Source organism: Pectinophora gossypiella, chromosome 21, assembly GCF_024362695.1.
Source record: "Pectinophora gossypiella chromosome 21, ilPecGoss1.1, whole genome shotgun sequence".
Classification (NCBI taxonomy): domain Eukaryota; kingdom Metazoa; phylum Arthropoda; class Insecta; order Lepidoptera; family Gelechiidae; genus Pectinophora; species Pectinophora gossypiella.
Genome location: NC_065424.1, coordinates 6,994,061 through 7,066,149, shown reverse-complemented (window position 1 = coordinate 7,066,149; position 72,089 = coordinate 6,994,061). Strand labels below are relative to the sequence as shown.

Here is a 72,089-nt window from a genome sequence, read left to right as displayed (position 1 = left end):
TAGCATATTTGGTCGTTTATCTGAGGAATGGTCGATATGTTTTGTAGAAATTTACAAGAACGCCTGCGGTTTTAAAAAAATAGCTAAAAAAAACAGACTAAGAGTCGCTTCACTCCAAGAGTTAATTAGCGTTTATTTTAGAAGAAGGTGGAGTAGAACCTGGTAAAATTTATTTACCTTGCTCATTCACAGGGGGTTCGCGGTATATGAAAAAAATACCTGGATGCTGTAGCAATGGTAAACAGGTTAGGTCCACCATCATATTTTTAAACTTTAACTTGTAACCCTAACTTGCCTGAAATAAATAATTCTACATTATCAGGTCGATCAAAATACCTCCCATGTGCATGTACATGTGTTCGAGTTTTCTACTTATTACTCGGAGATTCATTAAAAGATTTATAATCGAGTAAATGATTCGGAAAAATTGTTTATGTAATGCATGTTATAGAGTTCTAAGAAAGAGGACTACCACACGCGCATATTGCTTTTAGAGTAGAAAGTGATGGACCAGTAGAAAGTCTGGATATTGATAAGTTTGTTCGTGCTACCATACCAGAGCCAGCACAAACTTTATTATAAGAATTTGTCATGCATCATATGATACACGGTCCATACGCCGGTCCTTGCCGAACTAATTTGCCATGTTGGAATAATGAAAAGAAAAACTGCTTAATATATTTCCCAGAAAAAGAAACACCAGTCACCTTCAGTGACGATAGTAGAGGTTTTATACATTTATAATCTATAATCCTACTCTTCTCTTAAAATGTGATGCTCACATAAGTTTAGAAGTGTCCACACAGCGTGGTATAATTAAGTATTTATTCAAATATATGACTAAACGACCTGATGAAGCCCGTATTTGCCGTTGTTGATGAAGAACATCGTGAGGATGAAATCGAACAATATGTTACTAAGCGATATATTAGTTCTAGCGAAGCAGTGTGGCGAGTTCTCGAATTTGATATTGTAGCTAGGAACCCTGCGGTAAAAATGTTAGCAGCACATTTGCCCGATAAAAATTCAGATTTTTTTAAGCCTGGCGAACGAAGCAGTTAATAATGCGAGTTCGGATCTTTTAGACTATTTCAGTAGGCCTTTAACTGTGGAGTTTGATCGGGTATCCTACTTAAGACTTTTTCGAAACTTATAACATTAATGCGAAAGATCCATGTTTAAAAACGTTAGGCGGTACAAATGCAAAACGGCAAATTTCTTACACGGAGAATGCGGGGTGAGTATTCCTAAATCACTAAACATTTTACTCAGAAACAAAATAATAACAATTAACTTAAAATAAGGAAAGAATTATGATTGTAATTTTGGTGAAAAAGTCCCTTTCACCACTGAAGTTCAATAATTTTTTTTTCACCACTGTAGGTCAAAGTTGAACGAAAAAAATATCTCAAGCAACATAAAATGAAAAAGAAAATTTATAATGTGACCACCCTAATATTTAACCACGTATTTTTAATAGGTTTTACCTTTAACTATGGACACGCGGTCTGACAGACCGCTCGCAGTTTTTAATTTTCGTGTTCACGCACTTCCCCGCCCCCCTCACTACTGACGCGCTCAGTAGCTTCGGTTTTAGTAACGAAACGACTGTTGAAGCGGGAGGTTGCGTCGTTGGCTGCGAATCGGGTGAGTAATTTGACTTTAAACTTTGATCGCGGTCTGTGAGACCTGGGGTCTATATTTGCGATACATTTTATTTTTTATCAATACTATGTTTGTTTTAGGTTAGGTTAGTTCAAAATGTCCGAAAATAGATCAAAACGACCACAAAATTCGCCACTGCAACAGAGGCCAAGCAAAATATTGCGAGTTGATGATCCTACTTTCGAAAATCAAGTAAACGAACTACTTTTGGAGTCGGACAAATCCGATTCTGAAGATAATATTGTTGACTGTTTAGTATCTGAAGAGGATTACATACAAAATCATGAAAGTGAGCAAGGAGAAGTTGAAGAAGATCCCTGTTTCGTAGGAAATCCCACATCTGAAAGAAATTCCAGTTCTGAATCTGAACATGACAGCTCAGATAATGTGACCATTGCACAACTTCAACAACGCCAACGACGATCTCAATATTATTATGGCAAAAATCGATTCAAATGGAGTACTAATCCACCTTCCAGCAGGGTTAGAACTGCTCAGCATAACATTGTTATAAGCAGACCCGTCACAAGCTTGGCTGACGATGAAAGAAGGGAACCTTTCAGTATTTGGGACAAGCTCTTTGATACAGAAATGAGAGAGACTATTTTGACTTGGACTAATGTGAAAATAGCTGAATTTAGAGCAAAGTTCAAAAGGCAGGGAAGACCCGAATTGAAAGAATTGGATATGGTCGAATTGAAAGAATTGGATATGGTCGATTTGAATGCTTTTTTGGGATTACTGTACTATTATGCTGTATTGAAGTCTAACCATGAAAGAACAAGTTGTATTTTCGCCACAGATGGTACGGGTTGCGAAATATTTAAATGTTGCATGTCGGAAACTAGATTTTTAGTCATTTTACGATGTCTACGTTTTGATGACCAAGCTAATCGTGCAGAAAGACAAAAGAATGATAAGCTGGCGGCTATTTCTCCTATTTTTGAGAAATTCGTCACAAATTCTCAAAAACTTTACGAAGTTGGCGAGTGCGTCACTGTTGACGAGATGTTGGTGTAGTTTCGTGGCAGAAGCCACATGATCTCGTACATGCCAAAGAAACCAGGAAAATATGGGCTTATTGTGCGCGCCTTGTGTGACGCCAAAACGTTTTACTTTTACAACGGGTATATTTATTTTGGTAAAGCTTCTGATGGCATTGGGTTATCAAAAGATGAAAAGAAGTTCCTCGTTCCTACTGAATGTGTTATTCGTTTGACGAAACCAATTCAAGGGACCTATCGCAACGTGACCGCAGACAATTGGTTTTCGTCCATCTAACTTGTAGATGAACTGTCAAAGAGAAAATTGACGTATGTTGGGACTGTGAAGAAAAATAAGAGAGAGATACCAAAAGAATTCCAACCAGGGAAGTCTCGAGAAATTCAGTCAACTTTATTTGGTTTCACTAAAGATAAAACTGTGTGTTCATATGTCCCAAAGAAAAATAAAGCCGTTGTCTTGATATCTTCTATGCATCACAGTGACACAGTAGACGAGGCCTCCAAAAAACCTGAGATAATACAATATTATAACTCCACCAAGGGAGAAGTGGATGAGACGGATAAGAAGTGTTCAATTTATTCGAGCAGTCGACGAACAAGGAGATGACCTCTGGTGATTTTTTATAGAATCCTCGATCTGTGTGGTGTAAACGCTTACGTTCTACACAACCAGCATCAGGCCAAAGAAATCGAGAGATTTTCTCAAGGCATTAGCACGGTCTCTGGTAGTTCCTTGTATACAAAGACGTGCTCTGAATTCAAATTTGCAAAAGGAGTTGAAATTGACACTGACACGAATTTTAGGTGCAGATATGCCTGTTGGAGAGACCTCTACACCGGAAATGAATAATTCTAAGCGAAAGACGTGCTGGCTGTGTCCGTCAAAATTAAAACGAAAGACTAACTACGCTTGTGTAAGTTGTAAACAAGCGATTTGGCTGCAGTGTTCCAAGCCCTTGTGCAAAGACTGCCAATAATGTTACCAATATTGGACTATTGTCAGTTTTTTTTTTTTTGAGAAGTACATTTTTTGTTTTTTATATTCGTTAAACCTTAGATTTAAAGATATTTTATATGATTGTTCAAAATACTTTAAAGTTTAATTTTTTTTCTTGCTTTAAGTTATCTCAGGTAAAATTTTGACTGAAAGTGCCTTAAAATGATAATTTGTTAAAATTCATAAAAAATAAAATAAGTTTTGGTTAAACACATGTAAAGTCTGTAAGATTGAGACCTCTAGTTGATAATAATAATAAAAAACTAATAAAATAAAAGTATCTAATCATTAATTTTACCATGAAATATAGCGGTCCGTAAGACCTCGCGTCCATGGTAGTGTCACAAAAAAAGAACGTCCATAATTAAAGGTTTATAAAACAACTATTCACAAGTGTTCACAAAAAAAAATTAAAAAAAAAAAACTTCAGTTTTGGGGAAATGGCGGCGGCGAAAAAACCGACCCAAGGCGGCGATTTTCTATGGCAAAATTTTAATTTTCTTGATGCTTGTGACCTAAGCAATCACCCCCTTAAACATGTTGCGGTCATTTTGGGCGCCCTGTATATATTTAAATATTTTCCTAATAAAGTGTATAACCTTACCTGTTAAATATATTAATATCTAACATTTACTGATTCCTTAGGTTTAACACACCAAGGCTCCGATATGTATGAAGGTAACAATTCGCAATGTATGGTTCCCAAAGCATGCGCTTCAATTTATTCTGTGTTCTATAATCGCGCATCTTTCACTACTGCCGAAATTGATAAAATTTTAAAATTGGGGGATACACTTTACATGCAGTTAAAACATCTACTTCAGAGGGGTTTCAGTTATTTTATGCCAGATGAATTACCCAATTAGCTTCGCGTCGGGGATAACGTCGTACATACGTATAGTTAGCATGGAGGACAACTGCATCATTTCTAATACGTAACCTATGACCCCGGCGAATAAAGAAATAGGTTAAACTTTAAAGCATACGAGGGTTGTTCCGGAAATTGTTAGCCATACCTTAAATATAATCTCTTTTTTCCTGAAACTATTTTGAATTGTCGGCTAATTTCAACACTAATCTCCTTGCTGAAAATCATTGGCCACTAAGAAGTCGTTCTTTTTTCAAACATTTTTATAAATTGGCTGTCATGGTTCTTTTGTTTACAACAATGGACGTCTCGCGGGAAGCTTTTCGTGCTATGATTTTCTACGACTATAAACGAGGGTTAACATTTAAGGAATCACAGGAAAATTTAAATTTGCTTCACGATGGATACCTCATTCTCTCACCGATGAGCAAAAGTCCCGACGTGTAGATTGGTGCAAATTTATGCTGGAAAAATTCGAAGAAGGAACTTCGCAAAACGTTTCCTATATTCTTACATCTGACGAATCTTTGATCTACTGCTACGATCCTCTCACAAAGCAGCAATCCACGCAATGGGTGTTTGAAGAGGACGAGTTGCCTACGAAAGTGGTTCGCGGTCGGAGCGTGAATAAAAAAATGATAGCGGCTTTTTTTCGACGCAGTGGACCAGTTGCTGTTATTCCGCTAGAAGATCGTAGAACAGTTACTAGTGAATGGTATAGCAACGTTTGTCTGCCACAGGCTTTCGAGGAGTTGAATTATGAACGCCCAAGTACCGGCGTCCGTGGTATTCTGTTTCACCAAGACAATGCACCCGCTCACACAGCTGCAAGAACTGTTGACTATTTGTCAACTTCGGGGGTACAAATGTTACCACATCCTCCTACAGTCCCGACCTAGCTCCGTGCGATTTTTTTTTATTTCCCACGGTGAAAAAAATGCTTCGTGGGCGAAGATTCGAAACAGCAGACGAAGCCGTGGAAGAATTTCGACAGCAAATTTTCGACCTTCCGCAAGATGCGTTTTTCAAATGTTTTGAAAGCTGGTTTAGCCGAATGCACAAGTGTATAGGGGTTGGAGGGGAATATTTTGAAAAAATATAAATATTTCTTTACCATATCTTGGCTAATTTTTATTTTACTAAAACTTTCGGAACAGCCCTCGTATATTGGACAACAGTTTTTTTTTAATACAAATGACTATACTGTCAATTCGCAATTCGCTAATAATGTGACCAATTCAAATCACAACGACAGTACCGATAGCACATTGCTTACGGGTCCGGGATATACGAGGTGAGGTCAAAAAGTTCGCGGAATGGAGGGGTTGGAGGGGGTTGGTTTGCTCGTACAGGTAGCCGCTAGTTGCACACCTCATTAACAGTATATGTACCAAGTTTGAAGCAAATCGGGTCATTAACGTTTGAACTATCGACCAGCAAACAAGTGAATCGGGAAGAACTCAGCGAATATGGAGAAAATTGAACACCGCGCCGTCATTAAGTTCCTCACCAAGCAAGGAAAATCCGCTCAGACGATTTTTCAAGAGCTGTTAGCAGTTTACGCGGACTCTGCCCCTGGTAAAACCATGGTTTACAAGTGGCATAGTCTTTTCAAGCAAGGAAGAGAGTCGATTGAAGATGACCCCCGCTCCGGACGGCCCATTGAGGCCACCACACCGGAAATCATCGAAAAAGTAGAGAAACTTGTATTAGAAGATATCCGCTTGAAGAAGAAGCAGCTTGCAGCAATGGTCGGTGTATCCGAAACAAGTATTTTAAATATCCTACATCAACATCTTGGGATGACTAAGGTCAGCGCACGATGGGTTCCAAGAATGCTCACGCCACTTCAAAAAAGCGAGCGTGTCGAGTGTTTTCGCCAGTTTTTAGAGCTCTGTGGAGAGAATAAGGAAGAAGTTATGGCCCGGATTGTTACTGGAGATGAAACCTGGGTTCACCACTATGAACCTGAGTCTAAGCAAGAGTCGATGCAGTGGCATAAAAAAGGCACACCTCCTCCAAAGAAGTTTAAGGTGTCACAATCGGCCGGAAAGATCATGGCCACTATTTTTTGGGATACAGAAGGTATTTTGCTGATTGATTATAAAGATCGTGGTGTGACTATAACGGGACATTACTACGCTTCTTTACTGGATAGATTGAAAGAGGCTATCAAGGAAAAAAGAAGAGGAAAGCTGTCAAGAGGTGTGCTCCTTTTGCACGACAACGCACCCGTCCACACGTGCCATGTTGCGACGGCTGCCATTCACCGATGCGGGTTCGAAAAATTAAACCACCCGCCTTACAGTCCAGACTTGGCCCCCAGCGATTATTATTTGTTCCCAAAAATGAAAAAGGAACTGCGTGGACGAAAATTTGGCGATGATGAAGAAGTCAAGTCTGCAATTTCGGCCTATTTTGACAGCAAAGAGAAATCTTTTTTTTATGATGGAATAAACAAATTATTTGATAGATCCGGAAAATGTGTTAAGGTTAAGGGAGAATATATTGAAAAGGAAAAATAGTTTCGTGTTTAATTTCGACCCCCTTCCCCCTCATTCCGCGAACTTTTTGACCTCCCCTCGTACTTTTAGTTTTTGGCGGTTTAATGGTGAATATTATTTCTTTAACAGCCATGCAAAAATATTAGCATAGGAAAGGGCAAGCCATTGGACGGTCCTTACGTAGCACGTTTATTTAAATGTAATTCAACCGATGCGCTAGCAAAACTTTTGCTCACGAATGAAATTTACGACGGATCCGAATACTCATTAACTCGATTAAGAGCATTAAATGACGACCTTATGTGGCAAAATGAAACGCCGGTTAGTTCTGAAACATCACAGTCCATTTTAGTAGATTTAATATCATCACCATTAATGAATGTGAATTAAACTTTAGATTCCATTTTGTTACACTATCAGTCAACACTGGCCCCCAGCTTCAAACCTGTGCAAAATTTAGATAGCAAATTGAAAGTTGATTCAAACCCGACAGATGTTTATGACACTACAAATGATTTGAAGTTGTCAATTTTAAAACCAGTTGTTGTACTAGAAAGAATTTGTAATCAAGGCGAAAACCAATGCGTTAAAAAGAAATGCAGCCGACCCAAAAAACAGAAACGCGGACCAAAACCGAGTAGAAAAAACGCGCATCGCGAAACTGTAAGGAAATATACGTACAACGAAAAACCCCGCTGCTGGTCGCAAGGCGGTTCATCGTTATAACGAGAACAACCCAGACGTTCATCGCACGGCCGTTCAACGTTATTACGAGCTCCACCCCGAAATAAACAAAAAAGCAGCACAAAGATATACAGAACATAGTCGTAACATAGAAACACCGCTGAGATATTCAAAAAAATTAATACATGAAAAACAGGGGCATGACCTCAGCACTGTTCGATTATATAATTTCAAAAATACGTCGCTTCTGTCTGAACAAACATATAGCTGTCCAAGATGTAATGCTGCATTGGTCGAAGAAGAGAAATCTCGTCGGAGATTATAACGTTCACAATTTTCTCCCATTAAACGAAGAATTTTATACCAAACTTTTTTAAATAGACCACGCGCTTACAATAACATTTTAGCATTTTCGGCATTAGGTGTTTCCCACGGTTACTATCACCCAGAAGGTATATCTTTTCTAAAAATTCAAGGACGTATTTACCACCGTATCTTTGATTTATCTTACAATGAAAGTCGAAGAAGCGAAAGAGAGTTTAACTGACGAATTATCCATACATAAAATGTATTAAAAGGTTAAGTTTAGAGGTATCATCAGAAGCTTTCTTGAAGTTCAAAAAAACTACTTGTACGACTCACGGTAACATCCTCGGAGATCTACGTATTGGTCAAGAAATTGCCGCAATTATTAGTACAGATCGCGAAGAATTTACTCGACGCTGTATTGTAGTCAAAAAGATAGCAGACAGTAGGCCTCAAACAATAGATATAATGGATTCCTTATACGAGACTTTTCAGTATCCTCTCTTACATCCTCACGGAAATACGGGCTGGCATCCAGATATGAGAGGTAATACCGACAATAAGCTTAATTAGGTTAAATATGTCCGTTGTGTACTTTTATCAGATTCGCGATTTAGCATATTTGGTTCTTTATCTGAAGAGTGGTTAATCGATATGTTTAGTAGTTTTAGAAGAACGGCTGTTTTTAAAAAATAGCCAAACAAAACAGACTAAGAGTCGCTTCACTCCAAGAGCTAATTAATGACGAGTTTATTTTAGGAGAAGGTGGAGTAGAACCTGGTAAAATTTATTTACCTAGCTCATTCACAGGGGGTCTGCGGTACATGAAAAAAATACAGTGTGTCCAGCGGGAAAGTTCGTTTTAAAATTTGAATTACTCGGCAACGGCTAATGCGGGGGAACGGGGAGGGGTCTCGATCGACGGGCCTGACATGCGGGTTTCGCAGTTACGATGGAGCGTTGGACGGGAGCGCATCGCGCTTTTGCAATTGAAGGTTATTTCACGAGTGGTGATTCCTACGCTGCAGCCCGCAGGTTTTGCTCTCGGTACAATATTCGCCGACCAAGAGATGCCCCAAGTGTTAACTTGATAAAACAGTGGATAACGAAGTTCCGTGAAACGGGCTCCGCCATCAACCAACCCATTCCGGGCCCCTCGCCTACTGTTTCAACCACTGAAAACGTGCGTCGCGTGAGTGAATCCGTTCTTGAAAATCCACGGCGTTCTGTACGGAAACATTCGGCTGTTTTGGGCATCTCTAAGTCAACAATTCAAGTAATTTTGAAAAAAAAAAAAAAATTGCATTTTCATCCCTACAAAATACAATTAGTGCAAGCCTTAAAGGAAAATGATTATTAAAACTTTTTGGTGGAAATACACTTCTCATCAAAAAAATCGAAACACTTCCGTTTTCATTGTTTCTGTCCGAATTTAACACAAAAAAGAATTCATACGATGAAAAAAAATACATAAATGTATAGCTGGCAGTTTGGCCATTACAGTAATAAGCGAAAATTCTAAATTCAAAATTAGAATTTCATTTGTTTATCTTATAAACGAAATGAATCACTGTTTTGAGACAAATGTGTGTTTAGGGTTGGAGTACATTTAGCGTTTAAAATCTAAAAATTGGCGCCTATCCTTAAACTTTTTGTTTTTTATTTCAATACTGTGACTTTGGGACGTCTGAAAAAAGGTTTTTTTTCTAAAACGTATGGATACTTCGCCCACAGAAGCCGCCCAAGTTGTGGCATTGCTGGATTCTGGCCTTAGTTAGCGTGTTGTGGCTGCAAGACTGCATCTAAGCCTGTCATCTGTTCATAGAGTCTATAAACGTTATCGGGAGACTGGTTTGTTCACGCGCCGTTCAGGATCTGGCAGGAATCGGGTCACTTCTGAGTGAGATGATCGATTTATTGTAACAACTTCTTTAAGAAATCGACGCCTTAACGCTTTTCAACTGCAGCAGCGGCTTCGTGTTATACGAAGGGTGGCTGTAAGTGACTCTACAATTAGAAGAAGGTTGAAGGATCGTGGACTGGTACCGCATAAGCCAGCAAATGGGCCGAAATTAACTGCAGACCATCGAAGAGCGCGCCTTAACTTTGCACGTGAGCACCTAAATTGGTCATACCTACAGTGGAGCAAAGTTCTCTTTTCTGATGAGTGTAAAATTATGCTGTATGGTAACGACGGAAGGAACAAGGTCTACAGAAGAGACGGAGAACGCTATGCACAATGCTGCATTGAAGAAAAGGTCAGCTATGGTGGCGGTTCGTGGACGGTTTGGGGAGGAATCAGCGCCGACGGTAAGACAGAGCTTGCTTTCGTGTCTGGGCCACGTCTGCCTGCACTAAACTGTCATCGGTACGTCGAAGAGTGTCTCGAGCCTCATGTGATGCCCTATGCACATTTTATTGGCAACGGCTTCATATTCATGCACGACAATGCTAGGGCTCACACCGCGGGCGTCGTACGAGATTATCTTAACGAAGTCGATATCTCTATTATGGAATGGCCAGCAAGAAGCCCGGACATGAATCCCATTGAACATCTGTGGGATGAATTAAAGAGACGAATTCGAGCAAGAGATCCTGCCCCAGAAACACTTAGCCAGCTGCAAGATGCAATCCAAGAGGAATGGGACAATATACCACAGCATGTGATCGTGACTCTCATCCGATCGATGAAGAACCGTATGGAAGCAGTAATTAGAGCTCGGGGAGGGAATACAAGTTATTAAATAAACGTTTTTTAGCTTTTTTTTTCATTTACGTGTGTTGTTTTATCCATTTCCTTTATACTCCATACGGAATAAAAATGACTCATTTAACAAAATACGAAACCTATGAAAAATTCATTTAAATTTAGAACATTAACATTAAGATTTGATAAGCTCATATTACTCACTATTAAACGACATTTAACATTTATTCCTAAATGTACACATTTTTCTGATAATCCTGACAAAACGTAAACTTGCAAGGTGTTTCGATTTTTTTGATGAGAAGTGTATGTGCACAAACCTTTTCAATCCTAAATAATAATAAAACAAAAAATCGAAACCGCCTTGCAAATGAAAGTTTGGAAGCAGTTTAACGTGTTGCTACAAGTAAATTTGAGCCAAATATAAAAAAGATTGTAAGCACTATGCAGTGCCACGCTTCAAATTAATAAATTCTTTTTCAATTTGAATACATTATTATCAATTTTTCATTGTCTTTAATTACCTATACTTCTGGTGGCCCACCATCAGTTCATAATTTGCCCGAGTGGCCCCTAGTCTTAATACTCGTAAGTCTGTGCATCCATGCTTTACAGGGTACCAGACGACGAAGAAAACGCGTTTAACACGTGCCTCATCCAAACAGGTAGAATGCTACGCAGACACGGAACTTCGCTAATACATAGAACAAGGTTTACCAAAAGTAATTTATAGGTCAACGGAGTTGGATAGGGAACGTACTGAATATGATTTAGATAGTTTAACATCATATCTAGAAGAGTGGTTGCCACAGTTATCTCCCGATCAACGTACCGTATTCGATTACGTGAAAAAGCTTTGCGTAGATAGTGTTTCCCGAGACTCTAACAACTGTGCGATTTTTGTCGATGGTCCCGCTGAGACCGGAAGAACGCTTTTATTGAAGGTAAAAACTGCATATATCCGGGGTAACCTTAAAGGAATAGTTTTAACCTGTGCATCGTCTGCAATTGCTGCTCAAAATTACACAACCGAAATGACGGCTCATTCCTTGTTAAGATTTCCTTTACATTTATTAGATGATAGCGGATACTGGAACACCTCAAATGGTACTCAAAGAGCTGAATTTATTTATAATTCTAATCTCATTGTGAATTGTTGAAGCGCCGATGGCTCATAAATACCTTATAAATTTATTAAATAGATCATTGCAAGATTTGATGAGGTCAGACAAAATTTTTGGTTCTAAAGTAATTATTTTTGCAGAAGATTTTCGTCAAATTCCTCTAGTAGTCCCAGAAGCACGAAGGAATTTCGATATATTAAACGCGTCACTAAAAACTTCACCTATTTGGAAACATAGTTTCGTTACTTCACAGAGATGTAATGATGATGCACAGTTTGTAGAATTTCTTTTAAAACTGGGTTAAAATGTATTACCTACTTTTAGGTTACAAACAAATAACAATGATTTGCAATTAGTCCAACTTGAATCTATAGATTACGTTTCTTAATTAAAAGATTTAATTGATTTTGTATTCCCAGAAGTTACTCTTACTGAGCCAGGCATATGTTCCTTCAGAGCGATTCTATGCACCCGTAACATTATTAGGATTATTTGGCAAACCTACTTTGCACCTGATATCAAACTCGCTATTGTATTGTGCGATGATATTTATGTATTTGTGCAAACCGGCAGCAATTATTTATTCCAGAAACAAACATACAGTTTTTATGGTTTTTCGTTGCGATGGCCACATTCTTGAATGTCTGAGGTCATACAAAGCCACCACTAACGATGCTACAATAACCAGTTTGAACTTACGGACTGAGGAATCGACCTTAAAAGCATTTTTAGACGAGGGGACATCTTCATTTTAGACAGAGGGTTCGGAGATGTTATTAATGAATTTAATCAATATGGATTTGTAGCACATATGCCAGCGTCTCGATTTTGATGACGTTTTGAAAGCAATGCAATAAATACATTTGAATTTGAATTTAAGCTGTTCGTCTTCGTTTAAGTATTGACTATAAATACAATATGGCTATTTATACAACAGGACTAACTTTTTATAAACATGTACTTCATGTTTACATAATAGTCTTAACTATTTTTTTCTTTTCAGATTACTCAGCTCAGACAACATGCGTTGGCGAGCAAAGGAAGAGACTGTTCAACGCTGGATTGAATCCTATCCTGAACTGATGTACGAGTCCACAAATCATACAATTTACTGTACGAAATGTGAGACTAACATCGGATTTCGAAAGAGCACCATCAAGAGACATGTTGAGGGAGTTGTGTATAAGGGAACACCGTCGACGTCTCCAAATGATTTTTTATTTGATTTAAGAGTTCCTTATTCTCTGTAATATTCCGTGGGCACAAGTTGCAAACCCATCTTTTAAAAACTTTTTTAAAAATACATGTGCTGCGCTTGTTCTAATCGAAAAAAGCTGCACAGTGAATCAATACTCAGAAAAAACATTTGGTCGAAATTTATGCAATGAAGCTTGCTACAATACACAGCGAGATTGTGAACGAAAAAATATGGATTTCATTGGATGAAACTACTGATTTCTTAGGAAGATATGTAGTGCACTTTTTGGTCAAACCTTTGAACTCTACAGCATCGAAAAAAGTTTGCCTAATAGCTTGTAAAGTATTAGAAAATGTTAATGGAAAAACAATTTCTCAGTTTGTCATTGATTGTTTGAAAAATCTGTGGGGTGACACTCCTATGAAGATAAAAGTGGAAAGTGTTCTTTTGTTATGTACAGGCAGTGTTGCGTACATGTTGACAGCGGGGCGAGGTTTAAAACAACATTTTCCGAACATGAAGCATGTCACTTGTTTAGCTCATGCTCTCTATCGAGTAGCAGAAAAAATACGTTCCGAATATCCGGATGTAGACACACTGATTGCCAACGGAAAGAAAAAAATTTGAAGTCTCCCAGTAGAGTAAAACTGTCATGTTATGTATCCCAATTTACCGTTGCCTCAACCAATAATAACGCGGTGGGGCATGCCAAGTGGCATGCAGCGGCTTCTTATTATGTGAAATATTTTGACGAAATTAAACATATTTTGACATGTTTGAGAAGTTCAGAAGCAGTGTCAATAAAAAATGCGAAAAATATTATTAATAAAGACAATATTCGAAATGATTTAAATTTCATCGACGAAAATTTTAAAATAATACAAATAGCGTTGACAAATTTACAAAAACGCGATACATTCATAGTCGAAGCATTTCAAATATTTGATGAAGTAAGGTCAGTAGTAAATTGGAGTATGAGTTCACCTATACAAAATAAATTAGAAGCAGTCATGGCTCGCAATCCGGATATTGATATTATCAGGACGTTTTCAGAACAAATCGCAAGCGGTTCAGCAACGGACGTAATTTTAATTTTGAAATTTGCCCCGCTGACATCAGTAGAAGTTGAACGGCCGTTTCGACATATAAATGGATATTAAATGTTAAAAGAAATAGATTAAAGTTGGCAAATATGGAAAAGATTATCGTAATTTATTTCAATTCCACAGAAAACGAAAATGCAATTTCAAATGTTGAAGAAATTAATAGTGAGAACGAAGATGACGATTGAAGGAAATAAACTTTAAAAAAATTTACTACACGTTAAACGCCGATAGAAAAAAATAAAAATCGTAAAAATACTTTTGGTCGTAATTTGTTTATTATGTTACGATACGTATAGAAAATAAGTTTCATTCAATTCTGTACATGGGTTACATAGTTACAGTCAAATACATAGCTGAGGACAGCCTCCGTGGTCTAGCGGTTAGAGCGTTAGGCTCACAATCTGGAGGTCCGGGTTCAATTCCCGATGGGGATATTGTCGAAATCACTTTGTGAGACTGTCCTTTGTTTGGTAAGGACTTTTCAGGCTTGAATCACCTGATTGTCCGAAAAAGTAAGATGATTCCGTGCTTCGGAGGGCACGTTAAGCCGTTGGTCCCGGCTATTAGCCGTAAAAACACCTCCACCAACCCGCAGTGGAGCAGCGTGGTGGAGTATGCTCCATACCCCCTCCGGTTGATTGAGGGGAGGCCTGTGCCCAGCAGTGGGACGTATATAGGCAGTTTATGTATACATAGCTGAGGTCACCGGTGCACCCCATGGCGCACAAATACAGAAATTATATTTTCCGGTACCCGGCGCCGCGCCGGCCACCCCGCCGGCCACCCGCTACACCAGTAGTGCGCTCGCGCTTACGGTGATAGAACGTGTGTTACTAGATCAATTACGTTCCTACTATCTTAGCTGTCATCATTTTCTTATTGAATAGTTAATGTGCGAGGCTTTAGATATGGATTTAGCAATGGAGGACTTCGAATTTACGCAGGATGAATGGAAGCAAATCAACGCGTTAGAAATTTCTTTTTCGATCGCTTCCTTTGACCGAGTTCGAGGGTATGAAACCTCCATATTCTAATTTGCTGAAAGAAGCTGGCCCTGACCATTATTATGATCTATTGGTGCCTGAAGAAATTCTTGAAATGATTGCTGAGCAGACAAATTTGTTCGCAAGTCAAAACATCACAGCCAGGCAAACAAAGCCTGGATCAAGGTCTCATTCATGGAAGCCAACAAACAAGACAGAAATAAAACAGTTTCTTGGGCTGGTCTTGTTTATGGGCGTAGTAAAGCTGCCGAAATTAGCTTATTATTGGAGCAAAGACAAGATACTTGGACAAACTTTTCCAGCCACCGTTATGAGTAGGAACCGCTTCGAGTTACTACTGCAATACCTACACTTTAGCAACAATTTATCTGTCGACAGAAACGATCGTATTGCCAAAATAAGACCTTTAATCGATGCTCTCAATGCTACTTTCCAGAAATATTATTCGCCTAAAGAAGATGTTTGTGTGGATGAAAGCTAAGTACCTTTCAGAGGTCGAATAATATTCAGGCAATACAATAAAAGTAAGCGACACAAGTATGGCACGAAGCTATTTAACACGTTCTCTGCCGGTAGTATAAAAAATAAAAAAACTTTTTGGTGGAAATACACTTCTCATCAAAAAAATCGAAACACTTCCGTTTTCATTGTTTCTGTCCGAATTTAACACAAAAAAGAATTCATACGATGAAAAAAAATACATAAATGTATAGCTGGCAGTTTGGCCATTACAGTAATAGGCGAAAATTCTAAATTCAAAATTAGAATTTCATTTCGACGGGGAAGAAGCAAATACTCCTATCTTACATTTTTAGGCAAATCGACTTTTTGATGTAGTTCGTTGCGAAATTTAATTTTACGTTGGCTGGCAAGATCTCCGTTGTATATTTCCTACTTTTAGGGTGATTTTCGATGAATAGAAATAGCTCTTAAAATAAAGATTTTATATGTTGCAATTTTTTTTATAAAAATATCTCCTTTCTACAGAAGTAAATAACTCCTATCTCATGTTTTAATCGATAATAGCTCCTATCTACAGAATCAAGCATGAGTCTTTTTGTTTAATGGAACATGATGGAGGTCGATGGATGATGATGGGCATGGCACGAAATGTGTCTTTGTTTCAAAAATAAGAGATGATGGACCCAAGATCTACTTTTTGGGGTGATTCGATCACTGACACTTTTCAATATTAAATTATTTTTTTCCTAAGCGTGTAGCTCGAAAACGGGCGAAATATCAAAAAAATATTATATTAACTAATTTGTAGACAATTTAATGTTCTTTAAATTTATAAAGTTATTTTCTCTAGGACGCATCGTTTTTGAGATATCAGCGAAAAACTCAAAATTGGTATCTCTGACCTACACCCATTCTGCAACACAAAACATTTTTTTAAAGACTAAGTTATTAATAAAAATTGTTTGACAAGTTAATTATTTGATATTGGATAACTGGGTTATTTATTTTATAATTATCTTTTTGTCAAAAAATTCCCACAGTTTTAATTTTGGAGAGGAATTTAGAATAAAAAGTGAGAAGTAAATCGAACGACCAATACCATACAAAAATATCGATATTTTATATTTTTGTATGGTTTGGTAAACATTAAGTTACGGAAATGACACCATGTAAACGTGGGACTTTTTACTATGTTAACTCCATAAATAAGGACACATTCAGAAATGTGTTCCGGAACACATTCCTGAAGAAAAATCATAGGTTTCCTCCCACATACTCTACAACCCCTTTATTGACCGGGCTATTGATAATGATTTTAATAAGTACCTACTTGTTGATCTCAGTTGATTATTGACTTAATAAATATATAATTCGTACTATATTGATATTTTTTTAAATGCCAATTAAAAACCGAAGGTGCCTACTTTATCATGATCAATAAATAATTTGTTAAACCTTGTTTAAGATCAAAGTTTATTTTCATTAAAAATGCTAAGCGTAGCACTTTCTTTAAAAAAGCTGTCGTTTCAGTATTTTTTTAAAAAATACGATTATTTGTTATTATATTGCATGCTTTATAATAGTTTACAGTTAAATATTTACTAGTTATTTGTTGCGGCATTGCTTTATAATATCTCCTAATTTGAACATAATTTGAAATTCATTCAAAGCAATACATCCTATCTTACAAAATCATGTATAATTTACGTTAGTTTTATAGTTATTGTTTTTTTTAATTATTAATAGGTTTTTGAAGCTACAGTGAATAGTTTACAAAGAGAAATAAGTCAAACAATAGGAATTTGAAGGATTAATTGCAAGTGGAAAAACCGTCTAACGTCAAAACTTTCGACCCAACACAGAAACCAATAGGCTCTAACTTACATTAACTTTAATTCCTCTATATATACAAAATTAATATTAGTTTAAAAAAATGTCTCTTGAAATAACAAAACTACCTTCAGAACATGACGTCGCGCTATAATTATTAACAAAAAAGTTATTCAGTTTTTTCCTCCTCCTGTAAAGTTAGGTCTGTGTAAGATAGGAGTATTTGCTTCTTCCCCGTCGATTTGTTTATCTTATAAACGTAATGAATGATAAACGTTTTGAGACAAATGTGTGTTTAGGGTTGGAGTACATTTAGCGTTTAAAAACTAAAAATGGGCGCCTATCCTTAAACTTTTTGTTTTTTATTTCAATACTGTGACTTTGGGACGTCTGAAAAAAGGTTTTTTTTCTAAAACGTATGGATACTTCGCCCACAGAAGCCGCCCAAGAGTCTACAGGGTGTAACGGAACGGGGGTATCAACCCGAAGTGTGCCTACTCTGTCACTATCTACAAATCACATGCGAGAGTATTGGCCGCCTAAATTCATATTTGCATTAGTTATGAGCAATTGAATTCCAGGTCTTCATGTAATAAATTCAAATTTGCACAACACTACGTAGCAATCAGCTGTTCAAGGTATTTAACTTTTGAGTGAACAGCTACCACCTCTTTTATTTATGCCTGCCCTAGTAAAGGGTAAACGTGCCAGTGATGGCCATATTAATCAATATTTTTTAAATTGTTTTGTTTCATCCTTGTGAGGCCAAGATTTCCAGACACAATAGTTAAAAAAACAATGGGCTTTGGTCCCGGTTACTGCTTACTGATGTAATAAGTAGTCGTTACATGAGCCATGTCAGGGGCATTTGGCGGCTCAATAATAACCCTCGCACCAGGATTGACGAGGTTGGTTATCCACCTCACAACCAATAGGATAGAACAAGATGTGAACATACATAAATCACGGCTTTATCCCTAATGGACCAGACAGAGCTACAAGTAATTACACATATCTAATATCACACTTACTGCGCTACTGAGGTGGGCAGAGTCACTTTGTTGTACAAGTTTTGTCCAAAAATGTAGTCGATTACCTACATTAATAGTTGATAAAGAAATGTACTTTACAATGCATCTCGTCTCCTTGTGTAGTATGCTTTATTTTATGATTACGTAATATCAGGCTCCCTTAACACCGTCATCCAGGTCAAATGGGCATCACGCTAGCGGCGAATGCGTTCATGGCTAGCTAGGTACGGGACAGTTTCATTAGAATACTTTCAGAGTTTTGCAGGCCCTAAACAACTACTACTACTCATACACAGTTACCACCAATCACTGACTAAGGTGTGCAAGTACTAACACCTCACTTTACAATGGATCAAAGGACACAGCGATTCAAGAGGTAACGACGCGGCGGACGAGTTGGCCAGAAGGGGAACGGGAGGTAACAGCCATCGGTCCGGAACCGATATTGCCGATCTCATTCGGACAGGTCCGCTCGCTGCTACGAACGAGAGCAGCCAACAAACACACCTTTTTTTGACGTGACTTATCGAAGATTTGCCGCAAATGACATTAACTACTTGGCCGGACAAATGGGGAGCGCTGAAGGCTCTCACCCGGTACAACGTTTAAGACAACAGGCCTGAGGGTGCCCAGTTGGGCGCGAACCTCGGCTCAGGGCGTCGTCTGAGAGGAAAAATATTTGAAAGAATTAAACGACCCTAGTAAGTCGATAGCGATAAGCGCTGATTGAGGCAAGTCGTCGACCACGCCGGCGGTGTCGGTATCGGGGTCCTGAAATGTTTGTTGTCGCGAGCTGATTGGCTGATTCTATGGCTAGAGTAATCGGGTCGTCGGGATCGTATTACATACTTCGAACGCCGATGCTATTCAGTACCGTTCCTAAGCGGGATGTATTTGGAAGCCGCAACTACCAGGGGATTTGGTTGGTGCGGAGCAGAATCGAAAAAACTAATTTGAGCCATTGGGCAATGACAGACTTAGGTCAATGTGCAGATTTTCATTGCGAAGGAACCACGAACGATTTTGTATTTCCTGTAGACAGTGGATTTGAGAGAGACTCGCGTGAGCGAAAACTACCCCTGCATAGGTCATGATCGGACGGATGCAAGTCGTGTAGATTCCTAAGGGATAATTTACTACGCTTGTTAAGGAGACAATGAACACGGCCCATTACAAACCTTGAAAGTAAGACGTCTATCTAAGACTACGCCGAGATATTTGACTTGCTCCTCCCAAGGGATCGGCTTGCCAGACATCTTGATGACTTAAGTTGACAGCGTGACCGTGACGTATTATAATAGCCCTTTGAAAAGTACACCGCTGCACTTTTCTCCGGGTTTACCTTGATTCTCCATTTGCGAAACTACTTGCCCAAGGCATTGGCGCGTTGGAGAATTCCGGTCATCATAACTCGACCACGGCACGAAGAATAGATGGCTGTATCATCCGCAAATAAAGCTAGTTCGGTATTAGGGTATTTGGGAATGAACAAACACACCAGACTATGAACCACCGTAAATAAATGAAGGCAGGCTAAGATGGCACTACCCAACATCAATAGTTGTCTCTCCAAAAGAATTCTAAATGTGAAGAGGTCTCCACTAATACAGGTAACAGCTGCAGGTAGCAGGTGTAGCTGTGTGGTCACGGTGATATCAACAAACATCTGTTTACACTAGGTGTCACCGACAAGCCCCTGTGCAGAACCTGCATGGACGAGACAGCGGCCCATGTGCTACTGGAGTGTGAAGGAGCCGCCAACTACCGGGTCCGGCACCTTGGCCAGACGGGGTGCCTCCCTAAGGCGGCCGGCAACGTCAGAGGCTTGTTAGAATTCCTTGGGGATTTATAACATAGTAAAAGCAAAATAAATTTCTCAAGTACCGTTGTGACTGCCTACCCCTTAGTGATACGGGCGTGATATTATGTTAGTATGTTCTGATTACTTATGGCTCTGCCCACCCCATTAGGGATACGAGCAGCTGCAAGTGATTGTGTATCTTATTAACGAGACATTAATGTTACGTTTACAACATAGTAAAGACAAAATTAATTTCTCAAGTAAAGTACCTACCTAACATAACTACTTTTACTATGACATGGTAAAAGTAATCTTAAAATAAGTACTTTCGTACAATACAATAATACTTTATTGCGTACAAGGAATTAAAAACACATAACGTCACCGGGACCAACCGTGCCTTCCGAAGCACGGAATTGCAAATTGCATTGGGACAGTTAATGGGATTTATACCCTGTACCAGGAGGCCAGGGCTCGCGAATAGAAAAAGGCACGCTAGTGTTTCAAACTATCGATAGTTCAGTATCGATTATCGATCACAATCATTTTCAACTACGATTTTGATTGGTAGAAATAAAAAATGTAACTTTTCAAAAAATCTAAATTTATGAACTTTTGAGTGATTGAAATTCAGTTTAGACAATCAACCCACTCAAAATAGCCATACTATCGGAGTGTAGCAATACTATTGACTGAGGGCAAAATTATCGATAGTTTGTTATTAATCCGCAACGATAATATCGATTGTATTGCACTTAATCGATAATGTTTCTGTTAACTTTTTGACCGATAGTCGACTTGCTATCGATCGACTCTCGGTCGGGATAGATTTTATCGATAGTCATTCATTGATCGGCAAACACTAGTGCACCCAAAATTCAAAATGGCGGTGCTGTTAAGGGAAAGTTATCATTAACCATGATAAAAAATATTTTTTTTTGTAAGTATTTTTTTTCCTTTCTAAATTGTAGTCGTATTGTCCAACAGTGAACAATAACATCACGCCTTTTTCCCATTGGAGTAGGCAGAGACTGTGGAATTTCACTTACCAATACACGCTCGTATGTATCGCTACATGCCCGTACCGAACATACGTCACGTCCATACATATCACGCCTTTATCTCTTATGGGGCAGACAGAGCCACAAGTAATCATAACATAGGTACATAAATAATTATCATGCTCGTACCGCTAATGGGATGTTCTTGTGACTCTGCCCACCCCATTAGGGATAAGGGCAGGTACAAGTGATAGTATGTCTTATTATCGACAGATTAATATCGCCTTCTGCTATTGCGCGGGATATTTGCGAAGAAACGTGGCAATTCTGTGTTAGTGCCAGAGAGTGAGCGCGGGTGATTCTTATTAGATAAACTACTTTTTTACTTTTCTAGGTTCAAAGTAATCTTAAAATAAGTACCTACTTTCATAAAATACAAAACATTCATTCATTCAAACAATAGGTACCATAAAAATATTTTATTGCGCACAAAGAAATAACATACCCTTAAGTACCAGGATACTAGGATTCGAAAGAGATAGAAACATGCACACGAAAGTAAACTGTCAAATTATTTGCCAGTGCTTGTTTACTATCTGCGGAGTGAAGTTCGAAATTTTGATTTGTTTTGATAACTGTGATCAGTGATAGTTCGAGATGTCTTTGAGTAATGGAGTTTATTACGAAATGATGATGTGTGTGGGTGCCAGCGATGGCAACTTGAGTGAAGCACGGGACTTGTATCGTCAGCGATTCATAGAAGGTAGACCAGCTGATGAAGCCAGGCAACTGCCTTCATTGCGCTGCTTCAGGCGAATGGTTAACCGCCTGCATTTAACGGGCTCCTTCCACGCGTCATCAGACACTGGCCGCTCGGCGACCCGTGATCCGGAGTTTGAAGAAGCCGTACTGGACCATTTTGCAGCCAACCCAAGGACTAGCACGCGTCACGCTGCCCTGGCATTAGGGGCTGCGAACCATATGCAAGTGTGGCGAGTGATGAACCTAGATCGCCAGCATCCTTATCACATACAACGTACGCAGGAGCTAATTCCTGCTGACTATTTACCTCGTGTGGCATTCTGCGAATGGTACCGAGCTCAAGTGGAAAGCTCACCAGACTTTTCTTCGAAAGTGTTGTGGACAGATGAAGCATCATTTGTAAGAGGGGGGATTAGTAATGTTCATAATGAACATTACTGGTCGCACACCAACCCCCACCTGTCCTCCCAGTCGTCGTTCCAACACCAATGGAGGATAAATGTTTGGGCTGGTATTGTTGGAGATGTGCTTATGGGTCCACACTTTCTGGATCAACACCTGAACGGCGTCAATTATCTGACGTTTCTGGAGAACGATCTGGACGAGCTCCTACAAGCTACGATGCCATTGACCACCTATGTCAACATTGTCATGGGCAACGAACTGGTCTTCCAGCACGACGGAGCTCCGGCACACTTTGCCATTGACGTCCGAAGACACATTGACGCTCGCTTCCCCCTATGGATAGGGCGAGGAGGCCGTGTTGCGTGGCCTCCGCGATCTCCAGACCTCACACCCTTAGACTTTTTTTTATGGGGGTACATAAAGAGCATCGTCTATGCCGTCGAGTGCACCTCAAGGGAGTAGATGCAGCAGCGCATCATTGAAGCATTCCGAACGGTGACGCCGGAGATGCTGCGCAATACCAGGGCATCTACCTACAGGCGAGCAGGTCTGTGCATCGAACGGGGAGGACGACATTTCGAACCTTTCTTGTAAAACGTAAGTCTAATTATTAATTACCTACCTACCTACTTACCCACACATTCACACTTTTGTTACCTATTTACTATTAAATTAAATACCCTACCTAAACAAGTAGGTAATTTTCAATTTTAATAAAATTATGTGAGAATAGTTGTCAAAGCAAAATGACTCCAATTATTAGATGCTTTAGTGTCATTATTGTTTGTTACAGTCGCCGACGCGCCGCCGGCTCGGATTGTTTCAATCGGCCGCCGACTCCTTTTGACGATGCCGCCAAAGCCGCCGCGCGCCCGCTCGAATTTCGTACCTATCGCGGCCGTGCGAGCGCCACGAGTACCAGGCGACCAGGACGCGCTAGGAGATTGTGTAGTGCCAATGCAAGTTTTGAGTGTATTTGAGTGGATTAAGAACAGTGACCTCAATAGTGCTGTGCCGCGTTTTTTACATGCTGGAAATATTAAAATATTTTTTTTAACTGAAATTGAAAAAAATATCAAAAGTGTTTTTTTTTAACTGAAATTTTGCAGAGAAGACCTACATAAGGTATAGTTTTGTCCCCTTTCGGCTTGATACCCCCCTTCCGTTACACCCTGTATAAACGTTATCGGGAGACTGGTTTGTTCACGCGCCGTTCAGGATCTGGCAGGAATCGGGTCACTTCTGAGCGAGATGATCGATTTATTGTAACAACTTCTTTAAGAAATCGACGCCTTAACGCTTTTCAACTGCAGCAGCGGCTTCGAAGGAACAAGGTCTACAGAAGAGACGGAGAACGCTATGCACAATGCTGCATTGAAGAAAAGGTCAGCTATGGTGGCGGTTCGTGGACGGTTTGGGGAGGAATCAGCGCCGACGGTAAGACAGAGCTTGCTTTCGTGTCTGGGCCACGTCTGCCTGCACTAAACTGTCATCGGTATGTCGAAGAGTGTCTCGAGCCTCATGTGATGCCCTATGCACATTTTATTGGCAACGGCTTCATATTCATGCACGACAATGCTAGGGCTCACACCGCGGGCGTCGTACGAGATTATCTTAACGAAGTCGATATCTCTATTATGGAATGGCCAGCAAGAAGCCCGGACATCAATCCCATTGAACATCTGTGGGATGAATTAAAGAGACGAATTCGAGTAAGAGATCCTGCCCCAGAAACACTTAGCCAGCTGCAAGATGCAATCCAAGAGGAATGGGACAATATACCACAGCATGTGATCGTGACTCTCATCCGATCGATGAAGAACCGTATGGAAGCAGTAATTAGAGCTCGGGGAGGGAATACAAGTTATTAAATAAACGTTTTTTAGCTTTTTTTTTCATTTACGTGTGTTGTTTTATCCATTTGCTTTATACTCCATACGGAATAAAAATGACTCATTTAACAAAATACGAAACCTATGAAAAATTCATTTAAATTTAGAACATTAACATTAAGATTTGATAAGCTCATATTACTCACTATTAAACGACATTTAACATTTATTCCTAAATGTACACATTTTTCTGATAATCCTGACAAAACGTAAACTTGCAAGGTGTTTCGATTTTTTTGATGAGAAGTGTATAAGCGCTAGATCAATATATACATATATATATATGAAGTGTTTTGATTCGACACTGGATTCCATAGATATTTAAAAAAAAAGTTGCGAGGTCATAATTGACCTACGCGGCGCTGTAATACTTATAAGTGAATATCCGTTATGCAGGCGCCGTGTAGTGCACGCCTTCGGTCACCCCACACCTCAGTTGTCCGTAAGCGCTTGCGCCGAGCGGTTGAGTTTATTTCTTTGTACGTTTTTATTTACTAAAATGGATATATCCGATGTAGACTTTGACTTAGATATTTCTCAAGAAGACTTACAAAATATTGAAGCACTAGAATCTAGTATTTTTCGTGAGATACGCCATTTTTCCGAGGAAACAATTAGTGACGATGATATTCTACCAACAAAAAAACGTTACCGCCGTATGATTGCAAGTGACTCCGAAAGTGAATCGGAGGCAGTTGAAAATTATGTCTCAACTCGAATAGCTAATATAGAAGAAACATCTAATACAGTTCAAAAATGGACGCGACCACGCACTATGGATCGAAAAATGGCTTTCATAGACATAGGGATTTAAAATTTTAAGTGGCGGTTTTTTTGCTGGATATAGCTTCTATTACCTATTACTATATAGGAAAATGATACCCGAGTTGATTCTGTGCAAAAGCGGATGAATTAGAATTTTTTTACGAAAAATTTGTATGGAGCTACTATGAAAAATCCGATTATCTCGAAAACGGCAAAAAAAACCGTAATATCCTGACAGATGGTTATCGTACTAATTATTTATGATTTTTTGACATAACTCATATAACGGTTTGAGATGCCGTTTTTTTTTAAAAAATCGTCAAAATAAAAAATATTTATTTTTTGTTTAGAAACGGTTTCTTTAAAGTAACACAGGTATTTAACAACATTATAAGACATAATGGCATCACGCCTGTATTCCTGATGGAGTAGGCAGGGGTTAAGTATACCCAAGTAAGTATAAAAATAGCTTTCATAGACATAGGGATTTCAAATTTTAAGTGGCGGTTTTTTTTGCTGGATATAGCTTCTATTACCTATTACTATATAGGAAAATGATACCCGAGTTGATTCTGTGCAAAAGCGGATGAAGCGGATGAAGCTTGGGTATACTTAACCTCTGCCTACTCCATCAGGAATACAGGCGTGATGCCATTATGTCTTATAATATTGTTAAATACCTGTGTTATTTGAAAAAAACCGTTTTTAATAAAAAAAAAAAAATATTTTTTATGTTGACGATTTAAAAAAGAAATGGCATCTCAAACCGTTTTATGAGTTATGTCAAAAAATTATAAATAATTAGTACGATAACTAGCTGTCAGGATATTACGGTTTCTTTTGCCGTTTTCGAGATAATCGGATTTTTCATAGTAGCTCCATACAAATTTTTCGTAAAAAAATTATAATTCATTCGCTTTTGCACAGAATCAACTCGGGTATCATTTTCCTATATAGTAATAGGTAATAGAAGCTATATCCAGCAACAAAAACCGCCACTTAAAATTTGAAATCCCCATGTCTATGAAAGCCACTTTTATACTTACTTGGGTATACTTAACCCCTGCCTACTCCATCAGGAATACAGGCGTGATGCCATTATGTCTTATAATGTTGTTAAATACCTATGTTACTTGAAAGAAACCGTTTCTAAACAAAAAATAAATATTTTTTATTTTGGCGATTTTAAAAAAAAAAACGGCATCGCAAACCGTTATATGAGTTATGTCAAAAAATCATAAATAATTAGTACGATAACCATCTGTCAGGATATTACGGTTTTTTTTGCCGTTTTCGAGATAATCGGATTTTTCATAGTAGTTCCATACAATTTTTTCATAAAAAAATTATAATTCATCCGCTTTTGCACAGAATCAACTCGGGTATCATTTTCCTTTATAGTAATAGGCAATAGAAGCTATATCCAGCAAAAAAACCACCACTTAAAATTTTAAATCCCTATGTCTATGAAAGCCATTTTTCGATCCATAGTGCCACGCCGACATCAGCCATCCATTATAGCATTCACCGAACCAACTGGTAAGTGCTTAGTACATTTACAATATACATTTAACTTTTGAAATACAAAAATAAGAAATAATTGGCCTGTATAAAATTGTAGCCTTTTCAAGTAGGTGCTAACGGCTGGTACAATGTAGTGTTGCTGAAGTCGGTTCTTTTTCTTTAAAATTTACCTAAAGGCACAAGGTATGGTTTTATTTTGAGGTCAGCTGGCTTGCCTGAAACTGTCGCCCATATTATTGACGTGACAACGTCTTATAAATTGGTTTGCCGGGTGACACTTCAAGAAACTGCGTTACGCTCCGCTCACGTTATGCGCTTACAATGAGAGCGAGTGAGAGGCACGCGTCCCTTCCACTCGGGCATGGTTAGCCCGCCTAAGAGCGAGAGAGAGAGATTAAAAGTATTTTACTACTCAAAGTCGTTGTCACGTAAAACTTTCGCCCGTATACCGACTTTACAGGCAACCAATTTTTTTATTTCTTGCTTACAGGTATGAAGCAACCTTATGCTAGAGAATTGAAAAATAGTGCAGAAGGAGAGTATTTCAGTGTTTTGGTCCCAGACATTCTTTTTGAGACGATTGCAACTGAAACAAATTTGTTTGCACAGCAAACACTATCAAAAACCTTAAAACCTAAATCTCGTGCACATGACTGGAAACCAACAACAAAAGATGAGATTAAACAATTATTTGGGTTAATCTTATACATGGGACTGGTGAAACTTCCTCAAATAAATTTATACTGGAGTAAAGACAGGGTGTTCGGGCAACATTTACCAGCCACTGTTATGAGCAGGAACCGATTTGAATTACTTTTGAGAATGCTTCACTTTACGGATAATGAGACAGCGGACAAATCGGACAGAATTTTTAAAATTCGACCTCTCATCAATTCTTTAAACGAAAATTTTAAAAAATTGTACGCCCCAAATGAAACCGTATGCGTCGATGAAAGCCAAGTAGCATTTAGAGGGCGCATAATTTTCCGCCAATATAACAAAAGTAAGCGACATAAATATGGCATGAAACTGTTTAAACTTTGTTCGTCTCCCGGATATACTTGCAAGTTACAGCTGTACGCTGGTAAAAATGATGAAGTGGTTAACACAACACCTACAAATGTTGTACTGTCTCTCTGCGATGACATTTTAAATTTGGGTCATACGGTTGCCACCGATAATTGGTATACAAATTTGGACTTGGCAAATCAACTACTGGACCGCAACACCCACCTAATTGGAACAATTAGAAAGAATAGAAGAGGGTTGCCAATGGCAGTAGTCGACGCCAAACTGGAAAAAGGCGAATCCATAGCTATGGAGAATCAAAGGGGTATTACTGTTCTCAAATGGAAGGATAAGCGCGACGTATTAACGCTTTCGACGAAACATTCAAATGGCAAACGAACGGTTTTAAAGAAAGGGCGAGCCATTAAAAAACCAAAAATTGTACTTGCTTACAATGAAGCAAAAAGTTCAGTCGATATGAGTGATCAGATGACTTCCTATTCATCACCACTCAGAAAAACTGTGAAGTGGTACAAGAAGCTGGCCATTGAGCTTATTCTAAACACAGCGCTGGTGAATGCTTGGATAATGTATAAGCAGAACAAAAATACTAATCAGGGTATAGTACAATTCAGGCGTCAGTTAGTCGAGTATCTTGTGGACTCAGGAGTCGATAAAGAAAATTGTGAACAGCAGCAGGGAAGACCTAAAAGATTGAAACATGAATTGCTGAAAAAAGATGGACCTGTTGCTAAATTGAGACGTTTCTGCGTCGGTTGCTACAAAGAAAATGTTAAAATACATGGGTCAAAAGTCGCTCGGAATAAAACTAAAAAAGTAGTTACATACTGTAAGAACTGTCCTGGTACAGTATATTATTGCTTACAATGCTTCAATAAATCTCACCGTTATTTGTAGTTTGTTTTTTTAATAATTTAGTAGCGAACTGTGTAATAATTAATACAAATAAACATGATTTATAATGGATGCATTTGTTTTTTCCTAATTGCTTTGCAATTTCACCCATATAATTTTCATCTTTACGATTACTCAAACACCATACTAAAGGATTGGTCTACAGCGCCATTCTGGTCACCTGCTATAGAGAAATGTTCAGTAAACATGGCCTACGGCTCACAAATCAGTTTCAAACTTAGTCCTACCGTGAGGTCACTGATGCCCTACGCGGCGTCTCGATCTAGTTCAGTTGAGGTCACCGATGACCTACGCGGCAGAGAACGTGTTAATTACCTATACTTCTGGTGGCCCACCATCAGTTCATAATTTGCCCGAGTGGCCCCTAGTCTTAATAAGTCTGTGCATCCATGCTTTACAGGGTACCAGACGACGAAGAAAACGCGTTTAACACGTGCCTCATCCAAACAGGTAGAATGCTACGCAGACACGGAACTTCGCTAATACATAGAACAAGGTTTACCGAAAGTAATTTATAGGTCAACGGAGTTGGATAGGGAACGTACTGAATATGATTTAGATAGTTTAACATCATATCTAGAAGAGTGGTTGCCACAGTTATCTCCCGATCAACGTACCGTATTCGATTACGTGAAAAAGCTTTGCGTAGATAGTGTTTCCCGAGACTCTAACAACTGTGCGATTTTTGTCGATGGTCCCGCTGAGACCGGAAGAACGCTTTTATTGAAGGTAATAACTGCATATATCCGGGGTAACCTTAAAGGAATAGTTTTAACCTGTGCATCGTCTGCAATTGCTGCTCAAAATTACACAAACGAAATGACGGCTCATTCCTTGTTTAGATTTCCTTTACATTTATTAGATGATAGCGGATACTGGAACATCTCAAATGGTACTCAAAGAGCTGAATTTATTTATAATTCTAATCTCATTGTGAATTGTTGAAGCGCCGATGGCTCATAAATACCTTATAAATTTATTAAATAGATCATTGTAAGACTTGATGAGGTCAGACAAAATTTTTGGTTCTAAAATAATTATTTTTGCAGAAGATTTTCGTCAAATTCCTCTAGTAGTCCCAGATGCACGAAGGAATTTCGATATATTAAACGCGTCACTAAAAACTTCACCTATTTGGAAACATAGTTTCGTTACTTCACAGAGATGTAATGATGATGCACAGTTTGTAGAATTTCTTTTAAAACTGGGTTAAAATGTATTACCTACTTTTAGGTTACAAACAAATAACAATGATTTGCAATTAGTCCAACTTGAATCTATAGATTACGTTTCTTAATTAAAAGATTTAATTGATTTTGTATTCCCAGAAGTTACTCTTACTGAGCCAGGCATATGTTCCTTCAGAGCGATTCTATGCACCCGTAACATTATTAGGATTATTTGGCAAACCTACTTTGCACCTGATATCAAACTCGCTATTGTATTGTGCGATAATATTTATGTATTTGTGCAAACCGGCAGCAATTATTTATTCCAGAAACAAACATACAGTTTTTATGGTTTTTCGTTGCGATGGCCACATTCTTGAATGTCTGAGGTCATACAAAGCCACCACTAACGATGCTACAATAACCAGTTTGAACTTACGGACTGAGGAATCGACCTTAAAAGCATTTTTAGACGAGGGGACATCTTCATTTTAGACAGAGGGTTCGGAGATGTTATTAATGAATTTAATCAATGTGGATTTGTAGCACATATGCCAGCGTCTCGATTTTGATGACGTTTTGAAAGCAATTTAAGCTGTTCGTCTTCGTTTAAGTATTGACTATAAATACAATATGGCTATTTATACAACAGGACTAACTTTTTATAAACATGTACTTCATGTTTACATAATAGTCTTAACTATTTTTTTCTTTTAAGATTACTCAGCTCAGACAACATGCGTTGGCGAGCAAAGGAAGAGACTGTTCAACGCTGGATTGAATCCTATCCTGAACTGATGTACGAGTCCACAAATCATACAATTTACTGTACGAAATGTGAGACTAACATCGGATTTCGAAAGAGCACCATCAAGAGACATGTTGAGGGAGTTGTGTATAAGGGAACACCGTCGACGTCTCCAAATGATTTTTTATTTGATTTAAGAGTTCCTTATTCTCTGTAATATTCCGTGGGCACAAGTTGAAAACCCATCTTTTAAAAACTTTTTTAAAAATACATGTGCTGCGCTTGTTCTAATCGAAAAAAGCTGCACAGTGAATCAATACTCAGAAAAAACATTTGGTCGAAATTTATGCAATGAAGCTTGCAATGAAAATTTATGATATGGATTTCATTGGATGAAACTACTGATTTCTTAGGAAGATATGTAGTGCACTTTTTGGTCAAACCTTTGAACTCTACAGCATCGAAAAAAGTTTACCTAATAGCTTGTAAAGTATTAGAAAATGTTAATGGAAAAACAATTTCTCAGTTTGTCATTGATTGTTTGAAAAATCTGTGGGGTGACACTCCTATGAAGATAAAAGTGGAAAGTGTTCTTTTGTTATGTACAGGCAGTGTTGCGTACATGTTGACAGCGGGGCGAGTTTTAAAACAACATTTTCCGAACATGAAGCATGTCACTTGTTTAGCTCATGCTCTCTATCGAGTAGCAGAAAAAATACGTTCTATTATATTATTGTTCTGTACAAACGGTATTTGATGAATTATAAATAAATAAATAAATTAAATATTGTCTATTTTTTTTGCAGGTAATTTAGTAATACAAAGATGGAGAGGGATTAAGGATACCTTTAATAAATATGAAAAGAAACTCAAAGATGCAAGTAGGTCAGGGTCTGGATCCAAAAATATAAAAGAATACCATCTGTACAAACAATTACAATTTCTTAAGAAAAATTTGCAAAATGAGACCACAACTAGTATAAATGAGTCAGAAAATGAGCAAGATAATCAAGAAGGTACATCTAAAACACGTTACCAAAGGCAGCCACCAAAAAGAAAGATGGTTAATAATACATTTGAAGATGATATTGTAAAGATTTTAAAGGAACCTGAGAATAGACACATATCTTTTTTTAAAGGTATTTTACCATCACTTGAAAGATTAGATGACAATAAAACTCTAATCTTTCAGAGCAGAGTTCTTCAAATTTTAACAGAATTGCATCAACCTCATGGCTACTACTATCCGAATAGCAACTACCAGGGTGGCTATCAAACTCAACATTTTGCGAGATCTCAACAAACGCCACTGATACGTCCACAGTCATCTAACATACCAGATCAAATTGATTCACCTAGTAATGATTTTTCTAACTCAAGCATATTAAGCACACTTTCAACTGAAGAAGACTTTGATTTTTCGTAAATTTTATGGATTGTAATATTTTAAAAACTCTTTTCTCAATAAAAACTAATGTAAACAATTATTGTCTTACTTTACTTACCGGATAGTGAGGCCAATCATTTCCAGAGGCATAACAGGAATTCTCCCCTTGTACGATTGTTTCTGAAGATATGGTGATAATAAACTTAAAAGCTCTTAGAATGAAGATATGCTCATTCTAAAATACTCCAAAAATTTTTTTTCGTCGGTTTTCAAAGCTTTATATTTTAGAAGAAAAAAGTTTCCATCAGGATTCATAATAGTAATAAATGGATGAACCCAAAATCTTCTTTGTTTCTTTTTTCTATATCTCCTAAGCAATAATAAAAGTGCACACTTCTTTTTACGATCCATGTCACGACCTAGCTTTCAATTCAAAATACGTTTAGTACGGTTAACGGTCGTCGAAGGAATGGTCACACTGGGAGACGCCTTGCCGCACGAAATCGCATCGCAGCAATTCGTGACGTAATTTTCTGAGTTGCGAATTCGCATCGCGTCGCATCGCAGTTTTCCAGGCGAGGGTTCCAAAATCTACGGCTCACAGAATTTTGCAACGTCATTCGTATCACCCATACCACATTCAACGAGTCCAAAGTTTGCAGCCACGGGATTACCCGGCACGAGTTAACTTTTGCCGAGAAATGCTGAGACGACATCAATCGGATCCCAATTTTTTTAATAAAATCTTGTGGAGCGATGAGTCATCATGCAAGCGCGATGGCTATTTTAATTTACACAATCTGCATAGCTGGCAGATATCCAATCCACATGAGATGCGGGAAGATCGATCTCAATACCAATACAAAATAAATTTGTGGACCGGTATCTACAATGGCCAAATACTAGGACCGGTCGAACTGCCACCCACTCTCAATGCCAATAACTACTTGGAGTTTCTTCAAAATCAGATGCCGATTTTACTTGAGGATATTCCACTGGCGGAGCGGCGTGCAATGTGCCCCGCGCACTACGGCCGTCAAGTAAGGGACCATTTAAACTCTACATTCCCTCGTCGATGGATCGGAAGGACAAGGTGTATAAAGAAGCTATTCAGAGTGAAGAACACCTGCGACAACAAATTAATACAGCAGCCCAAGAAATATCAGAATTAAGCTTAAGACGGTTAAAAAGGGCTTTCATTAAGAGGTGCCGCGCGTGTATCGCACAAGAAGGCCGGCAATTCGAGCACATACTAGATGTATTCATTGACTAAATATTAAAAAATGATTTTTTACTCAAACATGTGTATTTTATTTATTATTCAAATTTAATATGAATTAGCCCCTTTTGCACAATACTGGCAATTTCTTTTCTTTTTCTACAAAAATATGGCCAGTATTATACCTTTCTGAAATCCTTATTAAATAAGTAATTTATCTGTAAAATGTGCAGTGACAGTCCAGTACATTTTTTTTTCACCACCGAATGCCAAAGTTGAGGTAAATAATTTTTGTACAAAAAAATAATAAGAATAATGTTTTTTTTCTCAAAGATACTTAATGATATTTAGCAAAATAGTATTTAAATATGGTAGATCTACTATTCTAGAATATTTACAAAAATAAATTACAGAGTTATCTGCTTTCTTGTACACACAGCAACAAAAAAACTGACCAAAAGCGGAATTTGTCGAAAAAAATAAAAAGTCGGGAATATCTCGAAAACGGTGACACTTTTACTGAGGTCATTTTTTTTTATCGAGTAGGGCACACCTCAATCTTCCTTACATTTCAGTCTGTCGTGCTCTTTACGGGACACCCTGTATAACACTTTATTTCTTACAGCAGTTCTTCGGGGCCTGTTTAAGGGTTAAAGAAGTGCATAAGAAAGGGTTATGCCTCCTAATGAAAGAAAATCAATTGTTTATTTAGACGAAACATATATCCGTGTCAATTACAAAACTAAAAAAAGTTGGAAGGCTGAAAAATGTATCAAAAGGCAAACGCTACATCATTGTACACGCAGCCTCTGAAAATGGGTTTGTAAAGAATGGTCTTTTGGTATTCAGCAGTAAATCAAAGTTAGCTGATTATAATGTTAACATGAACGCAGATTTTTTTTCTAAGTGGGTTCAAGAAAAGCTGCTACCTAATTTATAATGATAATGCAAGTTAACACAATCCAAACTAATAAGGCACCGAACACCAGTTACCGAAAACGAGATTCGTGATTGGCTAACCTCAATGAACATTTGAGTCGTATAAAATCAAAAGCGGCAATGTAGGTAAATTTGCAAAAATGAGATAGTGTGGCAACACAGAAAATTCAAATGCAACCGACTCATCAATCGCTTCACAATCAAAAACGGGTATATTTTCTAGCCCACCCAACAATGGTTAGAGACTAATGTATCCGGCTTCATCTGCGTCGACGAATGGCCACCGTCAAGTCCAGATTTGAACCCTCTGGATTATTCTTTGTGGACTGAATAAGAGCTAAGGGTATGCGGAAATCCCCACCCATATTTAGATTCGCTCAAGCGAGAGCTTGTGAAAGAAGCGGCTCGCATTCCTATAGAAAAGGTGCGTGCCGCCATTGACGTGTGGCCTGGACGGGTGAAGCCTGTATCAAGAACGGCGGACACTTTGAATAAATTTGTATGTTTTTAGTATGATTAGTCTTATGTAACTCAAAAATATACTACTAATACTTATTAAAATATTTTAGTTTTATTCCGTCTCAAAACTTATGAACACACGAGGTATATAATTATACGTACATTGCAAAATTGTATGGCAGAAGTGACAAATGCCACCAATCAGCCTGCGATCTTGAGGAAATACGAGTATATCAAGTTTTCTTGACCAGAAACTCAGCGTGTAGAAGTCGCCAGAAGTTTCAATGAAAAATTTGGATTTCCTGGAGTACTTAGATGGAAGTACATATTATTATTACCATTAAGTGAATGTAATGGTAGTAAGAATCACGCCTTTAATTAGATTGGAGACATTAAACAATTTTTCATGTTTGTGATGCAAATATGCGCATTGTGAATATTGTGATGCATCATTTGGGAGTGCTAGCCATGATAGCCATATTTGGAACAGCAGCTCTTTGAATAGGGAAATAGAACATCTCCATACGCTGGACAACTTATTCTGGCTTTTGGGAGACTCTGGTTACGCCTAACGCCATTGGATGATGACACCAATCCTGCATGCTGCTCCAAATTCCCCTGAAGAATTCTACACAAAACGCCATGTGTGCACTCAAAATTTCTTAGAACGATGTTTTGGGATTTTGAAGTCCCGTTATTGCTGTCTTTTGGCAACATAGTTATGCATTATTACGATCCTATAAAGCCTAGAAAATGTTTCAATGCTTGTGCACTACTGCACAACTTAATTAATAATCCATATTTTTTTCCTTTCGAGAATGAGATAAAACGTGAGCACGGACGCCAGCCTCCTCGTGATACTGTGCCAAGAGACAATTGTGATGAGAGGGACAAATGTGGTCTAAAAATTGGGAAGAAATAGAACAGTTTTAAAAACCATTTGTTGCAGAATTACAACACTATGCACTCACTAGACAATAACTACATATGAAAATTTTTAAAACAATTTTTGGTTGTGGTAAGACAAAGAGCTACTCCCTTCCGTGCACTTTCATAACTAAGTTTTGTTAACTGGTTAAGAAAAACCCTTTTTTATTATTGTTTTCACAACTGGTTTTTAAACAAGAATACGAAGTGTTCATTCATAACTGACAATCACAAATAGTTAAGAAACGAATAATTATGATTATGTTTTTATAACTAGCTACAGTCAGCAATAACATTTTTCCTTTAACCTTAAATCAAACACAGAATGTAATTTAGGTAAATTAACTTTTACTTAATATTTAAATGGGGCAATTATTTCTAAACAATGTCCAACAGTGATAGACTTATTTGTTAAAAGATGTATAGTATCCGCAATTTCTTGGTAATTTTTGTTCGATGTGTTTTTGTTTGTTTTGAACGACATTGAAATTTTTGTTTCTTTAATAAGAACATTTAGAATTGTTGCTAGCGACGCTTTTTGGCGTCCAACCATTCTACTAAGTCTTGCGTGCCAGCCTTCTAGATTGTTGGTGGTCCGAATTTCCTCGCCGTAGCAGCACCAAGTCTTGATAAAATTTACCTCGCTGAACCAGTAACGGTTTAGGTAATTGTTGAACTTTATCACTGCTTCAGTTTTCGGGGATTTGGTCATTGTATACTTGTAACCTGCCATTACATATCTCAATGGCAATCGGGCTAAGCCAGCACATCTCGCAATATGTCGTCTTTGTACTGTAGATTTAATCCCTAATCGTTTCGCCTTTTTAAAAAGGCTGGCACAAAAATGATAATAACATCAAATCAAATCAAATATACTTTATTGCACAGAACTAAAATTTCAACAATCAGACATAACACATGAAAACAGTACAATTTGGGCGGCCTTATTGCTCTAGAGCAATTTCTTCCAGGCAACCACCAAAAGGAAACAAACATTTACAAACAACTTGGATGCGGGATGGTGCAATAAAAAATTAATACCTAAAAGTAAAACTAAAGTTAATATAATAAATACTCTATACTATACGTACATATATTAATAAATACTCAATATAATATAAACCATATATACTAAAAATATACCTAACCATAATCAGAGAAAACTATAATAATAAAAAAAAGACTATACACACACATCCTTTCATTACTGCATTCGGAAAAATTTTACGTATCGCTTTCATTGCTGAGATTTCGTAATCCAGTGTCAATTTTACGGGGTTCCATTCAGGAATTTGTGACTTTATCATTTCAAATATAAGTTTGTATTTTCAGTTTTATTATGAATGAAACCAAAGAGTTATTCGTCGTTTCGCACGCAAAAGATTCGCACGATTGTGCGAATCGACACCATTCGATTTTACCTGTTCCGTTGTGCGGTACACGAGTTCCGTTGTGCGCGCGCTCAGCGTACGGACGTGTGCGAACGCTTATAACTACCTACTGATTGTTTACGCTATCGCTCTAAATTTACTACCTATTTAAAATGGTACAGTGCAAGAAATGTAAACTCTTCGTGTCTGTAAATAAAGATGACTTAGTGAAATGCAAAGGTGCCTGTAATTCAGTGTATCACAAAAAGTGTGCTCAAAATACGAAGAAATTCTTACCTACGGAAACGTGTGAAGATTGTCAGAAAACTGGAAATAGCCCTTCGCAGCCGCCAGTAATGGAGTCAAAATTAACGCTAAATCCAAGTGAGACGACGGGAGAAATAGTGCTAGCTGAGGTCAACAAGAAACTAGAGGTACTATACAAGGTCGATAAGAAAATCGAGGAGCTTACCGCCACTGTTGAATTTTACGCTGACATGTACTAGAAACTGATAGAATATAAAGAAGAATCTCAAAAGAAATACAAGTCGTTGGAGCAGAAATGTGTCTACTTGGAAAAATATAATAAAGCTCTTGAGGAGAGAGTACAAGACCTGGAGCAACGCGATAAAGAGAAAAACATTGAGATTCACGGATTGGAGACAAAACCTAACGAAAACACCAAAACGGTTATACAAAATTTGGCTGGAAAATTAAATTTAGACCCGAATGATATCGAAGACGCCCCAGAGGGTAGGGCGAGAAAACCAAGACCACACTAAACCCCGCATCGTAACGGTTACCCTCCGCTCTAGGTGTGCTCGAGCCAACTGGATGTCAGCAAAGAAAGGAAACAAGATTACTAACAAGAATGTATACAGCGATGGCAGTGATAATCCGATATATATAAATGAAGATCTACCTAAACACAAACGCCAACTACTATGGATTGTAAGGGCGCCTTCAAATTTGCCGCTAAGTGCCGCGCGGAGGCAGCGCGTCTGCAGCGCTGCGGTCGCGCTGCTTTGTAAATCCATACAGATAAAAAACGCGCGATTGCAGCGCTGCGCTCGCGCTGCAATCGCGCATCAGTTCATCGATCGACTAGTGACGTTGCGCACGTGTCTATATGTTGTTCAAGTCTAAACATGAACGAAAATCAGATTGAAGAATTTATCGATGAAGTTGAAAGTCGTCCAGCGATATGGGATTCGAGGTCCGACAAGTACAGCAATAAAATCGAAAAGAAAAAGGCTTGGGAAGAAATATGTAATAAATTTATTGAAAATTTTACAAACAAGACCGCAAGTGAAAAAAATGAAGCATGTAAGTATACCTACATATTTTTAACACAACTTCTTTATATTTTCATCGTTTGCCATGACAATTCTCCTTCTGGACTAACAAAATAATCAGCTAGTGTATCACGTATAGTCGTAGCACTTATTTGTGGGTGATTATTTTGATTTTGTTGTATGTTTTGTAAATCGTATCTCAGCATTGTTGGGTTGGAGCTGGATTGCTTTGAATCCGTCTTCCTAAGTAAATTATGTAACACACAACACGCGCGAACGATATCTTCAGCAAAGGGTATTTGTACATTTATCGGACGATGAAGAATTCTCCACTTATTTGCCATTATGCCAAACGAACACTCAATGTATCTTCTTGCCCTCGATAAACGATAGTTGAAAATACGTTTCTTCTCATTTAGGTGATTGCCAGCGTAAGGTCGTTGTATAAAATTACTAATTCCGAATGCTTCGTCACCAATGAAAATAAAAGGCACTGGTGGTCCATCATTTGTAATTGGCAACGGATTGGGAATATTTAAGTCCTGTTCATGTAGTCTTTTGTAAAAGTTACTATTTTTGAAAATTTGCGAATCAGAAGCTTTTCCATATGACCCAACATCTATGTACGTAAAACAATAGTTTGAGTCACATATCGCTAAAAGAACAATAGAAAAGTAATTTTTATAATTGTAATATAGAGAACCACTATGCTCTGGTTTGATTACTCTTATATGTTTTCCATCAATAGCACCCAAGCAATTAGGGAAATTGGCCTTAGTGTAATATCCGTTAGCAATAATTAACCAATCTTCTTCTTGAAGCTCAGGTATATAAATAGTATGGAGGTTTTCGTATATTGCTCGACAAACTTCTCTGACAATAGCACAAATCGTAGAAAGTCCACGATTATACGTATGATATAAATTTGTAAGACTGCAACCTTCTGCCAAGAACCTGTAAATAAAAATTTTGATTGTAATTTTTTTTCAGCTATACTACTGCAACGCACATGGAAAAACCTAAGGGATTCTTATAGTCGTGAACTTAATAAGCAAAGAGCATCAAAGAGTGGATCAGCTGCCTCATCACATCGAAAATATCAACATTTTGACCGACTTCAATTTTTATCGTGTTTGTCGGAGACCAGACCTATTGATATTTCTACTCAGCCCTCGACATCAAAAAAGAGGAAAGTTTCGGAGCAGCCGGTAGAAGATGACACTAATAAAATTTTGAAAATACTCATTGAAAGAATGCAAAAAAAAGATGAATCTATTGAAAATGATGGCGATCGGTGTTTTTTATTATCATTATTAAGTGATTTTAAGAAAATACCTGAACACCGCAAGACGGACGCAAAGTACGAAATGATCGGTCTGATACGACGATTTATCAATGATAATTTCGAATATTCTTATCAACAACATCATGGCTACTTTACTTCTACGAATCAATCAAGCCAAAGCCCAGCCAATGTGTCAATACAAGAATCACCATCACAACTGACTGATATGTCGTCTATTTATGAGAATTTGTTTTCAGAGAGTAATGACAATATTTAAAAATAGTAATAAGAAAAATGTGTAATGTGATTTACTTAAAAAATAAAACAATTATTAATATGTATTTTTTTTTATAATTTTTTACTCACCTGAGTGTTATAAATAGTCTCTCTTCAGCACAAATAGTATTTTTGAAGGTTGTATTTTGTTTTCCAATATAAGGTTCTAAACGAGAAAGTAATTCGTAGAATTGTTTTCTTGACAGTCTTAAATAATTCTGAAATTTTTGATCACTGTAACTTTTCACTTTATAAAATTCAGTTTGTTGGGTTATACAAAATAATGGCAACGTTGTGTTAGGCTTCTTTTTTTTTTGTTTTTTGTTCAAAATTCTTTTTTTTTTTATCAATAGTAACACTAAGAGCAGTGTTTCTTCGTCTGAGTCCATCGTAAAACTAAAATACAACTCTACCGTTCTCAAACATAGCGACGGCAGCGCGACTGCAGCGCTGCAGACGCGCTGCCTCCGCGCGGCACCTTGCGGCAAATTTGAAGGCGCCCTAAGAAACAAGCTTAAACCGAAGGGATACCAATACATCTGGGCTCAAAATGGCAACATATTGGTGAAGAAAAATAGTGAGGAAAAAAAGATATACAACATTAAATCGGAAAAGGACTTGGATAAGTTCGATGAATCAACAAATAATAGTAACTAAACACGTGCATCTAGCGCGCCCTGCACACACTACGCGATTCTTTGGTATCAACATTCGACCAAACAGATTTACCTGTAGATTTTGAATATAAAAGATATTACGACATGAAAATATTGAGCACGGATTTGGCACTAAGGAATAATGTTAGCACACACATCTTCTATTTAAATATAGCATCACTAAGGAAACAGTACAATAAATTACAAGTATTATTAGAGGAGAATAAATATGAAATAGATATAATAATATTAAGCGAAATAAATATTAGAAAAGAAGAATTACCTTTTTATAAAATTACTGGATATGAAACTCATATATACACAAGAGAAACTAGGAGAGGAGGAGGTATACTAATATACACTAAGGATAGTCTTAATTTCGACGCTGAGAACAGTACCACCCAAGCCTCAGAGTGTCTCCATGGCCAACTCAAGACAGGAACGAGCACCTGCCATATAATCGCCGTATACAGGCCACCGGAAAGAAACAGATTAATGTTTATAGAACAGTTGAACAATGTCCTTAAATCTATACCCACCTATGATAACGTTATTGTAATTGGAGATACAAACCTGGATGTCTTGAACGATAAATTGGATCCCACAACGAAGATATACAAAAACACCTTGTGTGGCTACGGCCTGCAAAGTGTCATACCTACGTCAGAGATAACGCGAGAAGCGATAGTGGACGGGCAGACGCAGACGTCGTGTATAGATCACATATGGGTGCGAACGAGACGCAATGATCGCCCGGCGTTAAGTTATGTACTTGAGACACACACGTCCGATCATCATGCTATAGGTATAGCGCTAGACTTGGATATACGGAACGATGCAAGCTCGAAAACCAGTAATAACAAACGAGTGGTTATTTGTGATAAACAAGTAAAGCGGAGGTTGGATGAATATGACTGGTCGCAGGTACTTTCGATAACTTGCCCGTTGACGTTGCAGCAAACCTTGTGTAGTTTTTGATAGTGTTTACAAAGAGAGTACAATTACGATTACGGTACAAAATAAGAGAACAAGTCAACCATGGATAGATAGTCATTTGTATTCTATGTTATTGCGAAGAGACCACTTATTTCGAATGTGGAAAGCGGCACCAAAAAACATGAATAAGAGATTAGATTATACTCGCTTTAGAAATAAAGTCAATAAATTAATAAATGAAGCTAAAAATAAATACAGACAAGAACAAATAAAAAAATGTAACGGTGATTTCAGAAAAATATGGTCTAACATAAACTCTTGGCTGGGTTGCACTAAAAATAATTTAGACTCTGTAATTTTAAAATATTTAGGTAAAACTAGTGATACAAAAGAAATATGTACCAAATTTGCCCAAACCTTTACTCAAGAAATTCAAGGTATTAAACATGTATGTAATACAAAGTTTCTTGACAGAAAAACATATGTGAAGCCAAGTGAGGCTAGTTTCAGGTACATCAAGGTAAGTTCTTTGGATATAAAAAAAGTCATTAATACTTTGTCAAGCGAGAAGGCACCAGGATTAGATGGAATAAGGGTAAGTGACGTGAAATACTTACAAAAACAATTATGTCCAATTTTAGCTTCGTTTATAAATATGTGTTTGAGTAGTGGTACATATCCCGACCAGCTAAAATATGCTATCATTCGTCCTATATACAAGTCTGGTAGCCATCTGGAATATGTAAACTATAGGCCTATAGCGATTTTGTCAGTCTTAGATAAAATTGTCGAGAAAGTAGTAGTTGGTCAAATCAGTAAATTCCTGGAAGGGCATAATATACTGTCGGATAGCCAACACGGTTTTCGGAGGGGGCGAAGCACTGTCTCGGCTTTAACTGGATTTGCGGACTATATTAACGAATGCCTTAACGATGGTAAGCAGCTTATAGCACTATTTATTGACTATAAAAAGGCTTTCGATACTCTAGATCACGATATCTTACTCCAAGCGATGGATGAATGTGGAATACGAGGCCCAACAAACCTGTGGTTCAAAAGTTATCTAACCAACAGAAAAATACGTACCTTAATCAATGGAGTGGCTGGTGATGAGGCTACGGTGGACCTAGGTGTACCAACTGGATCTATTTTTGGGCCGGTAGGATACATAATGCATGTAAACAGTGTGTCTAATGTCGTCCAGCAGTGTCGAGTGTATATGTATGCAGATGATATGTGTCTGGTTTATGCATCAAAAGATATTTTAGAAGCTCAAAAGAGTATTCAGAATGATTTTGAGAATATTACTATGTGGGCTCATGATAATGGGATCATACTAAATTTTTCCAAAACTAAGTGCATGCATATACACTCGCCATATAACCGTCGAGCTAAGTCGGCACATGGGAATAATTTGAAGATAATAATAGGTCACACGTACCAATGTCTACATAACAAAAAAAATAATTGTAGTTGCGCTAAGCTAGAGTATGTAGAAACTTTCAAATATTTAGGCCTAACGATAGACAGAAACTTTAATTGGAGAACGCATGTTAGTGAAGTTTGTAATAGGCTGAGGTCAGTGCTTGGAAAATTCTACCAATTAAAAAGAGTGCTTAATAACCATACGCTAAAGATTGTATATTATGCGCTTGCAGACTCGCTTATTACTTACGGATTAATTGTATATGGCCGTACTTTTATAACATACTTGAATGATATCAAAAATATACAGATAAGGCTCATAAAGTTTCTGGTAAGCAAAAAAGTAAAGAAAGTGTGTAGTGTAGATTATAATCAGTTATTTCCTGTATGTCAAATTTTGCCTGTGGATATGAAGGTTGAATATTTAATTGGGTTAGAGCATTACTATAGCGAAAAGTACAAAGTAACCGTTAAAAATAAATACAATACAAGAAGTGTAAGAGAGAAAAGACTGATACAACCTAAAACAAATAATTATTATGGAGAAAGAATGTCGTCATATTTAGTGCCAAAAATATTTAATAAAATAAGCTTGTTAAGACAAAATAATAAGTTAAGTAAAAATCTGTTAAAATTAAAACTAAGAAGTGTATTGCTCGATAGCTGTAAGTAATATATTATTTGTATTAACAATTACTGTCGGTAGGTAAATTAAGATATAAACATATGAGCGCTACTCGCCATCAAACTTCATAAGTTTGGCGGGGATGATCTGTAAATCTACCGTTTAAGTTTTTCATTTAAATAAATTAAAAAAAAAAAAAAAAAACCTAATGTTTTTGTCTTCATTTCGCACGCACGTACAATGTACAGTCAGGTAAAAATATTGAAATCAAGTTTTATAAACGACTACGAATAAATGACCATGTATGAAATCTTAATATCAAGTTTGTTATCTGAAATAGGTACTTATACATAAATAAAACATCTACACTACTGATATGCTCGGTCACATTACGTGACAGCAAAACTTCGGAGTGAGAAGAAAGCAAGAAGGATGTAAGCCTCGCTCGCTTCCTAGTATTGCGCCATCTCTCTCACTCCGGCGTTTTTCATCACGTTAACCGTTAATGTAGCCCAAAAAGATAGCGCGGTCTCTTTCTTTTTATCTAATCTCTAGTGGTGCATCTTAGTGACGTCAGTCAGTCTTTCCTTAAGCGTCTTTTACTGCGCTCGCGCATATTAAACTGCAACATGTCCTAAGTTTTAAAAATGAAAATGTGGGTGTTTTTACTGTTTTTCATGTACGCTGGAGGTAAGTGTATTTAGAATATAATAGTATAATAGTGTTACTGTGAATGTTCGAACGGCTACTTCGTTCAGTTATACAGTGTGTCCGGGGACGTATAGCGGAAACTTTAAGACCGTATAAAAAAGGTAATTAAAAAATTTAAATCACTACATGGGGTGGGCGCCCCCCATGGGGAGTTTTTTGTCGATAAAATTGATCATATTATACGGTCTTAACGTTTTCGCTATACGTCCCCGAAAACACTGTATATTTAAATGTTTTTTGTTTTGTGGCGGCCATCTTGTGCTTATCCTATCTTGACTGGCATTGGTAGAAATTATGAGATGAAACTGAGAAAATGTGAAATTCATTTGATAATTAAATTTAAAAGTGTGTTTTACCTTAATAAATATTCTAGATTTGATTTAAAAAGCTGGTTTGAGATTAGAAACATTTTTCTTTGTAGGAAATGGATCGCAACCTGGCCCATCTAATTCAGGAAATGATCCACCAGCCGGACCTTCAAGTACGCATACAACTGGACATGAAATAATCAAATCAAAACGAGGAAAGCCAGTACTTTTTCGCGCGGGCCACAAATATAATTTACACAGGAGAAATAAAGCTTCTTGTGTTTGGAGATGTTCGAAGAGACACATATGCAAATCTATGCTTGTTATTAATAATGATAACTCTATTAAACGGGAGGATAGACACAACTGTGAGCCTGATTTTACGTCAAATGAGCTTGAGATAAAATTTAACGAGTGCGTTGAAAAAGTTAAAACTGACTATACTGTACCTATACCAACTGTTTTTCGACAGACTGTAGCAGAGCTAAAAGACAAGGGAATCAGCCTCATCCAAAGAATTCCCACATTTAAAAATGTTAAGAATAAGTTTTATCGAAACCGAAATAAGTCGCTGGGTGTAAAAAAAATGTTTTAATACATTGAAACAAGTTGTTGTGCCCGAAAGATTCAAAAGCTTTTTATTAGCTGATTACTACAACTCGAGGAACAGAATTTTGCTTTTCGCTGGTGAGCATTGCAAAACAATATTGGCAAATCCCAATTTGACAGTTTTATGTGATGGAACCTTTAAATTTTGTCTAAAACCTTTTCAGCAGTTGTATACCTTGCATGTTGATTTAGGAAGTAGTAAAACACACACGAATATAATACCTGTGATTTATGCGTTATTGGCAAACAAAACTAAAATAACTTATAAAATATTGTTTTCCTTGATCAAGAGTCAAATTCCTCAATTTGATCCCAAAAATATTATACTCGACTTCGAGCGGGCGAAAATGTCAGCGATCAAAGATATATTCCCAGAGACTTGCATTAGTGGGTGTTTCTTTCATTTTTCTAGAAGTTTGTGGCGAAAAGCTGACGAAGTAGGAATCACAAAATCTGCACTGGCTCGAAAACATATAAAAAGGTGTACTGTTTTGGCACATTTGCCCAAAGAAGTTATTGAAAATGGGTGGTTGTACATCATGTCTCAATGTCCCAACGATGAAAAAATTGTCTTGTTTAACAATTATTTTGTAGAGACATGGTTAAATGAAACTTCTTTTTTTACCGACAAATTGTCCTGCAGTAGTAGTCATCATCGTACTACAAATATGGTTGAGAGCTGGCATGCTATCGTAAACAAAAAAATTAATAATAAACCCAAAAGTATTGCACATTTTTTGACTGTCTTACAACAAGAAGATAATTATTATCAAACTTTATATTTAAAAGAATCTAATATTACAACAAAAAAGAAAGAAACCTGCGATATCGATGAACACATTGCTACCACAATTACCCAATTCAGACACGGAAACATTAGTGTTGAATTTTGTATAGAAAGTCTCGTCGTATGATTTTTTATGGTTTCGACAATCATCTTGATCTCTGATTTATTATGTATATTTTTATAAATACTTAGTTAATAAACAAGCCAAATGCTTTTGTGATACTGTTGATTATATTGATAATTTTATTACTACTTTAATATTCTGTGATGTCGTTGATTATAATTTGTAGATGTAAGTACGTTAAAGTTTCGTTATGACAATCATCTTGAACTCTGATTTATTATGTAGATTTTTATAAATACTTAGTTAATAAACAAGCCAAATGCTTTTGTGATACTGTTGATTATATTGATAATTTTATTACTACTTTAATATTCTGTGATGTCGTTGATTATAATTTGTAGATGTAAGTACGTTAAAGTTTCGTTATGACAATCATCTTGAACTCTGATTTATTATGTAGATTATTTTTATAACTACTTAAGTCTTAACCAGCCAAATGCTTTAGTAAAACTGTTGATTATATTGATAATTTTATAACTAGTTTAATATTGTGTGATGTTGTTGATTATTTGTAGATGTAAGTACTTTTATACTTTTGCGATGTTGATTTGTGAAATATATGTAAAATTAAAAATATTTTGTTTTATTAATACTTAATCCCATCAATATGAATTAAAAAACGTTTTAAAAAGCTTTTTTGTAGCTGACTGTACTTAGCTACATCAGATGTTTATGATCGTGCGAAATGAAGACAAAAACATTAGGTAAAATCGAATGGTGTCAATTCGCACGATCGTGCGAATCTTTTGCGTGCGAAACGACGAATAACTCAAACCAAAGAATAAAGGTACCATTTTTTTTGTTATTTTATGTAGTCCATGAATGGTATATATTTGTGTGAAAGGTTCAGGGCAAGACTTAAAAGTTCCATCCAGAAATGTTCGAAATTGTCCAAATACGTTTTTATATCACAAGAAGAAAATATTAAAATCCTGTTGTTTGTGTCATTGTCGTTATAGTCAGCCAGGAGGAAGTTTTTATATTTTTTTGGTATTTCTACTTTAGTTGGTGATTCAAAATGGAGCTTAGAAACTCCTAATGCCTTATTTCTTGCTTTGTATAGACCACTTTTAATATAGTCAAATTTTGGTAAGTCAGCAACTAAGTGCACGCCATCGTCTTCCAGTTCGCATACTACTTCTTCAAACTGTTTTTGTATTGGATCGACATTAGCTACTATTTTAGTTTTCAAATCTTTCATTTTCTTCAAAACTAGATATTTTGCACTATTAGGTAAACAATCAATATCGTGCACGCCCTCTTTAACTATATGGTTTTCATTGCTTAATGTCACATTACCTTTACAACCGGTTTTATTGTAGCATTTCCAAAAAACATTTTCGTTCACATAAGTTTTAATTTTATGGTACTGACGGCCGTCGTATAGTAGTTTCTCGCGATCCCTTTTTGTCGTTATGAACTCCATGGTGGGCTTAGAAAGCGACATAGTTTATCACTTAAGTTTTCGGTTGCTTTAAATTTTATATAAATTGCACTCAATTGCAATAGAAAACTAAATAATACTAAAATGACAATGTCATGCCATTGCAGTTTACATATCAATAATAGATAATAATTTATTGAGATAAGAACCTCATCCGTTTTCCGCATGCAATACTCTCGATAAAAACTCTAACTCTGTTGTTTTTATTTTGATTTAAGGTTAAAGGAAAAATGTTTTTGCTGACTGTAGCTAGTTATAAAAACATAATCATACTTATTCGTTTCTTAACTATTTATGATTGTCAGTTATGAATGAACATGTGACGTATGTTGCTTAGTAACAGATCTACAACTGCTGTTTTTTGAGTGTCATTTTTCTCTCTCCGAATAAAATATTGTTTTGTACGTTGCACAAACGCCTTTTCATCTGCCACATTTTCTGTCCTGTCACGGTCGCCAAAACGTATTTGGACAATTTCGAACATTTCTTTCTGGATGGAACTTTTAAGTCTTGCCCTGAACCTTCAACTTCAACTTCAACTTCAACTTTATGGTTAATGGCAACCGGTCGTCGTATAGAAGACAACCATTACTGCCAGAGTCAAGTATAGAAAAGACACTTGTCCATAGAGAATGTCTGATAAATTTATCCAAAGTCAATTCCAGGGATAAGTATTGTATTACCTGAAATAGGAAAACACGGTATTAAGCACACAGACAGACAAAACAAAACGTCACAAATGCACACTTAATAACAGTAATTTAATAATTGGTCAGTATAACAGATAATTATAATTTAATATCACATCTATGAATATATTTACAAAATAGTCTAATGAAAGGCGTGTTAATGTATAAAAGCAGGGATTTCATATTGATGGGCCTGGGAATTTTCGATGGCAGGATATCATACAAAGAGATAGGTTGTAAGGGGCAGTTGAAGAAAATGTGATCTGTGGAGCCTTCTTCAGTTCCGCAGTCACACATGGGAGAATTTCGTATCTTCAGTTTAAATAAATTTAGTGGGGTGCACGCGTGGCCGATACGGAGCCGGCATATAACCGATGTGGTTTGTTTGTCCGCCGAGCGATAACGGAAAAACCATGGTTTTGAGGGAATTTCAGGTTGGATATCTCCATAGTACCGCCCCTTTACTTGCTTGGAACGATCCCAACTTTTTTGCCAAGCTTTATTTAAGTCTACTTTCGCCATACACGCGAGATCAAGCGCGTAAAACTGATAATGATCGGCACATCCGGACGTTATTGCTTCCCTAGCAAATGAATCAACTACTTCATTACCTCTGATTCCCGTATGGCTTGGTATCCAGGCAATGACTACTTCAATGTTATTAATGTGGCAATCATATAAGATTTCTCTAACTTGTAAGATTAAAGGTGATTTAGAAATGGAGGTAAATTGGTTTGAGTCGATTGCATAAAGGCAGCTCAAAGAATCTGAAAAGATAATAGTTTTTTGGAAGTTATGGGCACGTATAAATTTAACAGCTTCTAATAGAGCAACAGCTTCGCCTGTGAACACGGTACATATTGGAGGACATTTGAAACTTAAAAGGGTTGAGTACTTTGGTGCCCAGACAGCGGCACCAACCCGTCCATCATCTGCCTTTGAAGCGTCTGTATAAAGATGCAACCAATCATTATATGCACTATTAATTTTGTCATCAAAGATAGCATTTGCACCAGGTGAGTCCTTTAATATTCCAAAACTGAGCATGATATTCGGTTTAAAAAGGAGAGAATCAAATGAAGTCAAGAAAAGAGGGTTTATATTTGTTTGAAAGCATTTATACTCAAGGGCCTTAAATTTTTGGAGACTCTTAATAAGACATGGATGTTCTTTATTGGACCAATAATGGTTGCGTGGGATAATAGATGAGAGAAGTTCTAGCTTTGGTAATAAAGGGTGATTGTTATACTGAATAATTTTAGAAAAATATCTGTCAGCGAGATAAGATCTACGAGTGTCTAGAGGGGGATCTAAGGCTTCTACTTGAAGGGCATTTGTGGGAGAACTTTTCATTGCACCCAGAATAATCCTCAGGCACTGATATTGGACTTTATCTAAAGTTCTTAACGCGGTTTTATTGCAAGGCTCCAAAACAAGAGACCCATAATCAAAAATTGAACGGACAATAGCATTATAGACTAGTTTTTGAGAGTAGGGGTGAGAACCCCACCATACACCTGATAGGGAGCGTAATATATTAATGTTTTTTTCGCATTTGTCTACGATATAATTTAGATGGTCTTTGCCTGACATAGTTTTGTCCAAATATATCCCCAAAAATTTTACACCTTGGCGGACAGGAATTTGTTCGCCCGCAAAGGATATGTCAACGTCCGGGAAAGATCTTTTTCTAGTAAATACAACCGCGGAACTCTTCCCTACGGACAGGGACAGGCCATGATCTGACAGCCAATCTTCGAGGTATAAGAGAGCTTGGTTAAGTTTGGTAGTTGCCTCTTCTAACGAGTCAGACGAAACATATAAGACTAGATCGTCAGCATACTGGAGGACACTGCAAAAAGAATTAACACATAGTTCTAGGTCGTAAGTATAAAGGCTGTAAAGCAGGGGACTAAGAACAGAACCCTGCGGTAAACCTCTCCATACACGCCTTGGTTCCAGAAGGGAACCTTGGACGCGAACCTGTATTGATCTCTCCATCAACAAGTTACATACGAAATATGCTAACCTCACAGGGATACTCAGATTGAGCAGTTTCTGCCTGAGAACCGGAAGCAGGACATTGTCATAGGCAGCGGAGATATCGAGGAATACTCCCACTAAGAACTGGTTGTTGGAGAGGGCAATTCTAATGTCTGTGGTTAGAATAGCTATACTATCAGTGGTGCTCAAACCTTTACGGAACCCATACTGAGTTTTAGCTAAAATATTCTTACTTTCAACAAACCACTCCAACCTTCTTTTTAACATATGTTCCATGGTCTTGCAAAGGGTTGACGAAAGAGCAATAGGTCTGTAGGAAGAGCATTTCGAAGGGTTTTTCCCTGGTTTTAAAATTGGGATAATTATCTGGTTTTTCCAAGACTCTGGAACAAAAGCTGTTTCAAAAAATTTGTTAACTATTGAAAGGAATAAAGATTTTGTAAATTGGCCAGATTTTTTAAGAAAGGAATATGGGATACCATCTATACCAGGCGATGAGTCCCTAAGGGATTGAAGGGATGATAGGAGCTCTACCATAGAAAATGGATCATTGAGTGAGTGATGAGGAAAAGCAGAAGGGTATGGCGAAGATAAGCAGTCACGGTTAGCAGCCGAGAAAGGAGCCAGGTTGTTTGTGAATTCATGTATCCATTTTGAATAATCATTCGAGTCGCAACTACGACCAGAAAAAGAACCCCTAAAACGTTTTATGGATCTCCATAACAAGGAGGGAGGAGTCCGGGGGGAAAGAGACTGGCAGAATCGGACCCATGAGGACCGTTTCTTTTTTTTGAAATAACGTTTGGCAGTTGCTGAAATTTTTTTTAAAAGCAGATAGTTCTCTATGGTCATCGTAAGGCAGTAGTTAATTTCTGCCTCTTTACGGCGTTTGTACATATCAGAACAATGAGCATCCCACCAAGGGGGAGACACTTTACTACCAATCTTAGACTTTTTAATTGGGATGTTATTATTTGCAGCTTTACAAATGCCTTCAACAAAAAGGTTATAGCCTTCCTCAACGTTGGAATTGTTGATGAGAGGGACAAAATGAGAATTGGCATCAGCCTCAATAGAATAATTATCCCAATTTGCGCGAGACAGACGATATTTTAATAAGGGTTCGAAAGACCTGAGGGAAGGGGATGGTTGGTCAAACGAAATAACGATAACGTAGTGATCGCTTCCAAATTTCTCTTGTAGGATTTGCCAAGAGATCATAGATCTAATATCCGGTGAGCACATAGATAGGTCAACAGCGCTGACTCTGCGGTCCGGAGCAGTATATCTCGTTGGAGAGCCATCGTTAAGGAGGCAAAGATTCCTGGAGTCCATCAAGTCGACCAGATCACAGCCGATGGAGTCATAATCAGGACCACCCCATATTAAATGTGACATGTTAAAATCCCCTACAATAATAACAGGTCCAGAGACGTGGGAGAAAATTGACTCAATGTCCGAAATTGAAATTACGCTGGGATTAGGGATATAGATGCAAATAATGGTTACATTTTGGATTTTGGCAGCAATGGCATTGATACCTGTTATAGTTGGAAGAGGAATACGGGAGTACGTAAATGTAGACTTAATAAACAATGCAACACCAGCATATCCATCAGCTCTGTCATCCCGGAGACAGGAGAAGCCCGGTAGCCTAAAATAGGATCCCGGTATAAACCAAGTCTCCGAGATAGCAAAGACTCCTGGATCGTGAGAATTAATCATGAGTAAGGCTTCATGTTTCTTAGGACGTAGACTCTGAGCGTTCCACTGAATAATTTTGAATTTTGTTAATAACGTTTGACAAGTCTCCTAACAAATTGGCAACGTGGGACGGTGGTGAAAAATCACTATATCTATTCAATATATTGACGAGCATTGACACTAAAAGGTCCAACAGATTATCTCCTCTCGGAGTAGGAGAGTTATTTAAACAAACCCCATTATTAGGGGCTGGTGGATCTCTATCTGAAATTAAGGCCTGATGGGCTACACGGTCATATCCCGGACTCGAGGGAGCTCTTGGGCGCACTACCGGAGTAAAAACTGTTTTCCGATAACTTGATTGGCTGTGAGGCTGTGAGTATGATATAAATCTATGGGGAGATGGAGGGGATTGTGGAGGAGCTACTGGGGCAAACAAAGTTTTTGCCACGTCAGCATACGCACGGCGAACCGGTGGCACCTTAGCTGAGGCCTCTGGAAAGGAGATGTTCTCTTGAGCCATAGTAATTTTAATTACTTTTTGACGGCCAAGCTCTGGGCAAGATTTACTTGTGGCAAAGTGTCTACCTAAACAAAGTAAACAAGTAGCATTTGCCTCTGGAACGGAACAGTTGTTCCCAGCGTGAGGTTGGGCGCATCGGAAGCACCTAGGTTTATTGGAGCGACAGGCATTGGCAATGTGTCCAAATCGACAACAATTGTGGCATTGAATGGTGGGTAGCTCGTACACTTCCACTGGAAGTGAAGTATAAAAACAGAAAATTTTTTGGGGGAGTGTTTGACCCGTAAATGTAACAACAACAGTGCCTGTAGGGATCCATTCATTAACACCATCTTTTGAGACTTTCCGGTTTAGTCTACGGACTTTACAAATGTGGCCACAGCCATCTGGGAGTTCAACGTTGTCCACAAACTCAGATAAACTCCAGTCTGTTGGAACACCACGGATGATTCCCATCCTTGTGATATTATAAGTAGGTATAATGGCAGAGAATCTACTTGACTCTAACAAGGGGTTTGTTAGGAAGTTATTTGCCGCCTCTGGGGACAAGAACTCAATGGAAATGCGGTTGCGACCCGCCAACTTAACTCCATTTCGTGCAACATCAGTAACTTTTGCATGAGTTAATAACTTGCCAAATTGGATTGGGCTAATGGTGGTACCTGCTTTGGGGTGAGTTTCCTGGCGAGATACATGGACAATGAAGGGACCGTCGTCATTATCAGTGTATTTTTTCGAGTCGGCGAAGTTTTCATGAACCCAAATGTTTTGCAGTGAGTCAGATGGGGAATTTTTAGTTTTTTTGGGGATATCAATATTAGTATCTAAATCGTCTCGGCGTTTACGGCTTGGGGGCGGCATATCAGCCATCTCTACTTCCTGGCCAGAACAGTCACTATCCTGCACGCGAGCACATGGGTCCGGTGGTTTAGGTGGAATCGACGACATCGTCGACGATACCTGGCATTAAATAAGCACAAAACACTTACCCAACACCAATGGACAGAACAAATACGATTAAACAATACAAAGGGGAGAATAATACACAATTAACACAAAAATTTTGAGACAAACTCAGAACTCGTGTGCAATCCTTCTCTTCTCCTAACGCCAATCGCCCTGAACCTTTCACACAAATATATACCATTCATAGACTACATAAAATAACAAAAAAAAATGGTACCTTTATTCTTTGGTTTCATTCATAATAAAACTGAAAATACTTACAAACTTATATTTGAAATGATAAAGTCACAAATTCCTGAATGGAACCCCGTAAAATTGACACTGGATTACGAAATCTCAGCAATGAAAGCGATACGTAATTTTTTTCCGAATGCAGTAATGAAAGGATGTTATTATCATTTTTGTGCCAGCCTTTTTAAAAAGGCGAAACGATTAGGGATTAAATCTACAGTACAAAGACGACATATTGCGAGATGTGCTGGCTTAGCCCGATTGCCATTGAGATATGTAATGGCAGGTTACAAGTATACAATGACCAAATCCCCGAAAACTGAAGCAGTGATAAAGTTCAACAATTACCTAAACCGTTACTGGTTCAGCGAGATAAATTTTATCAAGACTTGGTGCTGCTACGGCGAGGAAATTCGGACCACCAACAATCTAGAAGGCTGGCACGCAAGACTTAATAGAATGGTTGGACGCCAAAAAGCGTCGCTAGCAACAATTCTAAATGTTCTTATTAAAGAAACAAAAATTTCAATGTCGTTCAAAACAAACAAAAACACATCGAACAAAAATTACCAAGAAATTGCGGATACTATACATCTTTTAACAAATAAGTCTATCACTGTTGGACATTGTTTAGAAATAATTGCCCCATTTAAATATTAAGTAAAAGTTAATTTACCTAAATTACATTCTGTGTTTGATTTAAGGTTAAAGGAAAAATGTTATTGCTGACTGTAGCTAGTTATAAAAACATAATCATAATTATTCGTTTCTTAACTATTTGTGATTGTCAGTTATGAATGAACACTTCGTATTCTTGTTTAAAAACCAGTTGTGAAAACAATAATAAAAAAGGGTTTTTCTTAACCAGTTAACAAAACTTAGTTATGAAAGTGCACGGAAGGGAGTAGCTCTTTGTCTTACCACAACCAAAAATTGTTTTAAAAATTTTCATATGTAGTTATTGTCTAGTGAGTGCATGGTGTTGTAGTTCTGCAACAAATGGTTTTTAATAAAAATAGCTATGAAAATAAAAAAAACTATTTTTTTTATTATTTTTCCCTAAGCATATTCATGGCTCCAAAATATATTTTTTCTCGGTCTAAAAAAAAAATCATGCATAAAATCATGCATTTAAGGGTAAAGATAGTTTCCTCACAAGAAACAACAAAAGACAAAATCCGTTCAGAAACGGCACTCCAGAAGTCCAGACCAGGCAAACAACTGACTTTAACTTAATGATATTAGTAATATTTTGGAAGTGGCAATCTAAAGGCAACACAAATCAAGTGACTTGATTTTTTACTTGCAGATTTATATTATCTTTTTAAGTTTATCAACAACCAGCAGATGAGCAGTGTGGTTGTGGTTTTATACTTCCTCCGGTTGTTTGTGGGGAGGCTCAGCGATAGGACATCGATAGGCTGTTTGTATGTGTATGTACTTATTTATCTATCTCTGCTGTGATGATTTCGTGTCTCTTCGGTAAGCTTTTATTTTTTTCCAGAATTCCAGATGTTTATTTATAAGTTTCGTGACTTCTTTGTAAGTATGCGCCTTCTCAATCTAGCCGGTGAGACCCGCTTGTGGGAGGCCAGCCAAACCGATTCGATACTGTACTTTGGAACATAAATCCATAAGTTACTTCCATTCTCTTCTTGCCATTTCTTCCCACAGGTGTCAAGGTTCCCATCTTAATTTTCCTCTTCGATTTCGGGATTGTTGTGTTCGTATATTTCAGGTCACATCACACTTCGTCGCCCTTTAGGTCTGGAACACTTTAGTACTTCTAGTTTCAATCATAAAATGTTCTCAAAAACTCGTTCATCTTAAGTGTTTTGCATACCAAGCTCGAAGGGTTTAAATTTGCGGGCAGATTAGTTATCATGAGTACGAAATTGGACAAATTTGCGTAACATTCAGCAGGAACAACAACTCGGACAGAACAGAGCTCAAAGCAAAAAACCTTAGCCGTTGAAAGGCCTGCAAGTAAATTAATATTTTGTTTGTTTTTATATATTTGTACACATTAGAACAGACATAATACATATAGAAAACAGACACCGATATCGTGGTACACCCCGGAAAAGGATGGCGTGATGTTCTTAACTGTGTTAAAAGCAAACCACAGAAAAAGTTGTTGGGAAAATTGGGCAGCCTGGCGTTTAGAACAATGCCAGATGTTATTAACAAAGAATCATTAACATTAGACGCCGAATAGATAGACGAGAGACCAAACGACCACGAAACAAATTATTTTATTCAGCCAGTCAGTTCCGGCTACTATATATTTTTTTAAATAATATAGACTCGCGTTTCAGCCAGTCTGTTCCGGCTACTATATATTTTTTTAAAATAATATAGACTCGTGTTTCACCACAATCTCACCTGAAGGTAAGTGACGATGTAGTCTAGGGTGGATCACGCTTACCTAGCAAAGGCCTTGAAAACTCCCAGATCATAATGAGTTGGAAAAACAGACGACGGCACAGTTCCAGTCTTTTGCGGTTCGCATCAAAAGGAAGAGACAAGACGTTTAGTGCGGATTGGTGGTATATCCGCAGCATAAGGATGAGATTCCTGCCGACGCAAAATGAACGAACGAATGGATGATTCATGAAAATCATGAATGATGTTGTGGTGTGCTGTATAAATTGATTTGATTTGACGTTAAGTAGTCCGTAGATGGAATTGAGTGTGTGGATTTAACTCGTGAAGTTACAATTTACGTAGCATATAGTTATTACTTGAGCCATGTCAGGGGCTTTTGGCGGCTCAATAATAACCCTGACACCAGGGTCCACACGTGGGAAGTACTCTTCTCTATAATTTGTCTTGGCTTACTATACTAAGTTGAGCATTACTATAGTGAGCAGGTAAATTGAAATGATCTTTATAAAGTATGATTATAATTGTGTGTAGACTTTTGTGTCTTGCATAAATAATAAGTATTCACATATTATGGTTAATTATTTTTATCGTCACCTATCGAAAAACATACAAAAACCAAAGATATAACAGTTACAATTAGAAAACTTAAATGGAAGTGGGCAGGTCATAGAGTTAGAGGGAGATATGTCCAAAACAATGCTATTTTGGTTCAGCAGTAACAGGGAAAGAAAAAGAGGTAGACCACTCAAAAGATGGGTAGATGAAATAAAGAACACAGCAGGGGGAGTGTGGACAACAAAAGCGCAGGACAGAGAAAAATGGAAGGAGCTGGGGGAGGCCTTTGCCTGCAAAAGGCACACAGGCGAAAACAAAACATAAGCATATTAAAAAAAAATGTCTGAAATAAAGGCTTAATAATATCATTCTTATCGTCAATTCAATTCAGCTACTGTAAAAAATATACATAACACTGTAGTAGTACCTACTGAGAGTAAATATTTAAAAGCAACATTAAAGATTAATATGCAATTCCATAGAAATTTCGTGTTTTGACGTTTAGTAAAAAGTAAATGATTTGACTAGTTGGAAACTAGCCTATTCTGCCAGTATGATGTAATAAAGAATACATATATACATACATAAACTCACGCGTATTTTCCACCAGGGTAACCGGGCTTTGATGCCTGAAGCATCTCTTGCTTCCTTCACAAATACACAATACATTTACATGATAACGTTTCCTGACTAACAATATAACTATAACATCCTTAACCTCTAATATGGAGGATGTCCTTACACCAAATATGCTCACTCACTCCGCTATATTCACCACTAACTTAAGAGCCACGCTCTTGTCGGTGTAGCATTCTCCATTCTTCTCTATCGAAGGCCAATTATTTCATTTCCTTATAAGATACGACATGTGCCTTCTCGTTAATCTGTTCCATGTAAGCTCTTCTTGGCCTTCCCCTTCCACTCTTTCCTTGTAGCTTCCCTTCTATGATATTTTTAATAAATTAGTCGTGTCTTATTAAGACACAACTTATTTAGGATATAATATAAATTATTATATATGATAGTTGAAAGCTATTTCTCTCAAATATAAGTTCACCTTGTGTCCTTTGTTCTGTACTGTCTGCAATGTTAAGAATGTTTCCTCCCAATGAACCTCATCGGAATGGAATTCTTTCAACCAGTATCCGTACTGCTATCGTCACCAGAACTAGCACTCTCGGTCTCTGACGAAGAAGAAGTCTTCTTTATTTTCTTCTGCTCACCAGATTTTTTCATGTCTGCATTGTTATTGCTCAAATCTTTACATTCTTTCTTTTTTGACTTCTTGTCTTCACTGGTAGCTGGTTTAAGTGTTTCTGTTGACACTGTAGCCACCATTTTTGATTCCAATCTCATGCCCGGTTTAAATTCATCCTCTTCTTCATCAACTGGTTTTCGGTTTGCAACTGATGCTGCTACTGCCATCTTATATGACTCAGGATATTGTGAACTGAAACAGATAAGAATATATCATTGATTGTTTTATAAATGGCAAGGCAATGACAGGCTTGTGCCTGTATCCACATCTCCTATGTTATGTGTTGTTCTGTATGGAAAATATTTTTATCTACAAACATATAAATATAATTCAAACGCTGTGTCCTCACCTAAGTTTAGTCTTAATAGCTCTGATCTTCTTGAAGATAAACTCCAAGTCTTTTCGCATATCCATAAGTAGCTGCGTATGTTTCTTGAATTCAGCCGAAGCAGCACGTAGCCTGCTCGCAGACAGTTGGTTGCAATTTGTCAGCATTTCAGTTGTCTTTTCAAAGCGTTGTAACCTAAAGGACAAACATAGGTTTAGTACATACAAAACATTATGGTACTTTTAGGATTAGATTTCTAATAGATCATTCTTATTTTCCCTAAATGAACAGGCCCCATCTAGACAAAATAGAAATTATAGGTATATTAGACATGGATGGATCAGAAACATAGTAGAGTAGGCTTAGTGCGAAAAAGGAAAATATACACTTCTGAGGGCTGTCATCTTAACAAACTTTATTTAATTAACTGTATGTGTATAATATCCTCGGTGAATAAAGGCTATTTTTATTTTATTTATTTATTATGTGTAGATATCCTCACTGATCTTGCTAGACACACTAGCAACTTTTTGTGATTTGTGTCCTATTCACAATTGCAAAAGGTGCAAATCAAGTTTCCTCAAAATTGCTGATACATCTTAATATCAATTTCATTGTAGGTATTCCAACATAATAAAACAATATCACAAGCTAGTTTTGTGGATCAATTACCAGAAGAGTTGTCTGTTGTAACACTTGTAACGGGCACGGCATGTGATACCAGTTTGCAAACAGAACAGGTAACATATCTCCTTACATAAAGGAAACAAAGTAAAATATTATGTGGAAGTACAAGCTACTATGTGTCCACCCTACAATTAGGTACATTGTTTCGTTTCGGCGTAATAAAGTATTTGATGTACGAATTTAACCAATTTCTAATTAAAATTGCTTAATTTCTTCGCCAAGTACCTATGCAAATCTCCGTTACTTTTTTGTTTAGGTTTTCCCCGAAGGGTAAGACATGGCTTTATAGACATAGGTAGTAAGAACTAAAGCCATGTCTTATGTATTATTTCTTTATGATGATTAATGAAACAATGAAAGACAATGACGATGAATGATGAAACCTAAGCCCCTTCAATGAAGAGAGTTGCCTGTCCCGTTCCCGCCAAAAAGCCCATATCTCCGTTACACGAAGGTTTTTGTTTCTTCACCATCTTGGCAATTAAAAGCAAGGCCAGGATGATGATGGAAACATCCGAGTACTTTTTTAATACAATTTATTTCAGTGTTCATAACAAATAAACTTATGCATCTATTCTTGTTTTTCTCTTTATCGCCATCTTTCATCTCCTCCCCGCGCCGTCCTCCCGCTCGCTTCCCCCTTCACATATCACTTCCTTTACAATCATTTAGTTATTATATATAGTTTTATACGTTTTAATAATCTTAAGTCAATTGTATATCAATGCAGTATTAATTATGAATTTTAGCATGACATTTATATTTATTTATCTATTTATCTTTACGGAATTAAACTTATTAGTATCATATGCAATATACAAGTACCTAATGTTTGGGTCTGCAAGACAGACAACTTGCAGATACAAACCATCATCACATAATATTATTTACTGTTTTAATCCTATAATTTTTTAAGTTGAATGTTATCAAATTATATTAATATTTATGTATTTAATTATGTCGTTTCCATATATCAATACTCGTGAATCAATAATTATTAGTATGTTCTAAAAACAATGCCTGCCAGTTAAGACAACATGCAAATACTGTCTGTTTCTTTATACAATCAAAGAACTAATCATGATGTAGTCCAAGCTGTAATTAATTCTAACACAATTAAATATCGAATGACAATATGCAACGAAACGTGTAGATACATTTCGGGGTCGGCTTACCAAGCCAGAAGTTGATATAGGTCCGGATTTAATGCAACCGGCTGGCAATCCGACATGATTTCGAAAACTCAACAACGGGTTATAATGATCGTACTTACATGTTTTTTTGGGCCCTAATTATAGTTTCCACGTCGCTCTGATCAACCATCCCCGCCAGGCCCTGGACGAAAACTTCAGGTGCAGAGTAGTTTTGAAAACATTCTATCGAAAAATCACTTTCTGGCGTTTCATTTGCCATTATAACCGCTTTCTTACGTCTATTCGGTGTGCGTACGTGCAATACAAATCAATACCAAAAACGCTAGCTAGCGTCACTAGCGCGCGCACGATGAAGCTCGACCGACCGACGCAACGCAAAAGAAAGGAAGGAGCGGAAGAACAAAAACCGTCATTCTTGTTTTTTTTACTGCCTGCACTGGAAGCCGATCTTTTGGGCAAAGTATGTTTTTGACTTTGAATGTCAGTGTTGCCAACATTTTTTCTCAAATCCTAATAATAACAATATTATAATGAGATCTGTCCAGAAAGCAATCACAGATGTTTTTCTTGGGCATAATCTCACTGATTCCCAATTTGTTATTTATGCACTACTAGATTGAGAGATAAAATAAGTGAGAAGATGTAGTGAGTGTGTGTGTGTGTGTGTGTTTGTATGAAATTACAACCGTATTACGGTTTCTCAATGGCCCCGATTCTGACAGACACCTCCTAATATTATTTTATGTTACATCTATCATTTTGTAATCCGCTGGAAAGGAAAGGGACGGATGATTACCAGCTGTTAATTTTAAAATTAATGAATATCCCGGACGAATCAAACAGGTATCTCGCTGGTATGCAAACAGTTTGATGTGTGCTGTTAACTTAATTCTGTAGGATTATTGGCCAATATAACATTTTAGGAGAGCGTTTTCAATTTGCTGCAAAACCCTCCTAGGGTTTTTTAAATTTTTGCTTAAAATGGACGTATGTTCCATAAATTTTATGCCTGTCGATTACTCCACCCTTTCCTTTTCGGTAGAAAAGAATATGACAAATATAACTTAAAATAAAATTAGATGGTGTTTACTGGAATCAGGCATCAGCACCATTACAGACATTAAAACCACCAGATTTAGTACAAATTCTACTATTTTGGGCAACACTACTTGACAGCCCTTTTTTTTAATAGTTATGGATGCGTTCAAATGAACTGTAAATACAGTTAGGTGTTTGTAACGTAACACAACGAGTTAGCCAGGTAAAACGTTATAAATTAAAATACTGTGTATGGTTATATGAGGTTCTTACACCCGTATTCTCAGATGTTACTCAAAATTTCCTCCACTCGACTCAACCTCGGTTGAGGATTTTTGGTATTCATAGTTGACATTTACGTCCTCGACTTATGGTTCTTCCTCACTGGAGGTGAGTAAAAATTGAGGAATGAACTGTCAAATGTAAGGTACCTCGTGACCTACCTTAAGGACTACTCAACGCTTGGAATCCGTGCGAACGCTTGTTGTGACGATACTTTTTATATCACAAACTTCGATTTTTGTTATTAAAATGAGTGATAGTGACTTATATAGTGACTTTGAAGAGTTTATGGATTATGTTTATGATAATCCTTACGATTATCCGGCGCGGAAATATATCAGAGACGCTCAAAACCCTTTGGAATGTTACGACGAAGAACAATTTCAAAAACGCTTTCGATTTAGGAAAGATACTGTTGTTCATATGATATTGCCGCTGATTGGATTGCAATCAAATGTAACCAACAAAGGGTTACCTTTACCACCCATATTGCAGCTACTCATAGCGTTAAGATTTTATGCTACAGGAAACTTCCAGGTAAGTTAGCCATTCAAGCATTTATATAATAACTTATCTGCAGTTATAAAAAATATTTACAAAACTATTTCTGTTTCAACAGATTGTTTGCGGAGATCTGCATAAGATCAGTCAGCCAGTTGTATCTAAAATCGTGGCTAAGCTATCGAAAATATTAGCAATGAAAGTAGTTGAGTTTATCAAGTTCCCTGGAGCACACGAGAGAGCCAACGTGAAGAGAGCATTTTACCAACGTGCTCAATTCCCAGGGGTAATCGGGTGCATTGACTGCACTCACGTACCAATTAAAAATCCGAGTCGGGAAAATGGAGAACTTTTCAGAAATAGAAAAGGTGAGTTCTCTATAAATGTACAACTAATATGCGGGCCACAAATGTTGATTTACGACATTGTGGCGAGGTGGCCCGGATCTGCCCATGATTCCCGCATATTCAGCAACAGCCGTTGTAGTATGCGCTTTGAAGAAGGGGATTTAGTAGGAGCTGGCATACTTTTAGGGGACAGTGGATATGCACAGTCGTCTTACACGTATACTCCCGTGCTAAATCCACAAACACCAGCTCAGGAGCGCTACAACAGATCCCATATCAGTACTAGAAATATTATAGAAAGGCTGAATGGGGTCCTGAAAAGAAGATTTGCTTGTTTAAGCAGGAAGCTTCAGAACAAAATAAAAAATGTCCCTAACATCATCGTGGCTTGTGCTGTATTGCACAATATCAGTGTTAACACTAACCAAGAAATGCCAGAACCCTTGAGGGCAAGGATAGACCCACCAATACCTGTTCCAGACAATGAACGAGGTAGTATTATAAGAGCTAGTTTTATCGCAAGACATTTTAGTTAAGTATAATTTTGTTATGTTAGTTATGTTTCCTCAGCAAAAAGAACGCCTTTTGTACCACTTGCTTCTTGTATTTAAATAATAAAGAGTTACTGTATTGTATTATGTACTACTTTAGTTTCTATCTAGTTGTTAGATATGTATTAAATACCTATAATATTATGTTATAATTCATATAGAAATAGTTCTTAGAAATATTCTTTAAGATTCCATTACTTGTATCATAGTTAAAATTAGTTATTGCTCCAAATACAAAGGATACGCTCAATAAAAAAAATGTAATAAAAACTATCAATTTATTTCTTTCTTTCCCTAGAAAGATGCAGCTCTGCTAGCTCTCGCTTAGCCCGGCTGCATAGCAGCAACTCCTGCGCACTTTCCTTTTCAAGGCGAGCTTTATGATATGTCTCCTCAGCTGCCTTCACGAGCCACTCCCGCTCTGCTATCCTCAATTTGTGTAGCTCCTCCTCCCTGTCCACTATCACCTGATATCTATCTTTTCGCAAGGTGAACTCCTGGTTAATTACATGAGCCCGAATATTCTTTGAAGCTGAAACGTAACAAGAAGATATGTTAAAACGCACGAAAGTTCACAGGCTTAAGAAACACAGTTACTTATAATAAAAATATTTTTTAACCGACCCTTTTTACTCCGAAGTGAATACGTTTAACTGGCTAATATAAAAAAAGGTCACCACAAGTGCTGACAGATGGCCATCACATTCACAGATGTGAATGTAAACAAAAGATAAGAAAGCTCTAAAAACTTTTGTGGACGGAGTTGGGTCGCGCAAGATCAGCATGGGGTTTCTAGGAATATGTTACCAATAATACATTAGAAATTATTTTAGTTACTTATAAAGCAGATTTTGTTCAACAATATTGCTATAATAAGAATACCTAGAGTTCGGGAAGGTGCTCCATAATCATGTTCTCTCAATCCAGTTGATGGTCGACGAGGTAGCTCTACTTGTGCCACAGGAACAGGCTCTACAAATAAACAATTCCAAATATGTTACTTAAATAAGGTTACATAAGTGTCCATTAAACACACCTCTTTCTTAAAATCTCTAAAATCTTCACACTGGTTTAGATTACTTGTAATAATAATCAAGCCTATAGTTTTGTTTAAATGTACTAGATAATCAACTTAAGAAAATATCTAAGAAAATACCTTGAATTAGAGAAGGTGGTTCATAATCGGAGAGACGAGACCCGGCTGATGGACGATATGGAATATCCATTATTTCAATATCAACTTCCACAGGAATAGCTCCTGCAAAAAAGGCAAAACATAACATATGTATTCTGCAAAAAAAATATGTTGTTTAATGTGTTAGAAGTGGCAAAAAATATAGCTTAACTATTATACTTTGTATTTGGGATGGTCCTTCGCCAGGTGAGGTATTAGCGGGTGCTGCAGGGGCTGCAGGTGCAGGGAGATCGGGTACTGGGGCTAACATGTTGTGGTCCAACACCATATCTGGAATGAAAATGTTATCAATTGCTATAATTTTTACTTGCAAGAGCCACTCGGTGAAATTCTATTAACTTTCAACTGAACATAGAAAAGAGATATCAATAAAAACTATTTAGTAAGTGGAATAAGGTATGTAGGTATATCCTGATAACTCACCACTATCACTATCAAACACGCCTTGTAGCTCTATATTTGTGGCATCCAAAAGAGCAGCATCAATAGTCTCCTGGGAGCCTTGAGAGGTACTAGCTGCATACAACCCACCTCCGGTCCTCATGCGTTCCCTTCCAAATTCAAATGAAAATAACATTACTTACAGCATTGCACTGTGTTTTGTAACAATAGTAAATAATTAAATATTTACTTTTAAGAAAGTATATGATATTTTACCTTTTTTCTTGTGCTAGAAATTGTTTTCTTCTGGTTTTTAAATTGTCCCAACATTTTTTTAATTGTGCCTCTGTTCGCTAAAAGAAATCAAAGGTTTGTTTGTAAGTTTAATCAAAATCAGGAATGATATTAAATTAATATTATGTGCTACATTTAGGTACTTACTTTACTATTGGTCTCAATGGAGTTAAATTCTTGTGTAAGTCGTACCCAAGCCATTTTTTTTACATTTGCATTTCCAGCCCCAATAGTTGCAGCAGAATTTAATTTATATTTCAAAACTAATTCCTGCAGACACACTTTTTCATGTTCAGTGAAAGTTTGTCTTGTTGATCCGCTCGACATTTTGACTTGATAAACACTTTTACAAATCTAATAAACACTTTCACACTCCACAAAGTAGTTTGGGACGGATGATACTTGCTCAGTGCAAAGTAGTCTGAAATTTGTGTTTGAAATAAACAAAGCCGGTACCGCGAAATCAACTGTCAAAGTCGATTTGACAATTTGTTTGACGTTTAAATGTTCCCATAAACTACAAACGTGACCACAGCCAACAGAATTCTATCATGCTGCCAACAAAATAATACGAAAACAATGACGTCATACCTCCACTCTTCCTCACTGGAGGAAACCTCCGTTAAGGTTGAGGTGCCAACTAAGAATACCGATTTCAAGGAGATTTCGAGAATCCCTTAAGGTGGCCTTGGCTGAGGACCGAGTGAAGGCAGTTTTGAGTAAACATCTTAGAATACGGGTGTTAAAATATATATATATTTTTTTATATAAATGCACGTATCTTTCCTTATTTAGCTTATGGTAAAATGTAATCAGCCCATTGCCAAAATAAGTAGCTTTAAAAGTTTAAAGGAGGAAAAGGTAATTAATAAATAATATAACATACCTACACAAAATGTACATTTATTCCACTGGTTAATTCACACATACGACTAAATAACCTGGCCTAACAAGTCTAGTTGCATTTCAAAAGGCACGCCGTACTCTTTCATATTATCCCTCCAGAGATTACCTGAGCGTGATCGTGGTTTTGATATTTGTAACACAGGGTCCGCATTTTGTTGTAAATTATTTACTATAGTTTTATGAGCATGTAATTTTTCTATAGCTTGTCTTAATATTGGCTTCCTGGAGACCTGGTTTGCGTTTAGTAATTTACTTTTGGTTTGCCTATTCAATAATCCTCCTTCCGATCCTTTAGCAGTTCTTTTTATGACGTCAACTTGTCTTTTCTGGTCTGCCATCTGCATTAATCGATTCTTGTCTACTTCCCCTCTCACATAGCTAAGTAATTCATCAACATGACTTAAGTCTTCGATTCTGTTTTCCTTTACAAGACCTACTACGTCGTCTAAGTCAAAAAACACTCGTTTAGAATTTTTAAGGCTCTGAAGAGTTTCCTCTGCTGTAAGCGTTGAATCAGTGTCTCTGATCTTTATCCTGTTATTTTTTTCTTTCCTTTTATGGTTACTAGCTAGATTGTCATTTTCTTGGGTTTCACTTGTAGCCTCTTTCAGTTGAGGGACACCAATTACAATGGCATCAAAATCATCGTTTAGTCTGTACCTTTTACCCCGTTTTACTAGTTGTTTGATGTAATGATCGGCAATGTTGTCTTGTAAATTTCGCAAAGTTTTGTCTATAAATCCTAACTCTTTTCTACCCCTCAAACGCTTTTTAGACTTTTTGCAACTTTTTTTACAACCGCATCTCAAATTCCTTTTACCACCATCTTTCCAATTTATTTCTGTACATGCACATTGTGAATCGTCTGAATTATCATCATCGTCTCCACTTCGAGCTATTCCTTTACATCCGCATCTTAAATTGTCTAATATGTCATCATCCACGCCTCTACTTTCACCTCGACACCTCAAATGATCTAAATTATCTTGTAAACCTCTTTTTTTATTATCACATCTTAAGTGATTTAAAGTCTCACTCAGCTCCTCTACTAATATGTCTCTTAGGTTACTTTTACCCCGACACCTCAAATTATCTAAATCATCTTCCAGGCCTCTTTTTTTACAACCACATCTCAAATTATACACACCATCATCGTTACCTTCTATGCCTTTATTTTTACCTCGACATCTTAAATTATCGGAATCATCTTCTACGCCCCGATTTTTACCCCTACATCTCAGATTATCTAAATCGTCATCATCTAAACCTCTTTTATTACATCCGCATCTCAAATTGTATTTATCTTCATCAGGTCTGTCTAGTAGTATGTCTAAAAGGCCCCTTTTATTACTTCGACATCTTAAACCATAATTTTCCAGGCCTCGCTTTTTACCTCGATATCTTAAATTGTCGGAATCCTCATCAAGACCCCGTTTTTTACCCCGGCATCTCAAATTATCTAAATCGTCATCATCTAAACCTCTTTTATTGCAACCGCATCTCAAATTGTATTCACCTTCATCAGCTCTGTCTAATAGTATGTCTATTAGGCCCCTTTTATTACCCCGACATCTTAAATTATCTGAATCATCATCGTCTATGCCTCTCTTTTGGCAACCGCACCTCAAATTGTATACACCGTCATCTTCTAGGCCTCTGTTTTTACCTCGACATCTTAAATTGTCGGAATCCTCATCAAGACCCCGTTTTTTACCCCGGCATCTCAAATTATCTAAATCATCTTCTACGCCTCTTTTTTTACAACCACATCTCAAATTGTACACACCATCCTCATTATCTTCTAGGCCCCGCTTTTTACCTCGACATCTCAAATTATCAAAATCGTCATCATCTAAACCTCTTTTATTGCAACCGCATCTCAAATTGTATTCACCTTCATCAGCTCTGTCTAATAGTATGTCTATTAGGCCCCTTTTATTACCCCGACATCTTAAATTATCTGAATCATCATCGTCTACGCCTCTCTTTTGGCAACCGCACCTCAAATTGTATACACCGTCATCTTCTAGGCCTCTGTTTTTACCTCGATATCTTAAATTGTCGGAATCCTCATCAAGACCCCGTTTTTTACCCCGGCATCTCAAATTATCTAAATCATCTTCTACGCCTCTTTTTTTACAACCACATCTCAAATTGTACACACCATCCTCATTATCTTCTAGGCCCCGCTTTTTACCTCGACATCTCAAATTATCAAAATCGTCATCATCTAAACCTCTTTTATTGCAACCGCATCTCAAATTGTATTCACCTTCATCAGCTCTGTCTAATAGTATGTCTACTAGGCCCCTTTTATTACTCCGACATCTTAAATTATCTGAATCGTCATCGTTTACGCCTCTGTTTTGGCAACCGCACCTCAAATTATATACACCATCATCTCCTAGGCCTCTGTTTTTACCTCGACATCTTAAATTGTTGGAATCATCATCAAGGCCCCGTTTTTTACCCCGACACCTCAAATTGTCTAAATCATCTTCTACGCCTCTTTTTTTACAACCACATCTCAAATTGTACACACCATCATCGTTATCTTCTAGGCCTCTGTTTTTACCTCGACATCTTAAATTGTCGGAATCCTCATCAAGACCCCGTTTTTTACCCTGACACCTCAAATTATCTAAATCATCTTCTACGCCTCTTTTTTTACAACCACATCTCAAATTGTACACACCATCCTCATTATCTTCTAGGCCCCGCTTTTTACCTCGACATCTCAAATTATCAAAATCGTCATCATCTAAACCTCTTTTATTGCAACCGCATCTCAAATGGTATTCACCTTCATCAGCTCTGTCTAATAGTAAGTCTATTAGGCCCCTTTTATTACTTCGACATCTTAAATTATCTGAATCATCATCGTTTACGCCTCTGTTTTGGCAACCACACCTCAAATTATATACACCGTCATCTTCTAGGCCTCTGTTTTTACCTCGACATCTTAAATTAACAGAATCATCATCAAGGCCCCGTTTTTTACCCCGACACCTCAAATTGTCTAAATCATCTTCCAGGCCCCGCTTTTTACCACGACATCTCAAATTATCAAAATCGTCATCATCTAAACCTCTTTTATTACAGCCGCATCTCAAATTGTATTTAGCTTCATCTTCTAGGCCTTTATTTTTTCCTCGACTTCTTAAATTATCTAAATCGTCATCATTAGACGCTATATTTTTCGAATTATTAATATTACTTATAGTTCTCAGCATTGACATTATTTTTTTTGCCAGCGAATTACCTTTATTCCAATTTGTCAAGCTTGTTGCTAAATTCTTGAGTTGGTCTATACAAGGTGCCAAGCTGAAAGTGCCGTTGTTAATTTCGTAGTCGGGACTATCGTCATCGTAATAATCTCCTCGTGCCGCTAGTGATTTATTCAACAATTTTAGTCGATCGAGAATAGTTTTCTGATCACTTTTTCTAGTGCTTTTCTTGTTGCAAATATCGCATATGTATGGTAAATCTTCATTGTTCGGTTTTGGGCAGCGAGTGATTTTACACATGCGGAGTGCGCCTACTAAGGATTCTTCATCTTTACCGTCATTATTATCATCATCAAGTTCGTCTTTTAAGATTTGTTTTAGGGCTTTACCATTAAGTATCTTGTTGTTTTCTTTAGTATCTCTAGTTTGTGAAGTTGACAGTATGTTGGAGTCAGCATTATCCACGTTGCGGTCCAAAGTAGGTAGCGGGAGTTCAAGAAGCTGATCTAAGGTTTCAGAAATCTGACGTACTAAGCTTTCCCGAGTCGACGTCTGCACCGAAATTGTTATAATACTAAACAAATTTAAAACAACATAAAATTTTCGAGACATTTCTCAAGTCTTTTAGTTTACATTATTTCAACGTCAATAGGAAATGTTACGTGATTCATCTAAAATTTAGCTTTTGCTTGTATTCAATTGACCGTGTGATTGCAATTTCTTGTAATGAAAAATGTTTTTACGTTTTTGCGGTATTGGTTGCCGATGAATTATAAATTTGGAATCAAATATATGCAGGTGGTATCTTTGCTGGACTTAAATAAAACATAAAGGACGATAACTACGTATTTCTCACCCAGGGTATGTAAAACAGACGGAGGGATGGTGTCCTTATCTGTTATGGTAGGTACCTATAATGTCATGAGCTATGATCGGTTGATTGAACACGTATTTCCGTATGTTCAACATTATGCACATTAGGACTTCGTGTCAAAAGTCGCTGCAACTTGTTATCTGATTACGCCTGAACTACTTACGTATACAGCCGGAATCGACTGCTTAGCGTGCCCTCCGACGATCTCAGTCAGTAACGTCCTGACGCTCAACCACTGGGCCTCAGAGGCCGTTAATTATTAGGTATGATAATTATTAGCACGACTAAAAATCATTAGCACGACAAACGAAAAATCATTGCTCTTGGCTCTTGATAATATTTACCAGCGCCGTTCAGTAGACGCATTGAATGTGTGCTCCTCGGAATTAGTTCGGAATTGCTTTCTTTCTTCTCTTCCATTCTTACTCCCTCTCCCTCTCCATCTTTCTATTTCTTTCTTTCTTTTTTTAATAGACATAACATAAAAGATAAACTGCCTATATATGTCCCACTGCTGGGCATAGGCCTCCCCTCAATCAACCGGAGGGGGTATGGAGCATACTCCACGACGCTGCTCCAATGCGGGTTAGTGGAGGTGTTTTTACGGCTAATAGCCGGGACCAACGGCTTAACGTGCCCTCCGAAGCACGGAATCATCTTACTTTTCCGGACAATCAGGTGATTCAAGCCTGAAAAGACACCAATTATTATTTATTAATGGAAAGGAATTTCAGAAATTAAAAACATTATACTCTAGATCGTTTAATGGCAAACCGAAATAACCTTGCAGTTTTAATTTTATAGGCGCAGCATATTGCAACAATGCTTCCCTTTCGCGGTCAATTTCAACATGCGATCTGCCAGTTTTCTTTATAAGGGGTGGTACGTAAACGAGAGCATCGGATATTGCTGATCTTCTATCCCTCTTCGATCTATAAGCTTGCAGGTTTCTTTCGAAAGTCGCAAGGTCGCCTGCACTAGCGCTTTCCATCTTGTCGTGATACGCGAACTCATCATACACAGGCATTTGAATTCGGCGTCGCCTTGGTACTTTGAAATCGTTTGCCATTCTGAATTTGACGTCTATGACTTCTCCTTCTGTCTTAAGCACTGCTTGTGTCGGATTTTGTGTAACAGATTCTGCGTAAAGGTCTGTGAAGGCGTTTACCGATGGTTTTTCGGCAACTGCATCTTTTTTAGATGCTTTTTCCTCCAAGGGAAGAAATTCACGGACAACATACGGTTTTCCGTTAAGGACTTCGCGTTTGTAATTGGGTTTATCGTCAGTCTGAGAACACATTACCACTGAGACAATGCTGAGTACGTTGAAGAAATTCTGAAAATAAAAAGAAATATCTAATATTATAAGTACAGTACAAATTCATGATTGAGTTTTCCATATTTTTTCTGGCAATAGGCTGTTACGTGGGATTACACAGCTGGCGAGGAGTAGGTGTGTGTGTGATTATGTGTCGGTGTGGGTGTAAGTAACTATGCACTCTGCCTACCCCTTCGGGGATACAAGCCTTAAGTTATGTTATACTAACTACAATAAATAGGAATTATATTTAAGAAAGAACCGTGGTGGACAGGAATTTTGGACTGGAATCTGGGACGGGAATTGTGATTACTAACGGTAATGATATATTGACTTCCGGTGTTCGAAGATCCACCCTTATGTATGTTTGTATCGACCCTAATAGGCGAATAAGCGCCATTATGTGTAGTAAGTATAATGTATTAAGTCTTGTAGAATCTGATGAATTTAAAATTCAGTTTATTAGTAATTTAGATAATAACTTAAGATATCCCCCTCCGGTTGATTGAGGGGAGGCCTGTGCCCAGCAGTGGGACGTGTATAGGGTGTTAATGTAATGTTATGTAGATAATAACTAATTCATACACGTGCATAAAAGAAAGAAAGAAAGAAAGAAAAAGCCTTTTCGACTGTAAAATATCCATAATAATTCATCATACGTCAATAACAAACGCATGACAACTCATTAAATTCGCGTATACAACCACACCACGCGCTAGTTTCCGAACGCACCCGCTGTTGGCGGGAAAAAATGCAAATGGCGGCGCGCGTGACGTCACGTCCTCGCCAGATGGCGCGCGTGTGCCCGCGGCGCCATGATGCTGTTTTAATTACATTCTGGTCGTTTTATTGCAACTCCGTTTTTCCACTGAAACCTAGCTTATTTCTTTTGGTCTGTGTAGGCAGCCCCGTTTTTCTAGGTTTCCTTTGCGCAAAATTCTTTGTAAATGCATTTTTTGTCTATTTCGTTATTTTCTATGATTATAAGTTGCTATTTTATGCACATAGTTCCCAACTAAGTAGTCAAATCAGTTACTTTTTATCAATAAACAGCAAAACACGAAATTACTATGGAAATTGTATGAAAAAGCTACCTGCGACGTCAATAATAATTTATTAATAAGTTAAATAAAAAAAGAAAATGTTTTGAGATGAAATTAAATGCATTCTGATTATTTTTTACGTTAGTTTTAGATCTATCTTTCTTTAGTAATCAGAATTTCATAATTTATTTTTGACCTAGGAAACTTTACACACCCGAGTAACGCGTTGCGGAGGAATGTGACCTAACCTGTGTTGTGCTTGTTTTCGCTTCAGATTAGAAGGTGAGGGGGTTACGCCACATATCGGAGCAATTCATCTAAGAGAGCAATATTGCTATTTGACATTTGTTTGCATTGCGCAC

At 37.4% G+C, this 72,089-nt stretch overlaps 5 protein-coding genes across 5 annotated transcripts; 2 read left to right on the top strand and 3 right to left on the bottom strand.

The window, feature by feature from the left end:
• The first annotated feature begins 15,177 nt into the window (after positions 1 to 15,177).
• Positions 15,178 to 15,648, top strand: LOC126376834 (piggyBac transposable element-derived protein 2-like). The gene has a single exon (XM_050024385.1). The coding sequence runs from the start codon at positions 15,178 to 15,180 to the stop codon at positions 15,646 to 15,648; it is 471 nt and encodes a 156-aa protein (XP_049880342.1).
• A 22,414-nt stretch (positions 15,649 to 38,062) lies between these two features.
• LOC126376591 (uncharacterized) lies at positions 38,063 to 43,751 on the bottom strand. The gene is made up of 2 exons (XM_050024080.1): positions 39,749 to 43,751; positions 38,063 to 39,051 (listed from the first exon to the last, which is right to left on the bottom strand). The coding sequence occupies exons 1-2, from the start codon at positions 40,195 to 40,197 to the stop codon at positions 38,163 to 38,165; spliced, it is 1,338 nt and encodes a 445-aa protein (XP_049880037.1). The 5' UTR covers positions 40,198 to 43,751; the 3' UTR covers positions 38,063 to 38,162.
• Positions 43,304 to 60,192, bottom strand: LOC126376701 (kxDL motif-containing protein CG10681). The gene is made up of 4 exons (XM_050024254.1): positions 59,890 to 60,192; positions 57,951 to 58,124; positions 53,329 to 57,793; positions 43,304 to 47,804 (listed from the first exon to the last, which is right to left on the bottom strand). The coding sequence occupies exons 1-3, from the start codon at positions 60,027 to 60,029 to the stop codon at positions 57,478 to 57,480; spliced, it is 630 nt and encodes a 209-aa protein (XP_049880211.1). The 5' UTR covers positions 60,030 to 60,192; the 3' UTR covers positions 43,304 to 47,804; positions 53,329 to 57,477.
• Positions 60,193 to 61,081: 889 nt separating this feature from the next.
• On the top strand, positions 61,082 to 62,737 carry LOC126376646 (putative nuclease HARBI1). The gene is made up of 2 exons (XM_050024180.1): positions 61,082 to 61,627; positions 61,710 to 62,737. The coding sequence occupies exons 1-2, from the start codon at positions 61,340 to 61,342 to the stop codon at positions 62,472 to 62,474; spliced, it is 1,053 nt and encodes a 350-aa protein (XP_049880137.1). The 5' UTR covers positions 61,082 to 61,339; the 3' UTR covers positions 62,475 to 62,737.
• Positions 62,738 to 62,753: 16 nt separating this feature from the next.
• On the bottom strand, positions 62,754 to 64,686 carry LOC126376666 (uncharacterized). Its single transcript, XM_050024213.1, has 7 exons — positions 64,507 to 64,686; positions 64,342 to 64,418; positions 64,108 to 64,235; positions 63,844 to 63,954; positions 63,646 to 63,747; positions 63,372 to 63,461; positions 62,754 to 63,021 (listed from the first exon to the last, which is right to left on the bottom strand). The coding sequence occupies exons 1-7, from the start codon at positions 64,684 to 64,686 to the stop codon at positions 62,768 to 62,770; spliced, it is 942 nt and encodes a 313-aa protein (XP_049880170.1). The 3' UTR covers positions 62,754 to 62,767.
• Between the last annotated feature and the right edge of the window lie 7,403 nt (positions 64,687 to 72,089).

Bases quoted from the DNA above. Each gene is read 5' to 3' on its own strand.
- LOC126376834 (XM_050024385.1), top strand. From the start codon at position 15,178: ATGAAACCTCCATATTCTAATTTGCTGAAAGAAGCTGGCCCTGACCAT.
- LOC126376591 (XM_050024080.1), bottom strand. From the start codon at position 40,197: ATGTATTGGTATCCCTTCGGTTTAAGCTTGTTTCTTAGGGCGCCTTCA. The intron at 39,052-39,748 runs GTGAGTAAAAAA...TTTTATTTACAG, and splicing joins AGACTATTTATAACACTCAG to GTTCTTGGCAGAAGGTTGCA.
- LOC126376701 (XM_050024254.1), bottom strand. From the start codon at position 60,029: ATGGCAAATGAAACGCCAGAAAGTGATTTTTCGATAGAATGTTTTCAA. The intron at 58,125-59,889 runs GTAAGTACGATC...TTTGTCCTTTAG, and splicing joins ATTAGGGCCCAAAAAAACAT to GTTACAACGCTTTGAAAAGA. The intron at 57,794-57,950 runs GTGAGGACACAG...TATCTGTTTCAG, and splicing joins GCTATTAAGACTAAACTTAG to TTCACAATATCCTGAGTCAT.
- LOC126376646 (XM_050024180.1), top strand. From the start codon at position 61,340: ATGAGTGATAGTGACTTATATAGTGACTTTGAAGAGTTTATGGATTAT. The intron at 61,628-61,709 runs GTAAGTTAGCCA...CTGTTTCAACAG, and splicing joins ATGCTACAGGAAACTTCCAG to ATTGTTTGCGGAGATCTGCA.
- LOC126376666 (XM_050024213.1), bottom strand. From the start codon at position 64,686: ATGTCGAGCGGATCAACAAGACAAACTTTCACTGAACATGAAAAAGTG. The intron at 64,236-64,341 runs GTAAAATATCAT...TGAATTTGGAAG, and splicing joins TTTCTAGCACAAGAAAAAAG to GGAACGCATGAGGACCGGAG. The intron at 63,748-63,843 runs GTATAATAGTTA...CCTTTTTTGCAG, and splicing joins AGGACCATCCCAAATACAAA to GAGCTATTCCTGTGGAAGTT.